Here is a 71,358-nt window from a genome sequence, read left to right on the forward strand (position 1 = left end):
AGCCGGAGGGGAGAGGTGAGGTCAGGCAGTCCCCCTGAGACTCAGCGGATGCACCAGCCGCCGTTGGAGAGAAAGGACATCGTGGCAGGTACAACGGGGACGTCCATCCAGTAAAAACTACAACCAAGGGCTTACGGTGCTCTGCCTCTTTTTTGTGGTCTCTTATGTCTATACAGCGCTTTCTGAAGGAAATAGGACACTTTTACTCTCCTGTAAAAATATATACATCTGCCCCGGCTGGTGTGGCTCAGTGGGTTGGGCATCGTCCTGCAAACCGAAAGGTCACCGGTTCGATTCCCAGTCAGGGCACAGGCCTGGGTTGGGGGCCAGGTCCGCAGTTGGGGGTGAGCAGGAGCAACTGATCAATGACCCGCTCCCTCCCTTCCCCTCTCTCTAAAAGTAAATAAATAAAAATCTTTAAATATATTTTTATATATAAATATATTTATAAAATAAGGTAGAATCCCCTGTGTTTTCCATGACTGAATCACTCTCATGCCACCTGACTGATTTCTCCATCACAAAAGGCTTCACATTAAATGCCTCTCACTAGGCAGGGAAGCCGGAGACAGGAGCTCCTGTGCCCCCCACAGCCCCCCCGTTAGAGAGAAGACAGTGAGAAGCATCAGCAAGTGCTGGTTCCTAACAGCTGAAACGGGGGTGATGCAGCTGGAAGGAGAGCAGGGTGTGACCTTTACCTTAAGCAGAAATTGTTTTCTCAGAAGAAAATTCACGTGGGACAGAGAGCAGAACTCTATGTTCATTTATTTAAATGCTCCACGGATAGCTGTTGGGGAAACCTGGGTAAAGTTCAAGGCAGTTGCCGAGACTTTCTGGAAAACCAGGAAGTGGTAAAGGATCGTCCAGGAAGAAAGGGGTCAGGTGGGCCCCAGGGAGATGCTCCCGGAGGACAGGCACGCGTCAAAATGAGAGCAAGGTCAGCACAAGGGGACGCGGAAGTCGGGCATCTAAACGTTAGGATGCGAGTGAGTGTCCTCCAGGGCAGAGGCAGGCGGCCACCTGAGCGAGCTCAGCAAAGGGACAGGAGGGCAAAGGACACCGTCAGCGGCAGGTCAGAGGTTACAAACACACCTGAGCGAATGGTGCGAAATCCCAGCCGTGAGGGCACCTGGCTCCACATGGCAGTCGTGGAGGGCACCTCCGGGAAAACTTCAGAGTCGATAAAAGAGCTCCCCTCTCTGGGGACAGCAGCGCTTTGCCAGAGAGAAAATGCACACGTACAAAAAGCAAGGCCATTTGGTTCCTTGGCACGAGGCCAGGGAAAGGGGGCAAGAAAAGGGTCTCTGTCTCTGGGACATGTTCCTCTTGCGGCCCCAGGGCCGAGGCCACAGGCTGTAACACACAGTCTGCATCGTTGGGCTCTCTAAACCGAAGGGGCCCCGGGCACAGGATGGGGAGTCTGAGGACAGCTGGATGGACCCTGAGGACAGCTGGATGGGCCCTGAGGACAGCTGGATGGACCCTGAGGACAGCCAGATGGGCCCTGTGAAGACGGTCTGCAGACCACACGGATCCTCGACCGCGGGGCGGAGGAGCCACGCTCCCTCTCGTCAGGCAGGGCTCGCCTTCCTCGTGAGCACCGATGACTTAGAGTATTAGTTCAAAGGTACGCTGGGAGGAGTGTCACCGAGCGCCAGGCATTTGCTGCCTGGGGCACTGCGTGCAGGAAGACGTGGCTGTCCTCGCCGGTTTAATGGACCTGCAGCGGGGAAAGGAGGCGGGGGTCCACACCCAAGGCTGTCTTGGGAAGAGAGGTTTTGCGTGTCTTAGGTGCGCTCTGACCAACCACACACTGATGGCTCCTCTGCAGCGGGCCCCCCTTACCTGCCGCGGTTCCAGCCGAGCTCATCGAGGGGCGGCCGTGGCTGCAAACTACGGCGGCACGTTTTAGCATTCAGCAAGAACCGCGTTTGGTAGGACCCGGCCAGACCCTGCGGCCCTCGCCCTACCTGACAGAGAGGTTGCAGCTCCGGCATGAGGCCTCTAAGCCCTGCGGAGGACCAGCGTCACGGTGCTTAAAGCTTCAGCACCCCGACCTGGGCGGGCCCTGGGGCCAGTGGCGAGGGCCACAAAGGCATGCAGCTCGCCTGGCTTTGCCTTAGGGATGGTTTGAGGTCCCCTGAGGCGATTATCCCCCAGAGGCGGACAGCCACACAGTGAAATAAATGAATATACGCAACCATCAGAGTTAAATAGGAAGACCTGGGAAGGGCTGTACAGGGAAACTGAGTCCCACACAGACTAAAGTGATATTGCAGGTGCAAAGGATAATGAAGCAAAAGGAGTCGTTGTTTCTCCAGATGGAAAGGGAGACACCCTCTCCTCCTCGTCTTCAGCGTGTAGGACTGACCATGGGCAATGCAGATGAGCAGGCCGGCGAGCGGGGGAGACCCCAGTAGACCACCGGCAGCGGCGTCTTTCAGTGCAAAGGGGACTCCAAAATGCCACGCAGGTAGGACAGGTGTCCGGGCTCCCGGTGTTTGGCAGGCCTGAGCCTCCTTTTACAATAACCGAGCCTGAGAGCGTTCGGGGCGCGCGTGCGTTGTCCACGTTTGGGACGCAGCCAGCACCCCCTGTTTTAGCAGCCCTCTCTCACTCGCTGCTGTTGCTTCCTTAACCTCGGGAGATACTCGAGTTTGCAAACCCCAGCTCTTGAGTAGTTCTGGGAAGACCTGGGAGCCAAACATTTTTAGAAGCAGAGCCTCTAAAGAGGATCCACCCAGCAGATTGGAGCCCAAGGAAAGAAATGTATAAAAGCAAGACCACACCTTATAAAGGCAAAAATTATTTCCAGTAGGGACTACGGTTGTACAATTTTTGTAAAACCTTAAAGCACCCCTAGACTTGTGCACACACGTAGTTTTCTCAAAACTTTATTAAACAGGTACCTAGTTTGCCATCGTATTTCACGGTTGAGTTCTGCTCAACTCCTTTGTTTCAAAGGCCGCCCCAAGAGCGTGCCGGGATGACAGACTTCCCTGGGCACGAACCCAGTCCTCCCGGCTGGAAAGCGTCGCGTTGCTTCGGCAGAGAAGACGCCTGGTTGCGCGTCACCCGAGGAGGCCGAAGCGCACGGTACAGACGGGCCTCCGTGGATGTATTTCTGCGTCTGTGGGATTCATCACCATCCGTCGCATGGTTCTCAGTCAGGGGCAAAGAGACGCACGACCCAATGGGGAGCTCCCTACACAGTTTTGACTGGAAAGGGGCCCGTGGTCTGTGGGATGGATACAGGGGAAACTTGTAAAGATCGGAGGCCCACAGATAGAAGCTCGGACCCTAAACGGCCCTCCCAGCCAGGGGCTCCTGCTGTCGGAGCTAGAAGTGGATTTCTACCGTGAATAAGTGCAAATCTCAGGCTGGTCCACTTTGAAATGCTGGCCTGGGAAAATAATCCTTTTTCCACAGAAGGAACATAATTGATTTATCCCGGTAGCCCCATTCTTAGTAATCATGCATAAAATATCAGCACGCATGTGAAAATCTGTAATGCAAGCATGTATAGACTACATACTTTATTGGCATAATAGGCATATAAGTTGTTACATTTAGAAGTACACCCCTCCCCCCCAATCTAAATAAATCCATTGCCAAGGGTTTAGCACACCCTGGTGGTCATTCCACGTTCTGCACTAAGGTGAGGAGAGACGCTCAGACATCTCTGCAGAAATCGTCGGCAGCCGTCCGTCTCGAGAGACGATGGTGTAGCTTCTTTAGAGTCTATCTGCACCGCCGAGAATGGCTGTGCAGTCCGACTCGGGAGTGACACGGTATCTGTCTCCTCCCGTATTGAATCGACATCTTGCGATGACGCTGGAGTGTCCTCTCCAGTGGAGCTGAAGCTACAGAGCCTGGGCAGGGTGATATGGAGGGTCTGCTGTTGCCCACGCAGCAGACCCCCCCTCTCTTCGCAGCTGAAGGGTCCAAGGGAAAGACGGAGTCAATACAGCTTGGCTTCAGGTGCGCCGCAGGAGTTGCCGGTGTTGACTACAACGTCAAACCGCCTTAGGGACTCCGGCTCCGGATTTTCTGTCGGGGTTTACTCCCTTAGCCTTTCCCCTGAAGAGGTATGCCGCAAGGCAGCGGAGGTTTTTTGGAGTCAGAGTTTTCCTTCTCTGATGTGCCCTGACTGGAAGATCGAACCAGCGACACTTAGCTCGCAGGCCGACGCTCAATCCACTGAGCTAAACCAGCCAGGGCCTCAGTATAATACAATCGTCCCAGAGAAAGGAGTCGTTGCCCTGAAGTGGACTGTTCTGTTACTGAATAATAAAATTTAAGCATAAGTCAGTAAAATAAAACCTACATTTTATCAAATTTTTTTTTTATCCAGCACTTATGCAGGAAGGGAATATATATTTGGGATGAAAAAGTGTCCTGGGCTGAAAATCTAGTCTTCACAGATTTTTTTTCTTTTGCCAAGAGAGCTATTTATTTCCATAGAATTAACTTTAAAAAATGTTTTAAAAGTTAATAATGTATCCTTATTCAAAGAAAAAAGTTGGAGTTTGAGAAATCCGAAATTTGTATATAAAGAGAAAGCCCAGATTTAAATACTGAATATTTATATTTTGTTTCACTGATAAATGAACATTCCATTTAGGGTAATAAAAAAGGGTAAATTAATTGGATAACTTATTTATCTGGCTTTTTCACCCTGGCATACAATCCCCACTGGATTCATTTATGTTGCATATAAAGCTTACATACTTACATAAATCTTACAAAATCTTATAAAACTTATTTAAAACTTAAAAAAAAAACTTACATATAAAAAAATGTTCCATTTCTCATAAAGCCAGGGACAGAATAGTCACTTGGCTTGCGAGATTTGTTTCCCAGGGAACATTCTGGAGGCTTACTTCCTCTGACATTTTAGATGATAAATGACTGAGGTCAGAACTCCAACTCAGAGAATTTTGACTCTTCTTCCAGGATGTTTTAAATAGTTGGTGAAAGGCATTTTCATCGAGCAAGTGTATGACCGCAGCCTGGAGTTCCCACATGGCTGTTAATCACCATGTGATTGATGGGACTAAACATGAAGAGCCTGAGAATGAATAAAGAAGAATTTTGTAAATTATATTTTTGAGGGAACCAGTCAATGTAAGATTAAAATATATAAATATAGCCTCTTGGAGAGAAGACCAAAATAACAGCGAGTTAAAAAATAGCAGAGTAACTATAAGAAAATTAGGGAATTTGGAGGTTCAACACGCAAAGAAAGGAAATTGCCACACACACACACACACACACATACAGCAGGGTGAGATGGGGGAGAGAGAGAGGAGAGGAAGAAGCACATCGCATTGCTTTGGAGAAGAACCTTGTTTATTTATCCAGAAGCCAATAGGAAAACATTTTGTTACCGACCGCTCCTGTCGGGTCCCCAAACCGAGATCCACCTGCGCAGGGCGGTTCCCGTCCACAGAAGGAGATGGAGTTCGGTCACGTGGAGCCGAAAGCTCACCTTGGACCACCAAGGAACGGGAAAGGCTAAGCTCATGATCCAAAGGCACCCCCGCCCCCCCCGACCCACCCACAGCTACTACTAGGAGGAGGCCACTGCATTCATTCACAGGCTGTGGCGGTGAAGGGTGACCAAGTTCCCTGAGGCGCCGAGTCAGTCATTCTTCTGCTGCTCACGGCCCCCCTTGCACAAGACGCCCCCTGCCATCTGGGTCATGACCATCGGCACCTTGGTCATTTCGGTTCCGGGAAGCCGGCAGCGCTCGTGATTTCAATACTGTCAGTACTGAGAAACGTTGGGGTCTCTTGACTGCAAAACCAGATACATAAGTTATCCCACCAGTGCAGGCTGGGTTGCCTCCAGTAATTTCCAATTTCAAGGAAGGACGCAAAAAGTAATTTGTGCGCAGGGCATTTGGTAACAGCAGAAATTTCTGGAGGGTAAATCCCGAGAGGTGAGGTTTCCAGGTGAAAGCGGACATGTAAATCCAGCAACCAGCGTCGCATGGCCCGCTGCCCGGTGGTTTTGTTCCGGTGAAGCCCCAGGAGCCGTTGCTTGCCCTGCAGCCTGGACAACGGGGTGTGAACACGCTCTTGTGTGTCCATCCCCCTCCCCCCCCAGAGCTGTCATAGCCACGGGGCCCCAAGTCGCGTCTCTCACGAACTTAGGGTCTTTCCTGGTCCTCAGCTCCTGAATGTCTACTCCTCTGACCATTTCCTATTGGACTTGGGATGGTTTATTACTTTTTAATCGGTGCTTTTCTGTATTGCTTGCTTTTATATAATAAGAATGGGTTTGTTTGGCAAAACGATAGTTAACTTAAAAATCTAAGGGTTACAGAGGAAGAGTTTGGCCTGATAAAGTGTAGGAAAACCTCTTCTGAGACGAGAGGAAATGTGAGCCTATAGAAGGAGAAAAATGTAGTGTCAAATGCATAAAAAACGTAGGCAGCGCATTGTGTGTGGGTGTGGGTGGCAATGGCTTTTGATACAAGGAGCAGCTATGGAGATGAATCAAGTTCGGAAGAGCGCCAAGGAAGGACAGTGAAGGAGCCCCATTTAGAAAGTGAAAACAACCTGGTCACCAGCCGGAGGTTCTGCCTCAAGTTCAGGACCGAGTGTGCGATTGCTGTAGGCCCCGGACCCAAATGCCTACAACCCACTGGGAGTTCCGGGCTCGGGACGGGAGGGAGCGGAGGAGCGAGCCCGCGCGCGTTCACGGGACAAGCGAGTCACTCAGCGAAGCGGGACGGAGCGCGCTGCTCCGCAGGCAGGCGGCCCCTCCCGCGCGGGGCTCGCTTCGTTCAAGGAGGCTCATTTAATTGGGGGGCGGGGCATTCACGAAGGGGAGGGGCACCCAGGACTTTTCCGGGAAAGGGGCGGAGACTTCTCGGAAGAGCCCCGTCGGCCATGTTGTTTCCTTATATGGGCGTCCGCTGCCTAGCGCGGGGGCGGGGCGTGAGGCCGGGGTTCCCCAAGGTGAGAACAGCCCCCGCCTGGGACGGAGCCGGTCTTCTGCGGGTTCTAAGCCCACAGCCCTTGGGGTTGGTCTTGCTCTAGAGTCCCTGTAGCCCTCGCAGGTCACAGCCCTCGTGCCCCCTCCCCTGTCGGAGAGCTGTGGTCGTGGATGGGGGTGGAGGTGGAAGAAAGCTGGTAACGGGGCTCAGCTGCGGGCAGCGGCCGGGCAGGCGGACAGGGGTTTGCAGTCAGGCCTGGAGGCAGGGAGGAAGCTCGTGGGCGGCACAGGCGCGTTCCCCGAGGCCACAGCCAGCTCCGCTTCTTTGGTTCCCATTTTCTTTTGTAGGAAACTTAATATCAACATGTCCTTTGCTTATAATAATATCCACTGCTCCCTAAATCGCAGAACGCAAATGTCTGAGAATATTCCCGGGAAGCTCTCTTCTCTGTAAATCTCCACAGAATTGCATTACACAACCAATAGCCTACCACGTGTGTTACCTTGCAATGCCAGATAAAATTAATCTCCTCCTTGAAATCGCATGTGTGTAATGTTGGTTTTATTACTGGATTTAATTTGTTCCCTGAATGACTAGAGAGACTGAATTAAAACGCACGATAAAAATCTGTAGCGAGGAACTAGTGAGCTTGATTGATTTGACGACCCTCGTTGATTTGACTGATTTTGACCTTTCTAAACTTCCTGCATTTAAATTGTGCACAAATATTTTGCTACCTCTTGAAAGAAGAGCTTATTTCCCACTGACTCTCATCAAAGAGAAATTTGACTTCCATGATTTAATGCTACTTTAAAGAGAGAGGAAACTGCCAAGGGCATGTTTTATTTACAAAAATAACTCGTTTCCTTTAAGAAGTCATTTTCTAAAACTCAAACTGACTGTGAGCCCAGAGGAGAAACGTGAGACTCGTGGGGGAAACCACGCACGTTCATTGACTCGCTGGAAGTTCAGACTGCGGCTGACTGCCTCTGTATCGCCGACACGTGTTGTCGCGTGGAATTTGCCTGACTCCAACTATGGAAAACAAATTCTTCTCGTATGTTGAACTGAGGGTGGTCCCTCATAGTGTACTTGTACAAGAGGGTTACATAGTTATTTAGGATTACTTAATATTGCAAGATGGGACAGGGAGTCAAGTCAAGAAGCTTCTAGAAGGACGATGGATGACTAAAGACGTGTGTCACTTAATTAGAGTGCACCTCGGTAAGTAAAGAATCGTGTAGGACAAAAAGGAAAAAAAAGCACATTTTAAAAGATGATGTAAAAATAACCATTGCTAAAACATTCCATAGAGTATTTACATCGGTAGCTACCTATTCTGAGCTACTGCCTATGAGGACTCCCCGCAGTGCAAGACACGCGACGGGAGATGTGATGGCCAAGTCCATTTTGCCTCAGTAAATGTTCATTATTATAATAACACTCAGATTTATTTATAAGTAGCAACACAGGATGCATAGCCTCTGTTTGCATTAGCACGGAACAAAGAAAATGTAAAAAGTAACACAAGAGGTTTACCAAAGGGCCCTGGTAAAAAGTGGACCCTCAGCAGAATCTTTTCGTCTGAAATAGGACACAAGAAATCCCAAGTTTGAAGGGCTTTTTGCAGAACTGTTGGGTCGTCCTCGTTATAAAACTTGTAGGAGAGAGAGAAAGCCACGCCCTCTGTGCCTGCCTCAGCGGGCCTCTTTGCCCTTGGAGTCGGGCGTCCGAAGCCTTCGCAGTAAGAGGCGGGGCGACGGGCTCTGATGCAGTGCTGAAACATTTCATAGCAAATCCCCGATGTAAGTTAAAGTGAGGATCGATCCCAGTGAGTTCTAAGCAATAATGAACTTCACAGTCAATGTTTTAGGAGGAAAAGAGCAGAAATGGGCATGAAAACTTCACTGCACGAGTTCTAAGAAGCTTACACTGTGAAAATGATCGTCGCAAGGACAGGCTTTACTCTGTAATTATGTGTGAACAAGGTACTAAGCACTAATGTAAGGATTAATTGCTAATTCTGTGTGTATAATAAAAAATTAGGAAGGCGAACACAAGAGGAACGTGTGCTCCATGGCCAGCGGCTGGTGTTTAGTGAGGACATCGAAAACCACTCAGGAACGTCGTACGGACGGCCCGTCAACTCTACGGAAACTCTTCGCAGGTAAAAATAATAAGGTCAGTTGGGAGAGTGCAGATACACGGAAACAAACCTGCCGCAGGGTAGTGTGACTGACGTCTAAGCCGTGCACAGTTCCATAAAAGGAGTTGTCTCTGTTTTTTGAAAAATATTATTTCCTTGATTTTTTCCTAGAACCTAAACAATTATTAATTTTTTTAAGTTGAGACCTGTAAAATTGTTCCACAAATGTTGATTGGGTAACCTAAACTTTATAATGTGTTTATATAATTCATTTATGAACATGTAACACACTATTTTATGGACAAGAAAAGATAATGGTTAAAGTTTATTATGATTATTAATATCAATTTCTGGAAGAAGCAGTCTGAGCGTCTGAAAAACTCACAATGAAAGCACTTCACAGAAATCTTAACACGGGAAATACACACACCCAGTATCGCACGCTTCGGATCAATGTCTTATTCCATAAAAATAGCTGTATTGTTTCCTATGTTTCAATATTTAGCACAAGTACATTTGCATGGTCCTCTTTTTGTTTTATGGACTTAATAGATATTGTATTTGTTTAAAGATGTTTACTTAAATTCAGTCCTAACAAACATGTAATTTTGGGTCAGAAGTATCAAACAGTGAATGTCACATATTATACAGAGAATAATCCTTGTTGCAAAACGCAAACACCAGAGGAAGGCATCAAGAGAGGCTTGCTTGAATTTTTTAAATTAGATTCACTCGGCTTGAAGAGACAGCACTAAATGCTAACACATGGACTAGAAGGTTTCCAAACGTTAATTTCGTTGCCTTTCTTGTAGGAACTGTACACACACGTACTACTTTCATGTCTATTTCCAAAAGTAAACTAGGAACCAACGGGAGCCCATAGGAACCGGGAACATGTATGTGGACAGAGCAAGGAGGACACCTGGCGGTGGTTCCAGAAACATGCATGATAGTCTCATGCGATTTCATAAAATAGATGCTTTAAGCAAATGCTTCCAGTAAAAATATGTTCTTCTTAAAGAAAAAAGGCACAGTTTTTCAAGAGCACTTAATTCACTTGAAATCCGCCCCCCCTTACACACACACACACACACACACACACATATGCAAAGATTACAGAGAGGTTATTTGTGTTGAATGGTAGGTAAAATTTTAAAGTAAGTGTGACACTGTACAAAATGGTCTTAAATATTTTCCACAGTAGTAAAAAATAGAACTCCCCAAGTCACCTCATTAACCCACGGTCTATCTATTTTGCGCCTCAGTTGTAGAAAAACAGAAATAACATTTAATAGAAGGTTCTGAGCTACTCCATCGCGTCTGTGACTATGCACTCTGGGTCATGGCTGGGCTGGCGGGGCCGTTGGCAGAAGGTTCTGGCTCCTCGGGGCCGCGGGCGGGTTTGGGATCTCCCTCCCCTTTGCCTCCCTCCTGGGCCTTCTCTGGGGCACCGAGCGGACCGACACAATTCGCCTCCTGTTGGGCTTTGTCCACTTCGTTGTCAAATTCAATTTTGTCTTCCGGACTGGTGTTCTTCTTTACCTGCCCGTTCTGGGCAGGATAGGTGCTGGCGATGACGTCATACAGGAACTGGTATTGCTCCTGGGGAAGGAAAGAAGCCAGGCTTGGGTAAGGGAAGTTTTCTAGCCAATGAGAATTAAGCAGAACTAGTGTGAGCTCGTAGAAGTCTTGGACGACAGGGAACTAGTCTTCTATGTCTTTGTACAAAGAGCATCTGAAATGGCTCACTGTCCTGACAGGTCTAAAGAGGGGGGCTGCAGAGGACTTCAGAACTGACCAGTGGCCTCACCCGATGGGTATTCAGTCCCCAACAGGAGTCTGTGTGGTCTCATTCCCACGCTTTCGCCCATGATGCCAATTGGCCCACAGTGACAATTTTTGTGCTTAATCTCTTGCCTAGAACCTACACATGATCTCGCATCAGCATCCCCTTCTCCAGGAAGCCTACCCTGATTCCCACAGGTTAAATTAAGTGTCCTCATTCACGTTCTTCTTATGTCTCTGTCATTTCACTCACCACGTTGTTGAATAAATATCTGCCTTTTCTTTACACTAAACAGCGAGTCTCTTCATGGCAGGAGTACCCAGCAGGCCCTCAATACACTTTGAAAGGACACACAAGCTCAGGGTCAAGTAACTAAAAGCTGCATGTATTTGTGTGAGCAGCTGAGTTGGTGCTGTGGCCAGCTACGAACCCCCAGACTACCTAACCTGGGGTCACAATCACTAACAGAGGGTGTGTGCAGGCTGAACCCCAAAACGCCACACGTATCGTCCTATCTCCCCATCTCCGTGCCACGTGACTGAGCAGATCCTCTTGACAAGAGGAAGAGTCTGGGTCCCCAGCCCTTGCACCTGAGCTGGCCTTGTGACTTGCTTAGGAAATTAAATGCAAAGGAAGACACTTGGGCCAGGTCTAAGCCTGGGCCCCGAGGGGATCTGGCTGCTTGCTGCTGTTCTTCTAGAAACACACACATGGACACAAGATGAAAGGGGGTGGAATGAGGGCGTTCCCAAGCATTTACATAAATGGTCTTCCTGCTCAGTCATGGCAAGCTGTTGGTGAGTTCTAATGAGGCCTCTGATATGGATAATAATTCAGTGTCAAGCACCATGTAAGTGTGGGAGATAAAACCGAGGAATACAGAAGTCAATAGGAGAGAAGAGAAGAGGAGGAGGGGAGAAGAAATTGTCCAAATAAAAACACAAAATACGTTGAAAGCAAAGGTGAGAGGCACTTACAAACGTAGGGATCATTCCTGGCCTGGCTTTGCGAAGGGCTTTCACCACTTGGAAGACGTCTATTACATCTTCTGTCTCTGCACTTTCCAGGAGATTCAGCAAAGCACAAAATATTCCTGTTTGCTGAGATCCATCTCTATGAAAGGGAGGAGAGATTTTTAAAAATAATTTCACATTTTATAGAAAAAATAATAGTACAATAACAGTCAAAAAAGAGACAGAATATGTATATTCTTTGCTGCATGATTATTGTATTATTTTATTCTGATCTCTTAAGAGCCAAATATGTAGGCTAAGTACACTTTTGGGAAAATATAATAATCCTATAGTTTAAAACATATTTGTCTTAGGCTTAAATATATACTTTTGTTCTGTTTAGTACTTTACGGATTATAATGCATTTTTATTTACATCTGAAGTTGCAGGAAAACTATGATAGTGCCAATCTGATGGGTGAGGACCCCAAGATTCAGGGAAATTAAAGTCATGTCTAGAAGCTGATGAGGCCCAAATTACTGGAACTGGTATTCTGTAAATTCCTAGGCCATGTGTCTTTTCTCCCTCTCTCTTCTGTCTTTCTACTGCTTTCTTACAAATGGTGACACTTTTGCATCCATAGAAAAATGCATCGGGTGGAATTATTCATTAAAAAGGGGGCAAGGGGACGATTTACGGCCCTGTGAGAGGTGTGTTCCCTTCTATTAAAGGTCTTGGTTAAAGAATCTATCACCAGCGAAGTTTATGTGTCGTGCCTAACTGGGGACGTGTCGTGGGCATCCAGCCACAGCGCGAGACACACGTGCTGCCTGAAAGTCTGAGCCCTCCACCTCGGCTTGCTTTCCACATCAGTATTGTCTCTGGAAACGCAAACAAATGCTGAAAAGTGTCTCCACGGGCTCGACTCTGGACTACGCAATTCTGAATAATAACAAGGCTTTCTGAGACGTTCTTATAGCGTTTCACTGGCTCTACGTTTCTCATTACTTGGCTATTTTATGTCCACAGTTTAGAGTGTGCCTCCTTCTTGCAATATTCTTAATAAGGTGGGTATGCAGGCTTCTGTCGCTGATGGAAGTTAAGGGTCTGCCGAGCTCGCTAATAAAAGGAAGTATTATTTATCATCAAAACCTTTGCCTCTTGGGTCAGTTTAGAAAATCAACTGGTAGGTTTCAAATCCAAGTTGCTGAGAACTAAGATTTCAGTTAGTACGTATCCTGTGTTTACTGCAGACAAAGCCTTCAGCAGTCTGGATTCTGTTACTACCTACCAAGTGGACTGGTGCAGATACGCTTCAGTCAAACATAATAGCCATCTGCCTGTCCTTACATCCTTCCATTCAGCCGTGGCTTTACTCAGGACATATGGCATTCCGGGTTCAGTGTTAGGCACTGGGGACTCAAAGGGGACATGACACAGGTGCTCAGAACTCACAGCCCCATGATATAATCGCTGCTACTGTAAGTGTGTCTGTAATAGTCACGCAGTCGCACATGACTGAGAGGGTCACCGACCCCTGGGAGGCTCCTCCCGGGACCTGCCTTCCCCCCACCAGGCTAAGTGGCCGCGCACATCGGGCCTGGCCCCGCCCACCTGCAGTGAACGAGGACAGGCACGTTCTTGTGGGGCTTGTGCCCGTCCGTGGGGTTCCGCGCGAGCAGCTTCTGCCTCAGAGCCTGGATCATCGCCACCAGCTCCGTGGGTTCCGCAGGCAGCTCCTCCGCCTTCCAGTTCCCGAACTGGTACTGGTGCACGGTCTGCGGCTCCTTCCTCTGAAACCAGAAGTGGGGGGACACGGACTCGGGTGAGGGTCAGCCCAGTGAGGAACCAGAGAGCCACGTGTTCTTCACAGTGACTTCGGTTTAAATCACTTAAACGTTTTGTCCTGCAGGCGTCATAGCGATAGCTGCTTCGCTTTCAGGGAGTCACTGAGGGCCGCTTTTACACCAGGGTGTCCCCATCCGAGACGCACGCCCCGGGACGGGCCACGTACCTTGGAGTGTCTCAGCTCGAACACGCGGAGGGTGTACGCGGAAGACTTGGCGGTGTCTTTCAGGTCCACTTCCACGTCCCCGTACGTCTGCTTCCCCTCTGCCCAGTACTGAGCGCAGGCCTCCTGCGGGAGAGAGAGCGGGGCTCAGCAAGGTCCCCACGCGTGTGCCCTGTCCCTGTGTGCCCTGGTCCGGTCCCTCTGTTCTCTTAAACTAAAATGACTAACTGTGCTCCAACACTGTAAGCCGCCTGTAGAGCTCTAAAACCTGTCTTAAGTTTGTGGACAGGAACAGCTCTGACAGCTCTGCGGTGCGTCTCTGAGGGTCCGTCCTCCCTTCCACACCCTGTCGTCACCTCTCCACTAGTTCCAGGCTGAGCTGCGGTGGCCATGACCCTGCAGGAGCTTCGGCCTCTGTCCCCCACCACCCCACCCCCACCCCCACCCCGCGGTCCCTGGAGGGAAGTTCTGCGTCTTTGCAGCCCCGTCTCTGTGGCCCGGTGACCAGCCCACGGGCAGCGCCACAGCAGCTCCCTGAGAATCTGCCTAAAGGGTCCGACGGAAGAGCAAGGGAACCACAAAGGCGCGCCCCATCTGCGGCTGGTCCTCCTCCGACCGCCGTCCCAGCTGCTGAGCCGGACAGGCGTTCCTGCCCGTCCCCCGCCCCCGCCCCGTTCCCCAGCTTTTACAGTTGGGACGAAGGACAAGATCGCTGCAAACATAAACATGTCTGTGGCTCTTTTTCAAAGAAAAAAAAAGCATAAATAAAAAAGAACTTTGTATGTCCAAGGCAGAGGACTGGAAAAGAAAGGGGGAGAAAGAGAAGGCATGGAATATAACCACACGCTCACGAGGCTACTTATTAAATGAGCTTCAGCGCAGGTCAGGTCACGCGCTTGGTGCTAAACAGCCGAGGACATTTGCATGACTCAGGGGACGAGGGAAAGAATCAAATACACATCACACACATTAAGCAGAAGGTCAAGTCAGATCCTAGGTCGACCTCCAGCTGTAAAGTGTATACCAATAAATATTATGTGGACACGAGAAGGCAGGATTCGGGTAAATGCTTGCCTTGCTAGCAGAGGAAGGTCACAGTGGGGACAGGGGCACCTTTAGAGACCAGGGGTGTCGGTCAGTGAGGGCTCGGGATGACATGCAAGCGGAGTGTTACGATTCCGTCAGTAAACCTACTTGTCCGAGTGGGAAACATGGAAAACGAACACCAGGGGAAATGGAAGGACAGCTACGGGCCTGGTCATCGAGGGTCTTAACTCTTAGATGGAGGAGTTTGGCATTTGCATTAAAGAAAATAAGGAAAACGGGGCTGTTGTTTGTCATTTTAGCAAGGTGACCGGGGTTTGCCCGCCTTAGCTGCTCAGGGGGCGTGGAGATTCAAGCCCCAACACACGGTGTGGGGGCCACCTCGTGGAGGGAGGACAGTCCCACTGACCACATGTGACCGTACGACGGGGGTCAGCGAGGCTTGGGTGCAGCGAGCAAGTGCGTCCCCCGCGGACGGTGAACGGTCTTTTATGACAGAAAGATGGAAGTGAAGGGCGCTTGAAGGTACAAACCTGGTCTCCACTCTCCAGCTCTGACAGCATGACAATGACTTTGACTTTTCTTTGGAAAACCATCTGCCAGAAGTCCCCGACGGTCTCCTTCAGGGGTCCTTGAGCGGCGATCATCACCTCAGGTTTCCAGTAACCCTAAAAAAAGTGGGGCTTGGTGAGGAGCGCTAACAGATGAGAGCCGCGGATTCTGAAAGTGCCATCTGGAATCCGGCCACTTAATAGTTACAGCAATGCTGTCGCATAAACATATTAAGATTCGTAGGCCCAAGAAACAATGTGTTCTCTGTGTGTAAAACACTAATCTAGTTAATGACAGTGCTCAGTGAATAAAGTGAAGTCTAATTTAAAACATGTCTTACAACACTAACAAGCTGTCCCTTCCAAAAATGCCTTTGTTTTCCTAATAAGGTTAATATGATTGTAAAAGGAAATTGCATAAGCATTTCAGATGACCTTCATCATGCTTCTGCTTGACTGTGTCTAAAAATACTAAATTAGTATTTTATGAATGTGTGTTATAGGAAAGTTTGGAAAAGAACTAAGGCCAACTTAGCATGTACTTAGTACATATGTAAAAAGTATTTACTGAATTACTAAAGGTTTCTTGTTTGAATTTTCAGTTTCTTGAAAAAAAAGTGTATGTGGCAGAGACTCACCTGATATTTCAGATAAACTGAATGAAGGGTTTTTAACTGTACAAATATGCAACTTTGGATTTGCTTACAAATTGGGTATGTAAGTATAAACATTTTCAAATACTTGTATTAGCTCAAATTTAATTTTCTAAATACGATTATAGTTGTATTTGTTGCAAATAGCAACTAATAGTATCGTCTTATTTCACATGAACTTGTTAGGTTTTATTTAAATATCTTTAAGTCTTTCAGTAAGTTAAAATATAGCATTAAAAACTGAATCCTCTATAATTTTGTTAACCAATATCGCCCCAATAAATTCAATCAAAAGAACACATTTTTAAAAAGAAAAAAGCGCATTGTTCAATTGAACACATCGTCACGGCCCAACTCTTCCTTCTTTTGTAAAATCACTTAAGAAGCGCCCCCTGGCGTGGGCACGTGCTCGCAGGGCTGGGCCCTGGGCCCTGGGGACGCGGACACCCACCATCACGAAAGAGGCGTTGATGTATCTGCTGGTCTCGTCGCTGTCGCTGTCGTCGTCTGAAGACGCGTCGGACTCATGCTCGCTCTCCTTGCTGAAGTCCAGCTCGTGCCTGAGCTGCACCCTGTTGAAGTCATCTGCACGGAACACAGCAGGGGTCAGCCACCCCCAAACAGCGGGTCTCTGCCCGGGCGCCATGGGGAGATCAGGACGTAAGGTAGGAGCGGCAGACGGCGTTCTGCCCACGTACTGATCAACGGGGCAGGAGGGCCTCCATAAAATCCAGTTCTTACGGGTGAACTGATGTTGAAAGAGAATTCTAAGGAAAAGAAGGGCCCAAAAGGCTTCCCAGAAACATTCATGGGACACAACTCAGAATTAAACCACAAATACATATCCTGGCTTCCCATGTGGCTATCCGGTCTTTGACACGTACACTTTAGTGTTCCATGGAAGATTAGCATTCTGCTTGACATAAATTAAAACATACATGCTTAGGTAAAAACCTATTTTTCTATTGTGTTCTATTAATATTTAATTAACATCTTAATGAAATCAGTATCTCCAATAAATTGTTCTTTAATAAAAGAAATTTAGTCCATAATTCCTCATTTCCTCAATTTAAAGAAATTTAATAACCGGATCAAATGATCTGATTAGCTACATCACTGTCAATTTCATATTCATGAAGAATTCTTCAGAAATTACTAGGTCAGCCATGCACTGATCGATTTATTTGGCTGTCTAGCTTATTAGCCGGGGTTGTATTTTCTCCAGGCTAATTTTAGTGTAGAAATCTGAGTAAAATGATAGCCGTCCCAGACTGGTTCTATCAATACGCTTACAGAATATTACAGAATTCAAATCTTAAACACCGTGCGTATTTTGATCTGTGAAACTGAATGACTGGCCGGTCACAGAGTACTTTTCACCTACTTTCAACCTCCCCGCAATCAGGAGGGAGGAGGAGAAGACCGAATGGGAACAAAAGCATGTCGTCTTTGCTGTTTGTCAACTGCCCTGAAGTGACGTGAAGGAGAGACAGAGCTGGCAGAGAGGAAGCGGCTTTGTTCCCTCCTGGATTCAGAGGGGGCTTCCTTCCCACAGCCCATGCGGAAATGGCTGGTAGAAAGGAAACACTGAGTACAGTCTCCCCTCCAAAGTCCATTGTGAACGTTTGGGGTTCAGAGAATTTGCTTTAACTGAGCTTTAAGTAGCCTACGAACTGTTCTTTGCTAACAGCCTCACATGGAAGAGTTGATTCAAGATCATTTCTGTGTGTGCGTCTTCCCTTAAACAAATCCAGAAGACCTGGAGTTTATCTGACACACACACGCACACAAAATAAAATACAATAAAATACACTACATACATGGAATGACGGAAGAGGTCCTGTTTTTACTCCTGTTTTCGTCCTGCTTCCCCGTGTGCTGCGCTCTCCAGCCTCTGTACGTAGGCAGTCTCTGCGGAAAACCAGAGAGGATGGAAAACTCCTTCGCAAGTGGAGGTATTGGCTGGGGGCCCCGAAGACACGTTTTTCACCGAGTTTTGTGGCGTGTGTGTTTATTTCCCAGCACTCACGCCTTTTGCATTTGCCTCTGAATTTCCCCTTTTAACTGCTCCGGCGTTTAGTACTTTGGACATGATGCGTTTGAACGAAATACACACAATTACAAAACAGAGCCATTTGGCGATCACCATGCCAGCACCCCAGAACCACAGTGACTGCACTCTGCAGCGGCTTCCAGCGCAATCGCCCCAGAAGTGGGTGGGGACACACGCCTTTCTCCCTCAGCGTCTGCCCTCGGCTCCCGCCAGTCCAGCTTCCTGAAGAGCCGTAAGCCCCCCTAACGCTTTCCTTCACAACCCAGGACCAGATGAGGTTTCAGGGAGGGATGCTACGCTGCCCTTGCAGACCAGAGCTGTGGCTCTTTCCTGCTGCTCATAACCTTCCTTTCACGCCGGCGTAATGAGGACAGGGTAAAAGCACTGGCTGCAGAATCAGATTTCCACATTTGAGCAAGGCTACAGAAGAGCCGTGTGATTCCCCCAGCCCTGGAACACAGCGCTCGGGGAGCGTTCCCTGGAAGTATCGTCCTCATTATCACGGTGAGTACCTGGAACTCAGCCTCCAGCGGGGACGGCTCGCTGGGCGGGTCCCTCTTCTTCATGTTAGACAGATAGGGGTGTAACTCAGACAAGCTCACTTCCGTCTCTCCAAACTGGTTGTACTCCACCAGGGCCTGATGGATCAAGATGTACTGCGCCTGAGATGTCGAGGGAAAACGCAGGTCATTGGCTGAGCGCTCACAGTGTCAAAGATCGCATCTAAATACATCACGTGGCCCCACGATTTTGCTCCTATTAGGAGACTGTATGGAAATGAAAAGTTATCGCTAATGTTTAAATATTCCGGAAGCTGGTTCTCATAGTTCTTAGGAAGGTGAGCAAGGTTCACAGATTTCTTTTCCAGAAAAAAAAAGAAAGGTTGGGTAAATAGATGAGCATCTACCGCGTAGTGCTCAGCTCTTACTCATTCCTTACAATAAAAAAAAATACATCTGTTACTTCCTTTAGTGACTGTTGTGGACTCAGTAAGTCAAATTACTAGCATATAACATTGTAACAGACTTCACGTGTCAGAGAGAGAGGAAAGGAAGTTTATATTCCACAGAACGCAGTTTTAGAAGCGTTTTCTAGAACTTTTTAAAATAAATTTACTTTTAAAAATGCAACATGCCAGCCCCAGAACGCTCCTTCCGCTGTGCGCTCGGCCGCTCACGCGAAACGCCTCTGAGCCTGGTGCGCAGCAGCTTAAACGCAAACCACCTTCACGCGCCCTGGGGACCGAGAGGAGCCTGGAAGGGCCGCCACGCCCACGCCCACGCCCACGCGCGCACGCACCTCCACCTGCACCATCAGGCAGCGCTGCCGCCGCAGCTTGACCACGTAGCCGTACACGTCCGCCCTGCTCTCGGCCTCCAGCCCCTCCAGCATGGCGTCGATGCCGATGTAGGTGCCCGTGCGCCCCACGCCGGCGCTGCGGACGGAAACGCGGCAGGACGTCACGGTCGCGCGTGGCGGGGCCGCGCCCGGGAAAGCCACGGCGGGCGAAGCGGAGAAGAGGACGAGGCTCTCCCCACCAGAGAGGGTCCCCAGTACAGCCATTGCCAAAGGGGGGTGTCCCGAACCGAGAGCCGCGCGGGTGGGCGGGGGCCCCCTGACCTGCAGTGCACCAGGATGGGGCCGCTGAAGAAGTTGCTGAAGGCGTTCACCCTGCGCCGCAGCTTGAGGAGCAGGTGGGCGTCCTCGGGCACCCCGTGGTCGGGCCAGCTGGTGAACTGGATGTGAGTCACCTCCCTCCGGGCTGTCTTCTCTTTTTTCTAAGCGAGAGATCATGCGTTCTTTGAGTTTTTGTTTTTTTATCAAAGCCAACCACCTGACCTAAGTGAGTGGAAGGGGCGACAGGGACCAATAACCCCGCACACACGCGTTTTCAGCCGCGGTTACGTTTTCTTCTCTAACGAGTAGCGGTCACTGCCACGCACAGTGGGCATGTGGTCACCCGTCGGCAGCTGCTTCCCAGGAAGGCAAGGCGGGGGACGTAAGTGTTGCTGAAACTGCTCGCAGCTCCCACGCCGCCAAGCCAAAGACAAACAGGCCGGCACGAGCGGACGCTCAGGCCTGGGGCTGGGGGCGCGCGTGAGAAGAGAAGCCGTGTCCACGGCTGCCTGCGACACTTCCGCTCGGGGGGCCAGCCACCGGGACGCCTGCCCCACGAAGACACTCTGACTCGTGACTTGATTAAACTCTGTTTCCTAGGCCCACTCGTCTGAGAAACGTCAGCTGTGCATGGAACTGAGGACCGTCAGCCCAGACGACAGCTCAGGTTTGGCCCAGTTTCAAAGCACCCCTAGAAGACGTGGAATCCTCGGTTCTGTGAGCAGGTGTGAAGGGGAACCCCCTACGCTGCGCTAACGGGAGAAGCAACAGAACTTGGTTGGTTGCACTTGTCTGATAGGAAGTAAGTTAATTACGATCAGGGATGTTAGACAGGTCAAGGTGACCAGACTGGCCTTAACCCCTACATGTCCCTCGTACTAGGGATTGGCCACAAAACCCTGAGATGACCTTGACATAAAGACACAATTCATTTTTTTTTTAATTGCAGAAGGTATATCTGGATCCCATGGGAATACAATGTAAATTACTGAAAACCCTTCTTCAAAAAGTGAAATTCAGAGAAAATTTCAACCTGGTCTGGAAAGACCTCTATTTTTAACAGATTTATTAAGATAGTCTTTGCATACCACAAAATTCATTCATTTAAAGTGTAAATTGTTTTATTATATTGACAGAGTTGTAAAATCATCACCCCTGTCTAATTATAGGACATTTCCGACCCACTCCCCGCAAAAAAACTCACTTCTTAGCTGTCATCTGAACGTCTGCTCTGCCCTGTCGGTCCCAGCCCATCGCTCACCACCCTTCTGCCTGTGAATTTGCCTGCTCTGAACTTTCCAGAAGTGGAATCGTATACATGTGAGAAGACCTCCCTCTGAACTACTTGCTAAGGCCACACCGATCATTTTCTGAGTTAAACACTGTATTTCTCCTGCACGGAACGTTGTAATTTTTGCAGGGGTCTCTAGCTGTGCCTTGTGCATAGACAGCCTTCCCGTAGTGGTAGGAAACCCACTGAGATGGGGGGCCCCTTCATCATCCATTCAGTAAGTTGGCCATCGCTGCAACACGCCTCACAAACTCTTTCTCTGTGCCTCGGAGTCAGCGGTATAACCAGCTCTGATGGGACCTGGACAAGCCCTATTTTGCCAATCACTTCCCCTGACCCTGCTGGCAAGTATTATTCCCCCAACCCAGCTTTTCCTCCCGTAGGTCATAAAACATCCTTTCTCCCAAGTACATGTTAAGTCCTCACACACTGAATATTCCATACTCATATTTTGGGACAAATAGTACAGAACTAAAATGATGTCCTAGGACAAACTCACGTTTGTGATGTTGAACTTCTGGATGATGTAATCGGGGCAGGTTTTGTGCTCACTGATCTTCACCTGGACGTCTCCGTACTCCCGGGTGCCTTCTTCCATCGAGGGCCAGTATTCCGCACACTTGTTCTGTAGTTTGAAAAATCACCAATCATTCCAGCTTTCCCCTTGAACGAATTTGGTTATTAAGCATTCTTTAAACAAAAATATTAAAATAGAAACTTAGTCATGGGAAATTCCCAACATATTTGTATATTCTTTCTTAAGAGCATGTACACCACGAGATGGGAGCTTGAGCCAGCTTCCGTTTTCCCTGCCCGTGTCCTGGGGACGTGCTTCCTGCTGCCTCGCGGCGGGTCCTCTCCCAGGTTCCTGCCCAGCGAGGGCGGGCATGCTCAGCGGGCAGCAAAGCAGCGTGGTTGCTGCCGGTGGTTCATTTTGGGCTGGGGTGGGGGGGAGGCTTTCATGCTTCCTAGAGTCACATTATGTGAATGACCGCCCATCTGCCCAAGGTCAGTTCCGTTACAAGAATTCACAAACACTTGTGACATTGGCTCATGGAAATGTACTGAACACGCCCTGACCGGTGTGGCTCAGTGAGTTGGGCGTCACCCCATGAAGCAAAAGGTTGCCGGTTCGATTCCTGGTCATGGCATATGCCTGGGTGGTGGGTGTGATCCCCAGTTGGGGTGTACACAAGAGACAACCAATCGATGTTTCTGATCGATGTTTCTCTCTCTCTTCCCCCTCTTCTCCCCTCTCTCTATAAATATGTAAATAAAACCTTAAAAAAAGAAATGCACTAAACTTACAATAGTAGTGCAAAGACCTAAGAGTCAAATGTAAGTCCAGCAGGTAGGCAGGAACATTTAAATTTCATTCCCATGTACACATAGGTGTATATGTGCAGATTTTATTTTGGTACATGTATGGAACATTTCCGTCGCGTGTTACACTGATGGAAAAGGAGAAGCACCTCTTTCTGTTCTCAAGCACTGGCCCGCCGCTTTGGAAACACAGTTCAGCCCTCCCTCCTAACCTCTGCTCTACCCTAGAAACCTTCTGGGTCCTCACCCTGTTTCCTTCTTCACATCGAGTGACCATGACGATAACCGTGGCTTTCTGCTCCCAGATCATCCTCCAGAAATCACCGACCGTCTCATCCCTGGGACCTGGGAGGCGAACAGATGCGGACTCAGACCCCTGTTTTCTAAAGGGCCATAAAGCAACATTGCAGAAGAGGGCTGGGCAGCGCAGTAGTTACCTTGTGCAGCGATGTATTTCCTGGGCTCTTTGAAACCCTGTTCAAAACACACACAGAGGTACATGTCATTTACCGGACACCCAGTCACTCCTTCGTGTGCAGTCAGGAGTGGAAGGAATTGCAGGAGAGACACCCTTTCCTGGCCGTGGATCGCCGCGGGCATTGGCAATCAGAAGGGGGATTTGGGTATCGCATCATCAGGCATTGGCCTGCGCTGAACATGTCAGGTGGCATTTAAAAACCATCGTCACAACCTCATGTGTCTTTGCTCGACCCCCAAAACAATACAGAAACTGACTTCCTTCTCCTCTGTGATGGCATAGCCTTCTACAGGCATGACCCCTCAGCTCCTGCCACGGCTCACCCCTCCTTACGGGATAGGCAGTGACTTTGGGGACTTTGACTCAATTTCTTTTAATAACTCATCCTGAGGTTGCCCTCCACACGTCTACCTAGACTCCACTCCAGAGAAGAGATAAAACCTCATTCATTCTATGCTCCCCAAAGGTCTGCTTTCCCCACTCCTGCTGCCCAGGCAAGAAGGGCTACAAAGGCAGATATGCTACTGGGCTGATTTCGTCCAAATGATCTCAACTGCCTTCAATTCGCCTCCCTCATCAGGGACGCCCTTCAGAGAGAGACGCTCTGCCACAAGATGAAATCCAGTCACACTGGCCAGAAAAACATCATGACTGATTCTAGTAACTTCCTGGTTCCTACACTGATTTATTCCACGGGTAGTTATTGAGCAGCTGCAATAAGTCAGCGAGGAACAGCTTTCAGGGGCTCCCAGCTCTGCGGGAGAAACGTTAAGTATAATCAGCAGCATAATTACCATATGCAGTTGAATAGAAAATAGAGGGCTTTTTCCCCAGAGACTACCGAAATTCTTATAAAATTAAAACTTCAAAGGGAGTATGCTTCTGCTGACACCAGGACCTTGGACTTCAAGCCTCCAGAGCCATGAAGGAAGAAATTTCTGTTGTCTTAAGCCGCCCAGTCTGTGGTCCTGGTTAGGTTAGCCCCGGGAAGTAACACACTGTTGAGCTTAGCAAACACAGTCTTACCACTGGGCCTGTTCACTTAGCCCACCGAAGGTTCACGTATTCACGTCGATCAGAACAAACAGGGAAAATACCCTTAATTTCAATTGCTTTTCCTTAAAGAAAACTGGCTCTTTATAAGGATATTATATATACTGACCATAAAATGTTTCAGGTAAACTAAGCGTGGTCAGAACGGTGTGGCTATTACATCACCATTTTTGGATGAAGTGGGGAATGATGAATTCGGGAGTTTTTGTGTTTGTGCAGAGACGGGTAAGGACGAGGCCGTGGCTGACAGGTGACGGCACCGGGCGAATGGTGGGTGGGGTGAGAGGAATATTTTTTCCAGTTTCTCTATAAATATATACTGCTTAAAATTTTAGAATGTGTGCAATGTATAACTTATTTAACAATTCTGTAGTCAATTACACTCTTGACTATTTTGGATAAATTCCCAGGCGCAGTTTATTTGTTTTTAAATGACTAGAGTAACCGGATGCTGAGTATGGGAAGCCCAGCAGTGTGGGGTCAGGCAGGCCTGGGCCCGAATCCCAGCTCAGACTGTTACCACTTGAAGCTGGACTAGGTAACTAAATACCCAGAGCCTCTGAGTCCCTACCTGTACAAGGAGAGCACCCGGGGGGTGGAGGGGAACAAATGTGGGCTCTTGTGAGAAATACCTGCATAGACCATGTAGTCTAATAGCCTGGGCAACAGAGTATTTTGATTCTTAGTATCATTGTGTTTGTGGAGAAAAATCTTACGCCACACTTAGTACTGACAGCAAATAAAAAGTAACTATTGCCTGGCTGGTGTGGCTCAGTGGATTGAGCATCGGCCTGTGAGCCAAGTGTCGCTGGTTCGATTCCCAGTCAGAGCACATGACTAGGTTGCACGTCAGGTCCCCAGTTGGGGGCGCAAGTGAGAGGCAACCGCACAGGGATGTTTCTCTCCCTCTCTTTCTCCTTTCCCCTCTCTAAAAATAACTAAATAAACAAACAAATTAATTAATTATTATTTTTTTTAATAAGTAACTATTCTTGCCAATATCAGTGATTTTGTCGTTTGGAGCAGAGATGTTATGGGCAACTTAAGTCCATGCATCTCTAGTAATGTTTCCAAACTTGTGCCAAGACAAGAAGGACCTGGATGCAAATGATCAAGAACAAAATGATGAAGCTACAAAATAACCCGGCGGTTAGCGTTTCACTCACATCAATGTAGCTGGCGTTTATGTAGTTCGACCCTGCATCTCCATTTACTTCGGACAGCTCGACACGGTTATAGTCATCTGTCCAAAGAAGAGGAACACTGGTCAGTGCAGTAATGGATAACCACGCAGCGCCCGCACATGGTAACCGCGCTCCCGGTGGACACTCACAGGGCAGGATGTCCACGTAACGGTTCTTGTTCTGGTTGCAGGGTTTCCGAGCCTCCTTGATAGGGAACTTGCTGAACACCCGGGGGATGCTCTGAAAGGCACAGAGACCCCTGAGCCGCAGAAGATGCGAGGGAGAACTGCCTTCCCCTCGCTAGTTACGGAGCAGAAGTGAGACAGGCTATAACATACTTCCCTTATGCTGACAGACAAATTGTGTGTGGTCGTGGAAATGAACATGGAGGGGTTATGCAAAGAACACTTTTTAAAAAATGAATAAATTCCACCCTTTGAGAATAGATTCTCAGTGACAGGAAATTTAGAATTAATTGTTCTACCACGTTAAAATTCATTTAGGACTTCTGGCCAGGATGGAGGCCCAGACAGACATGCTATGTCTCCCTCCACAACTGAGAAGGAACACAACCACCTCAGAACTAGAAACAACCAGAAGTTCCAGAAAACAGAGCTGCATGGAAGTCCAACAAACAGATATAAAGAAGAAATACTCATCCAGACAGGTAGGAGGGGCGGAGCCGGGGCAGAGAGGACGCAGTGTGGTGGTGGCAGCAGCAGCAGCAGGCCCGCAGAAAGCACGGTCACATGTTTTAAAAGTCAGCAGGGACACCTGGGGAGCGCTCCCAGCTCTTCACCGGACCGCGCAGCTCACGGTCCCAGCGCCAGGGAAAATCAAGCCTCATTGCTTCTGACTGTGCAGACCAGGGGGGGTTGGGGCAGAGGAAGAAACTGCCAGTCTCTCAGCAGAGTCCGCTTTTTTAAAAGGCCCCCACGGTCCTAGAACGTCTGCAGACCCACCCGCTCTGGGAACGACGGCCAGGGCAGCAGCTAAAGAAACAACAGGCCCATACAGAAGTGGAAGAAGTACCTGGAAAAGGGATGAGTGCTGAGCAAGCAGCATTGTTCCCTCTCAGACCCTCCCACACAAACAGCACCACAACATGGTGAAACGGGTCGCCCTGTGCTGACGAATCCCTAAGGCTCCGCCCCATACAACGTAACAGGTGTGACAGCTCTGCCTAAGACACAGAGGCAAACACACACAGGAGCCTTCTGGCCAAGATGGAGGCCTAGACTGACATGCTCTGTCTCCCTCCACAACTAAGAAGGAACACAACTACCGCAAAGCCAGAAATAACCAGAAGTTCCAGAAAATAAATGGAAATCCAACATATGAAGTTATAAAGAAGTGATGCTCGTCCAGACGGGTAGGAGGGGTAAAGCCGGGACGGAGAGGTCAAGCCATGCTGTCTGCGGCAGCAGCAGTGATGGCAGTGGGATGGCGGTGAGCACAGACACCCGTATTTAAGGGGAGGCGAGAAGTGCCTGGGGAGCGCCCCCGGCTGCAGACCAGACCTGCCAGCTCATGATTCCAATGCCGGGGAAGGCAGACTCCGCCCCCCATTGCCTCGGACTGTGAGGCCCGGAGTCAATGGGGATGGAGGAAGAGGCTCACGGTCTCTCAGCGGAGAGTGGATGACAGGAATCCATCTTGGACCCCCACCCCCGCAGAACATGCCACGGTGCGGTGAGAAGGGTCGCCCGGTTGTAACGAGTGCACAGGGCTCCGCCCCCTATAGTGTAGGAGGTGTGACAGCCCCGCCCAGGAAGCAAAGGTAAACACAAAACGGTCAGGATGGAACAGATCATGACAGAGATCCCAGTGACCCAGCTGACCAGCTAGCAAATATCTCATCTAACGAAGCAGCCGACAGGAAATCTTTCTGAGGCTCAGTTCAGAGTTTTGGTTATAAAAATGCTTACAGACCTAACAGCAGATCTTAAACAAGACAGGGAAGCAATGAAGGTTAGTCCTGCTGAAACGAATAAAAACACATACAAAACTAGTGGTGAGGGAAAGAAAACCAGGGATCAAATCAACAGATCGGAACATAGGGAAGGAACAAACCGTCAACCAGTGCAGAAAGAGGAAATGAAAAGTGAGGAAAATGAGGAGAGGTTCAGAAACCTCTGGGACAGCTATAACGGGGCCAACATCTGAATCCCAGGGCTGCCAGAAGGTGAAGAAGATATAGAAATTGAAAAATTATGTGAAAAAAATAATGAAGCAGAACTTCCCTAACTTGGGGAAGGAAATACTTACAGGTCCAGGAAGCGCAGAGAGTTCCAGATAGGCTGGACCCAGAGAGAACCACACCAAGACACATTATAATCAAAATGTCAAAAGTTAAGGATAAAGAGAGAATCTTAAAAGCAGTAAGCGAGAAGAAGAGAATTATGTACAAAGGGTCCCTATAAGACTATCAGCTGATTTCTCAAAAGAAACTCTGCAGGCAAGAAGGGACTGGCAAGAAATAGTCAAAGTAATGAAAATCAGAAACCTACAACCACGATTACTCTATCCAGCGAAGCTGTCATTCAGAATAGAAGGGCAGAGAAAGTGCTTCCAGGACAAAGTAAAACTGAAGGAGTTCATCAGATCCAAACCACTCTTATATGAGATGTTAAAGGGACTTGTTTAGGAGAAGGAGGATCAAAACTATGAACATTAAAATGAAAACTGTATCACAACAACCAACAACAGAAGCTAGGGAATTGTAACAAAGGCAAACTAAGTAGGCACCGAGAGTGGGAAAAGAATCATAGGTATGGGGAACATTATGGGGGAGGTCAGGGGGAAGGGGAGAAAGGGAGGGAGATGGTACAGGAATTAAGAAGCACAGTAGGAGGGAGTGGAGTAGACAGGAAGATGCTGAGAAGAACTATATGCACAACCAATGGGCATGGACTAAGGGGGGAACAGCTGGAGGGAGGGGGGTCACTGGGTGGAGGGGAACAAAGGGAAAAGAAATTGGGACAACTGTAATAGCATAATCAATAAAGCATATTAAAAAATTTATTTAAAAGCACCATAATATTGCAATAACTCTATACGGTGTCAGATGGGTACTAGCTTTATTGGGAGGATCACTTTATATGTTCTATAACTGTCTAATCATGGGGTTGTACACCTGGAACTAATATAATGTTGTACATCAACTGTAATTTAAATATCAAAAAGGAAAACAAACAAACAAAAACTCATAGACACAGACCACAGTGTGGCGGTGACCAGAGGGAAGGGGGAGGGGAATAGTTAAGGGTCAAGGGGGTCAAATACATAGTGACAGGAGATGTGACCTTGGGTGGTGAACACAATGCAATATGCAGATAATGTAACAGAGAACTGTACACTTGAAACCTGTGTAATCTCATCAACCAATGTCACCCCCATAAGTTTAATAAAAAATAAATAAAACTCAGAGACTAAAACAAAACATAGAGTGGGCTGATGACAGAGAATCCAAGGACAGAATCAGCCACGTAGGTCTGGGGACACACTGTCATAACGTGCATGAATACAAAGAAGCATTATTTTGGAATGTCGACTAGTTTCCTATGAGTCTCTCTCCTGGTCTGTCAATTTCTGCCAAGAATAACTGCTTTGATGATGTTGAAATATTGTGTGTAAATACATTATAACAGGCAAATTTCGATTAGATAGCTTGAGTCAAATGTCTCCTTGTGTGCCAGGAAGAGCACCCACCTGGAACTCAGCCAGGAAAAGTCTCCCTTCATCAGCGATCTTCCTCTTGTACGTTTCCAGCAAAACGTCCGCGTGGATGGGCTCCACGTTCATCAGCTGTTTGTCATCATCTTTAAGCAGATTCAAGATTCAAGACCAGGGTTAAGTCTATCTTTCAAAGCTTCACGCACATGTCACCAAATTTACATCTTGGATTTAATCCTTGCTGATTAAATAAATAAACTTAAGCTTTGTCATGGTATCGACAGAGGCGGTCCAAGTCAGATAAAAAGTGTGGAATTCTTATTTCAGATGAATGGATTCAAATGTGATGGGGGGGGCACATAATTCATCAGTCACAAAAATAGGCACACTTACCCCTTTCGACCAGTTCCTGTTGTTCATCTAAATTGCTGTGAAAATAAGAAATGTAAGCTTCTATTCTTAAACGTAGAATTCAGTTGGCATTTCATTCATATTCAATAAATATATTGAAAGAAGGAAGGAATGGAGGCAGGGAGGATAATGAGGGAAAGAGGAGAGAAGGGGAGGGCAGGGGCCGTGGTGGGGGAGGGGGCGGGGAGGGGCGGGGAGGGGCGGGGAGGGAGGGAAGAAGGAATGGAGGTGATGGTGAAGGTTGAGAGGAGGGGAGCAGGGGGTAAAGGGAAAGAGAGGGAGGGAGAAAGCCCAGGGTTGCCTGCTAAACCCAGATAAGCGACTAAATTATTTTATTTTAAAACCTGATGTCCATAAACTACAGCTGTTCTTGACCAAAGGACTAACACACATCCCTGGGTAGTTTCCTCCTCCCTCTCATCTCCGTCATTCCCAGGTCCCTCTGACCCACTTCCTTGTCACTGGTCACTGGGAAAAGAACTCCAAGCCGTGATGGGTGAATGTAGAAAATACTAATATTTAATATAAACCAAGAAGACGGTGCTGCAAGTCTTTGATCCCAGGCTCACGGATGAGCTAGGCTTCATCTCTCCTGTGGTCCTGGTCTCACACCTGCCTCCCAGGTGGGGGCCTTCCTCATTATTACTACTGTTGTCACTATGTTTATTTTGAAATCATGTCTTACCTGGACCTTTTCTTGTGCAAGTCGTAGATTTTATAGAGAACGACCAGCAGGGCTATCGTAGTCACAACAATCAGAAACACCAGGAATGCAATCAGTGCCTTAGAATTATCTAGAAAAATAACACGTGCAGAGAGATCATATCATAGAGTTTGCTGGATTCTTTGACTAATTACCTTTAAAGTACTTTAATACTTTCCCTTATTTTCAGGTTGTCAAAAAATAACGTATTTAGAATGAGACCCAATACAATAAATTCCTGATGCTGTGAATTTTGCCTGTATTATTCGGAACCAATAAAAACATTTTATGTCTTAAGAGAGTCATTAAAATAGACAAGGGCGATCCTCTCTCCTTCTCTTAAACAATGGCCTCTTATCAGACGCTGTCATGCACATTGAATTCTTTCTGCCACCCACTCCATGTGGAAGGGATCAAACAAGCCATCGCGTTGTGACTCTCAGAGAGAAACTCATGTGCAGTATTATTAGGAAGCAATGCTGATCTTAGCCTTAGTGAGGCCGCTCAAGACAGACGTGTGCCTCAGCCCCTGCTTCTGCCAGGGCACTGGGGAGGGACAGAGGAGGGTAAACAGGTCAGCATCTCTATGCTACAGAAAACAGACGCACTTCGCTACAAACAGGGACCAGGGCCAGAAACATCATCATCATTTGTTAGTCTATGCAGATCAATGCTTTTAGGAATAATTTTATGAAACTGACAATCTTTCAGGAATCGAACCTCTTAATTTGCATTTAACATACTGTATTTTAATATGATGTTCATCTATACATTTTTCAGGTAACTTTAAATATGCTTATAAAATATATATAATTTAAACATTTAATAATTATACATGATATAAATATAAAATAGTCAAGCTTTGTAAGTGTTAACATTTTTAAATGTAAATGTAATAAATAGCCAAGTAATGACTTACAAGATGTTGATTCAGAAATACTACTGGGTGGTCCAGGATATGCCCCATTGTAAAAGCTGATCTGAATTTCAGTGATAAAAGAGAAAATAGTTTTCTAATGTGAATTTACGTATTATAATATAACATACATTATTTCTCATACAATGATTTTTATTTTCATTAAAAATATACTGGATATCTTTAACTTAAAGTTGAAACTTTAAGGTTATGCCAATATTTTATCAAATATTTTTTAAAAGAAAATATTTAATAGTGAAAAAGATATAAAGAAATCTTAGCCCATTTAGCAATAATATTATATCACCAAGAATAAAGAAACTGAAGAAATAAAATCTAGCATATCAAAATATTCATAATTTAAAATAAAAATTCCCTATTAATAGGCTAATATCTTCACATGCTATTTAAAAAGTAAATATCTGGCATACAGTGTTAACGAGTGATGCGCTAAGGCACATGAAAATTCCCGGTGGTGAGCGAAACAATATAATGCGACCATCGCCGTGGTCCTGTGCGTGTGGCAGTTACTTCGCCCGTGTCTGCCTCTCTAAGTGACGCGGGTAAAATCTACAGTAAAGACGCCACAGCTAGTGCCCGGGTCCCGTGATATTGAATCCAAACGTGGCAAAACCCACGTGGGGGTCCAGGGAAACTGACGAGAGCAGGACAGCAGGAAGAGTGTTTGGCAAAAACAAACAAAAAACCAAATTTAAGTGAAAATAAATGTAGTGAAAAAATTAAGTGAATAATATCTTTTAAAGAGATTAATGACAAACAAAAACATTTCGATATTTATTAATCTGGAAAATGTATATCTGAGCATTTACCCTACGGAGGATATGTAATTTCTCCAGCAGTCACAGAATATTCACATACATGTAGTATATACTGAACTGTATAAAGTACTTTAGAAATACCAAAAGGAAGAAGTTGTAAAAACAGGGTATCTTTTATAATCTAATAATAGCAAAAAATAATAATAATAAAATAAAATTCAAGCACCAGAGATGTAGAAACACTGCCTTAAAGAAAAACAAAAAACGAAAACAAAACAGGTAAATTAAAAACTTTTTCAAGTTGCAATAATAAACTCTTTAGAAATGACCAAGAATAAAAGCACTTCAATCTAAGAATCCACTCATTAGACGATCTTGTCATTGAGAAATTAGTGATAATGATGTAGACATGGGATTCAGCCAACATTTTATCAAAGCTTCCATTTGCTTTAGCTCGTAAACAAAGAAAAGAGAAAGAAATGGCTGAAAAACTGCCGGGAGAACATCAACAGAAACCTACAGAAAAGAAAAGTAATGAAGTAACAATAATAAAAACAACATTATTAGTCTGGGAGCCAGCAAGCACAGGAAGGATAAGGCGCAAAGGACGGCCCCTCAGGAAGGTGGGTTTGTGGGAGCGCAGGGGCCGTGAACATCAGCCCGCGGGGACGCGGCCCGTGCGGAGACAGGAGACCCGAGAGCGGGGCAGAGGCTGCATAACTCAATAGTTTTCTCCTCGTTTGAGTTTCAGGACTGCGTTTTAATGTGACGTCGACCTATAATTTTCCAGAATAACTCAACCTTATTTGACAAATGGGGAAAGAAAATTCTGGACAGAGAGGAGAGCATCCTATGTTGACGATATCATATATTGATGATATACGGTAGATTGATAATACAACGGTAATATATTGATATGATATTGGAAGTCAAAAATATTCTGACTATATTTGCTTTAAACTACTGGTTTTAGTACCGGGTGAAAAGTTTGCGATCAAACTTTTAGACTTTTAAAGTGTGATTGCTTTAGACATCGGTGTTTCTTAAGTCACGTGAGCCATGGTCTAAGTTACATAAGGACTACTTTTAATAAGCATCATAACGGATGTCAGTACTATAGTGATTAACCCTGGCTGGTTTGGCTCAGTGGATTGAGCGTCAGCCTGCGAGCTAAGTGTCGCTGGTTCGATCTTCCAGTCAGGGCACATCAGAGAAGGAAAACTCTGACTCCAAAAAACCTCCGCTGCCTTGCGGCATACCTCTTCAGGGGAAAGGCTAAGGGAGTAAACCCCGACAGAAAATCCGGAGCCGGAGTCCCTAAGGCGGTTTGACGTTGTAGTCAACACCGGCAACTCCTGCGGCGCACCTGAAGCCAAGCTGTATTGACTCCGTCTTTCCCTTGGACCCTTCAGCTGCGAAGAGAGGGGGGGTCTGCTGCATGGGCAACAGCAGACCCTCCATATCACCCTGCCTAGGCTCTGTAGCTTCAGCTTCACTGGAGAGGACACTCCAGCGTCATCGCAAGATGTCGATTCAACACGGGAGGAGACAGATACCGTGTCACTCCCGAGTCGGACTGCACAGCCATTCTCGGCGGTGCAGATAGACTCTTAAGAAGCTACACCATCGTCTCTCGAGACGGACGGCTGCCGACGACTATAGTGATTACAGAAATTATAATCTTACCTCAAATGTATATTCTGTTGAATAGTGAAGATTATTTACATGGAAATCGCACTGTTTTCCTGATAGATATTGAACTTGGGTATTCCCGGTTTTGATTTTCAATCTGTAGCATATTTGGGGGCCATAGATGTGGTCAGGTTGCTTACAGGTCACATTCATACTGTTATCTGATATCCGTTGAACCTGTAAGTTCTTGACCTCGGATGGTTCTGTCAAAAGGAAGAAAGGTTGGTCAACCATTCGGTAAGTGCCCACGTGACACGGGGGCTTACAGTATAAACGGTTTTAGGTGGTCATCAGGGGGCACGGACGGGAAAGCTACAGCAGCACGTACGTGAGAAACCTCTAATGAAAGATCCAGAAATAAATCACCTGTCCCTTCAGTGGCCATTAGCATTCAGGTCCCCGGCTGGGACATTAGTATATAAGTTGTATTCGAAGCCCTTTCGCAAGGAAGACGTGTAAGATTACAGAACAGAGGGGGAGAGAGGAGGGGAGAGGGGGAGGGGCGGGCGGTGCCGGGAGGGGACTCTGAGGCCCACCTGCCACCCGGCCCTTCTTTCCTGACGAGCTTCCCATGTCCTGTGTGCGGCCCTCCTCCCGGATCCACCAGGACCAGCTGCACACTGTCTGTCTCCTGTGACAGCGCAGAAACCCAGAATGCCCGAGGGCCGGGACTTTTTCAGCGCCAGCCCCGGGGACAAGCATCTCCCGTCCAGCCTTGAGTGGGACAAGGTCGCTCGTGGGGCCAGGGCGGGTCTCCGGCGCTACCCCTGTGGCCTGGCCCGTGGGGCCACCTGGCCTCTGACCGACGGGGCCACCCCCGCCTTGGAGCAGGGCTAACTCCAGGCCGGGGAGCGGGAGAGACGGGAGCGGGGTGGGAGGGAGCCCCCGCCGGCCACGCGGACGGGAGGACAGAAACACGCTCCGAGAGGCGTTTGGCCGGGGCCGCGGAGGCGGGCAAGGGCGAGCTTGGGGAGCAAGGCAGGGCTGGTGGCTGAGCGCCCCGGGCGCTCTGGGTGACGAGGAAAGCGAGACCGTGCGTTTCCAGCCCACGCTGGTGGGGCACTCCGGCACCTTAAATCTTACACACTGTGCCTGTCACAGGCTGTCGTGCTTTGCTTTTATAATTCTTGCAGTTGTATCTGGAGAATACAGGGCACCCAGGAGAAGTTTTCAATCATTGTGCTTTAAGTATTATAAACCCTAGGGAGCAACGGACAGGCCGGATCTGTGCAGTTCCCAAATGAAGCAGAAAGGCAGGTGCGCCACGTGTTAGTGCTCCTGCTTCGCTCCTCGCCGTGCACAGAAGATCAAAGCACTGAAGCAGACAACTTACTTGATTCTTTTGTTCTGAATGTCTGTGTTGTAGCAGGTCCCTTACGCAGCGATCTTCCCATCACGTGGGCACACACTGTTACTTCATAATCTGTATAAGGTTCCAAACCACTTAAAGTATGTTCAGTGGTACTTTCGTTTAGGTTAATGCACCCTTTACCTTCTGGAAAAAAAGAAAACATTTATTAAGTTATTACAAGTCAAGGGGATTACATATTTAGTTTGGTGTCCCCATGACATCATTTCCAGCCAGATGCAAACCAAGTGATTGGGAAAATATGTACAAATACATCCTTGGTGCTCAGAAGTACATACAATGATCAGCGATTGTATTGAGCGAAGTCCACTGGTATAAATAAACTTAAATATTCCAACATTATGGTTTCATAGAATTAATTTGGTACCAAAACTACCAAATAAGGGGAGACGCATTTGTGAAGATGGCCTTCTTCCTTTTTGAGAAAACAGCTCACAGCGGATATTTGCGAAGTCTTGAGTTGTGATGTTTCAGAAAGATGATTTTTTAAGCAAATCTTGTTCTAATACTTAACTCCAAACTCAGACCATTGATCTTCGCTCCTGTTGGGGATTTTAGATGCCCTTCCCACTCCGTCACAAATAACCAGGTCTCCTCAACAGTCATTTGTGGCGTCTGAGAAATGAGGGAAAAGTTCACGCTCACAGTAAAGTGTGAGAGACGCTCTTGCAAGAGGAGCGAGGCTGAGCAGGTGGAAGGGTGGACAAATAATCGTTATGAAAGAAGGGACCGGTTCGAGTTTAGGCACAAGCCCCAGTCAGAGGGCGGATTCTGGCCGGGGAGTCACGTGAGCGGGAGGACCTTGTTTCAATGGGTTTTAGCATTCAGGTGAAAGAGTTAGCACTTGGGAAGGCGAGAAATCAGTAGCCACGGACTATTTCTGAGTGATCAAGTGACATCAAGACAGAGGGGTTCCAGGAGGATTTGAGTGGCACCCAGCTACTAGATAGCAGCTGCCGTGACAATAGTATTAATACAAGAAGCCCTGACTGCTGTGGCTCAGTGTCCCGAGTGTTATTCCACAAACCAAAAGGTTACCGGTTCGATTCCCAGTCAGGGCACATACCTGGGTTGCAGGCCAGGTCCCCAGCTGGTATATTGGAGTTTCTCTCTTTTCCTCTCTCGCTCCCTTCTGCTTTCCATAAAAATAAACAAATAGCATCTCTTTAAAAATATTAACATAATCATGATAAAAATAATGCATAGGTCTCTCTATGTGCCGAGCACTGGTTTTAAGTGGTGGAAGTGAATGAATGAGCCACCCTCCCAGCTGACTTTAAAGATGAGCAAATGGGGCCACAGAGACATGGAGCGAGCTGTCTGTGACCTGACAGGAGCCAGGATGGGACGAGGCATGGCGGTTCCGGGTTCCCCTGGGCATGCTGTCGGGGCAGGGCGAGGGGGTCTGCAGCGGGGCTGAGCTTTTTCTTAGCTGGGCCCTTCACCTCTCTGGTCCAGCCGGCTGTGCCCATGGACTTGCAGAAACTCTAAGACCAGTCCTAACATGTGCCAAGTTCCTTGTCTCAGTGATTGAGCCACTGTCTCCCTGTCGCCACGGGAGGGTAAATGCTGAGAGAACATGTCTGTTCTAGTCTGGTTAAGGGTCTATGTCCCAGAAATTCCCAAAGCTGGAGTTAATAGACGGACACCCACCATTCTGTACCCAAACCAGTCTTATTATGTAGTTCCGTGAAGTTTTATCTTAGCCAGTCTGACAGCCAGTATTTCGCGTGGATCAAAGTTTGGAAGGTGTTTGTTTGTGGCCTGAATAATGAGCTCAAACCAGTGCAACTCACTTCCTTAATATTTGGGGGAGAGTAACGAGGATTGTGTTCCAGAGATACTCTTTCTCCAGCCTTTGGAGTGGAAAGATGGGAACTAAGACAGACCAAGGAGGGCAAGCAGATGTTGGGGTGCTCTGGGCTTCTGTCATTTCACGGGCTGGAGACCCCAGTGGTCGGACTTGGCCCTAGAACCTGGCACACAGGGCTCACTGCCGCAGTCCCCATTTCTAGGGCTTCCCAATTCTTCATCTCTCTTTCCCGACGTGGAATCACACGCTACATCAATTACCTGGTCTATAACAAAGAGTGAAGTTAGGAAAAGTATCTCCAGGGCGCGTCCAGGAGATCTTTGCACTTTGATTAGATGGAACAGAGTCAAGCTGTGGAATCACACCTGGAGCTGTGAAAAGAATAAGAATAAAATATAAAAATCAAGCCATGGGGAAAACATTCTTCACATTCTAAGCATGCATTATTAATAGCCATATTTTAATTAAGGCTGAATTAATAATGACATTTTTAAAAAGGCACCCGGTCATATTAAATTTGCTTCAGAGGCCATTTACAGGGTCACCGTGACCTGGAGACGCTCCGCTTACTCACAGATGACCTGGGGACCCATTTCCTCTCATGCATCCCACTGTCCAGCTACCCAAGGTTTCTAGACTCTCCTGTGCCAACAGCGAGTCACTGGCAGGACTGACGCATCCCACAGCCATTGTCTGCAGCAGCCCTTGCCCTTGCTTCCAGGAACGTGTCACCAGGACGGGAGACGGGGGACGTATGAAATCCTCACGTCAAATTCAAGGGGTGCCGTGTCCAGGAAAGCGCCCCTGCCTGAGGTCCAGTTTCACGCGGGGCCCCTCCAGCATCGCATCGCACCCGACAGGGAGAGCATTTGTGTCTTCTCAGCGAAGCCAGCTCCCCCCGGGCGGCACTGAGCCGGCAGTGAGTGGCGTTCCCCTGCCGGGAGGGACTGTGTTTGACCTAGTCACCCGCTGTTGATGGACATTTGCCCTGTTTCCAGGCTTTTGGCTGTTCTGCAGGATGCTGCTATGAGTATTTTGCAGAAGTCCCCACGCGGGCGTGTTCTTTCCTCTTCAGTGAATATCTGCAGTGACGCGGCAGGGTCGTGAGGTCACGTTCTCACCACCGGCGTGGTCTGCCTTTTTAACTTTAGCCATTTTAGGAGCGAGTGATGTCATCGTCTCACTGCTGTTTGAGTGGCATCGCCCAGGTGGCTGGGGACAGGGCGTATCTTTGGATGTGCGTGTTGGCCATTCCTACGTCTTCTTCTGTGGCGGGTATGTTCAAACGTTTGCTCGTTTTTTGTTGAGTTACACGGTGTCTCATTCTGTAGTTCAAAGAAGTCTCTGTAACTTGGAAAAGCATTCTTAGTTTTAAAAAATTAATTGTGGGTACTTTCTCCTGATGTATGGCTTGATCTTTTATTTCCTTAATGGTGTATTCAAAGAGCAAGAATGTTCAATTTTGATGAAGTCTTATGAACATGATTTTTAAAGATTATTCTTGCTTTCTGTACCCTAAGAAATTTTGACTACACTAAAGTAGCAAAAAAATCTAATGTCTTTATCTAAATATTCTATCGTTTCAGCTTTAGTTCAGGTTTGCAGTCCCTTTTAAGTTAATTTTTGTGTTTGTTGAGAGGTAAGAGTTGATATTTGTTTTCTATGGGGATACCTGAGTCATTGGTGGAAAACTATGCTTTCCCTCACTGAATTCCCTTTGCACCCCTCTAAAAAAGGGAAATTTCTTTCTGGGATTCCAATTGTGTTACATTGATTTACAAAAACTAATAATTTTAGTACTCGGTATCCAAAAATGTTTTTTTTTTTTCTAGTTGTGAAGAGGACATAATTTTTATAGAATTTTATTTTCCTTCTTGTGGTTTTGAATCATTTTTGAGGGTTACATCAATTTAGGCCACTCCTGTAGGCCAGCTACCCTTTCATATCAAATTTAGGGTCACTTTAGGGTGTTCTGTCAAAAAAAACGAATAAACAAGCTCAGCCATGGGGCAGACAAAAGATATACAAATGGCCCTTAGGCCTCCAAGCCATGTTCAAAGTCTTTAGTCATGAATCCAAATCACAATGAAAGGCCAGTTCACACCCACTGGGGTGCCTGTCGCAAGAAAGAGCTCAGACTGAGTTTTGGTGAAGATGCTGAGAGATTGGAGCCTCCTGCTCGGCTGGTGGGAATGTGAAGGGTGCCCACTTTGCAGAGCAGGTGGGCAGTTCCTCCAGATGCAAAACACCCCCTGCCCCCAATTCCAACCCTGGGTGCAAGCACCAGAGGAACAAAGCACGTCTACCCCAAAACTCACTACTGTCACAGCAGCACCACTGCTAACAGCCCCAAAGCGGAAACAACCCAACTGTCACTCAGCTGATGAGGGGACAGACAAAGCGTACAAGGTGTATGCATTCAATGGCATATTATGAGACAGGAAGAAGAAACCTGGAGTGTTGATCCATGTTATCACTCGGACGGCCCTGGAAAGTGTTATGCCAAGTGGCGAGTGCCAGCCACCAAAGACCCCGTATTAAATGGCTTTACTTCTACTAAGTGTCCAGAATAGGCCAACCTATCAAAGCAGAGACATATGTTTCCATTGCTATGTATAGCAACATGTTAAAATGTCTCCAAAATATCACTCGATCTTCTGTAAGGCTACAGAATTCCCCCAAAAATATGTCCTTCTTTTACTCAAATCTGAGTATCCGTGTTTCAAAAGGTGAGTTTGCCCGTTGATACTTCCCGCGACTTGACCTACCGAGCCATGTTTCTGCTATTTTACCCATTATTTTCTACCTAATATTCTGTCTCCTCCCCTCTGTACTTCCTCCTTCTCCTGTCCCTTCCTCTCCCTCCTCCTCCTCCTCCTCTTCTCCTCTAACATGTACAATTGTTTTCATTCCACGACTTTCTTCTCCTGCTTATAGGCAATCCCATCCATTGCTGCCTTTTAACATTTTTTGTGGTCACTCAAACATTGTCCTACACATGCAAACGTAAATTTCCTAGCAGGTTCTAAGTGAAATTGGACTCTCTCTGGTCCCTCTAACGGAGAGTGGAACTTGAGTTCTTGGTACTTCCTTCCCCTTGTCATCTCCCAAATAATGTCATTGGATTGGCCAGATTTTATTCTCCAACAGCTATTAGTAATTACACTCTGGCTAGGATTGATACTGCTGGCCATTTAGTAATAATAATGACTATTTTGGCCTCAGTTCTTGGGTAGACCAGTGTCTTATCAGCCTACTGCGCATCTGACATCTGCCTGAGGCAGGGTCTGAGGGGGCAGAGGGTGGGGGCACCCCACGCAGGGGCGACGCTCAGGAGCGGGGGAGCGAAACGGGCCGGGAGTGAGCATGTGTCTCACTAGCCTCACACTCTGTTCCCACCACAAGCTCACAGCAGCCTACGACTTACGACCAAACATGCACACACAACAAAAACTTGGCAAAGGTTTGGACTCTTCGTCATTTATTTCTAAATTCTACTCGAAAAAGGGGATACAAGGAGCAGGTACATTTTCTGAAGCCCTGTCTCCAAATCTGTAACACCGATTTCTCTGATACTCAAAGAATCATAACAATATGAAAAGAAAAGAAATCTTATGTGTATATGTAAGCACTATACTCACGTCCAAAATCTGTTTTGATAGTCTTATTTTTTTCGGCAACGGTATAGTCATCATAGGTCACTCTTGAAGTACAAGTGTAGCTTGTATCGGGTTGAAGGTCCTTCACTTCAATTTTCTGGTTAGGTGAAGAAACACCAACTGGAAGAAATACGTATTGCGTATGAATGCATTAATATGATATATGGCCTAACTTTCTGTTTAGATTTCATATTTATCATTAATACCTATTAGATTGCAAGCCTATGCAAATAGCAAAAATAGTACGTCCATGATCCTGAAGACTACTATTACAATGCATAATTCTCCCACAGTCAATTTTAAAGAAAATATGAAGAATTATAATGGATTTTGAGAATGTCTCTGATTTAACGGCTAGAATTAGCCTGTGGTTCTGTGTTCAGAACTGATGCGGCACCTGAGTGAGCCGTCACCTGACAGGTATGTTAGGCCATGGCGAGACATGTCTCCTGTGAACAGGATGAACTCAACCACTGGCCTACACATCCTCTGTGCACGTATGTCCATCCCCTCCCTGATACGGCCCAGCAGATGGCTTCTGGCCAAGGGAGGGACATTCCAACCCAATCAATCCAAATCAAAAGGAATTTAAAAAGCAGTCCATCAGTAATTGTCAAAAAGAAACGCTATCTCAGTCTTTGCCCCCACTAATAGACACCCAAACTCATATCTCTTGACTGCTCTTCCCCGCTTTGCTTTCATCCTGAAGTTGTTTGTGAATTCTGCTGGCGGAGGGCCGACCAGGGGGGCTCTGGAGTCCCGTGGCCTTGTGTGTGTTCTCCCCGTCCTGCCCGCGCTGTGCACGAGTGCTTCTCTGTAACAACCTCTCTGGTCATCTCTCCGACAGCGCCACGTGTCTGCCAGCTGCCGACAGGAGGCTGCTCAAGTCACTGACGTCTACTATTTCAGAAGTCTTTTTCCATGGGGAGTGTTTGTCTGTTTTGTAAATTTGAGTGATTCCAGACAGAGAGAGAAGAATAAGAGTAAGAATGAGGAGGAGGAGGAGGAGGAGGAGAAAAAGGAGGAGGAAGGAAGGAAGGAAATAACTCCCTACCACAAGACACTCTCTGATCAAGGCTATATTCTTACCACATTGATGTTCATACTTAATTTTACTTGCATCACAAGTAAAATTTCCAGGTTCCCAAGTTAAGCAAAAAGAAGTGTCTGCGTCCTTCGCCGCTGTACAATCATCTAACCTAAAACGGTGACCACCTGTCAAGAATAAGAGACAGAAAAGGGTGGTTAATATTTCCTAGTACGTCCATGCTCATTATAGTCCCTGAAGCTCTATGCGCGACACGCAGTCTGGCGTTAGATGACTCTGGGAAAGCTCTAAACTCGGGGTTCTGTGTTTCTTGATTATTGTTTGTTCTTTTTTTAACCTCACACATTTTGGTGGCATTTTATTAAGAATTTATGCTACTTTTAAAAAACAGAGCCCAACAAACACCTAGATGATACTGCATTTTTTGCACATTTTAAAACACTTGGTCCATTTAGTTTTCCTATTTCTATCTTCATTTTTTTTTTTTCCTTTTACCCTTTGATTTTTCGTTCAATGATTATCACACAGAGTACGGGGCCTTCCTCTTGGGAAATGCCCTTTAAAAAAAAGTTACTTTCTGTTTTTAATCGATATCGTATTTCAGTAATAGTTAGAGAAAGTGAATAAGTTAAATAACGTTTTTCAGAAAAACAGTAGACTTAACCTACTGAAATGTTTGTAAGTTGGTCGAGAATCTTGAATTACCGAAGGATGTGAGAGATTCGGGCAGCGGACATAGGCCCTGCACCCCTTTTCCGGCCGCGGGGCAGGCAGCGTGAGACCTCGGCCCCTTCTGCAAACAGTGGCTTAGCCTGCAAACCCCGCGCGGCGGCCCCCACGCGGCTGTCAGCTCTCCTGTCTGGTGCGGAAGGAGTTTTGTTCTTTCCACAAACACCGTGTCCTTGACTTTGTGAGTCCCCCAGAGTATCCCCACCACACGTGTGTTTAAAGGCATAAACATGGACACGCATATATTTAATGCCTGGAAGCACGTAGAGGAGGAAAAAGAGCTCCCGTGGGTGACCGCTCCGTGGGGGGAGTGATGGCGCCTCTGCAGGGACCTCCCGGCCAAGGACGCGCAGGGAGGGGCAAGGACCCACGCAGGGGCTCCCACAGGCTTCTCACTCCCACGGGTTAGGGGAGCGGAAGGCTCGCCTCGGTCGTCGGGCTCGCCCTGTCCTGTCACCGGGGGTCCCCCGGGAGCCCGGGAAGGCCCTGCACGTGACAAGGGACAGCCTTTGTAAATAAGCAGGGAGCCGTCAATGTGCATTTACCTGGTGGTACATGTAATGTTAAGGTTTTTGATGCATTGCAGGAGCCGTCAGATATGCTGACATTGACAGTCTCACATTCGTGCAGGTCAACGATCTTATTGTTGACACATCGTTTCAGGGGACATGTCACAATACCCTTAGCGGACAGTTCTGCACTAAATGTAGTTCCATTTTCATTTTTATTTTCATGATAAGTCACTGAGATGTTCGCATATTTCTCATCTGGAAGAAAATAAAACAGTGAGGGTTATTTTATTTTTCAGGGCCAATAAGCCTACATCTAATGCAAACTCCTGAGCATGCATTTTCAAGAACAGCAAATCCTTAAGGAAACATCCCCAGGGACACGGAAGCAGAAGGCTCAGCCCCGGCGCCCGCGCAGCAGCCTTTCCTCGCTCCCTCTCCTGCCTCCCCGGACCCCCGCCTGCCCGCTCCCATCGGACGGTTGCCGGGCGCGTGTCCGCCTTCCCTCCCAGAGCGGACGCACCGTGAGAGCAAAGGCCAGGGCACCGGGACCACGGCTGCGAGCCACGTCCTCTCCTGACACCCGCCACCAGTGGGGACGCAGCTGCCCCTTGTTGAGTGGGTGACTGAGTGGGAGGTGCAGCTGGCAAATTTCTTTCCCTCCACAGTTTCCTTTGATCGAAAACACCATTCTTGACCTTTGGTGTCCCCAACTACGTGCACATCCGTGACTTAGAGACCCCAGGCCTCATCGTCCCTTGACGCGTATGAAATTATTGAGAATAAGCCCGCCCTTAGCGACTTTCTCAGGGTCAGCTCACAGTCTTGTCTTTATGGAAACAAATTCTGTCAACTAGTAACAACGTCCTCCTAACAAATATTAATTTATTCACTCACTTATTAATGCAAAATATTATTAAGTCCCTGTTATGTTTAAGACACTGACCCACCCCTAGGAGTACGCGTGATCAGCCTTTAACAAGCAAGCGTCTAACGTGGAGACAGGCAGCGACAGGATTTACAGAAACTCCTAAAATGAGATTATGCACGAAGCTACGTGGGGGTAAGGACGGAGAGAAATCTATGCAGGTTGGGGGCCGAGGGGCGGCTTCCCAGAGAAGATGACCACAGTTTGCATTTTATGTATTTATGTGTTTTTGTATTTATATTAAAATTATCAGGGCGACATTGGGTAATAAAATGATATCGTTTCATGCGTACAATTCTATGATGCCCTCGTTCACTGCTGGTGGGTAGGAAACTGGTAGCCCCTATAGAAACCTGGGTGGAGGCTCCTCAAAAAATAAATAGAGTTACCATATGACCCAGCAACCCCTCTGCTGGGTAGTCTACCTAAAAAAGTTTGAAAACATTTATTCGCAAAGATACATGCACCCTGATGTTCCCTGCAGTATGAGGGAAACAACTGAGTGCCCTGAGGGGCGGCCGGGTAAGGGTGTGCTCCCCGACATGCCACGGAAGCCCCTCCGCCGTAAGAAAAGCGGAGCCGCTGCCCTTTGCAGCAGCAGGGATGGGCCTGGAGAATGTCACGCTAAGTGAAATGAGTCAGAGAAAGTCAGGAACCATATGATTTCACCCGCGTGTGGGACGTGGAACTGAAACCCACGCCTGATTGTTTGCATTTTTAAATACGATCAGAACGTAGAATCGTCCATGGCATGCCACCGTGGAGGAAGAAAATCAGGAAGCAGGAAGAAACGTTGCATGGGGAAGTGTCCCCAAATTCCTTAAGTGAGGAGTAGGGGGGATGCGGTCCCGGGGGACCCCGAGCATGAAAGAGCAGCTGCTCTGCACACTGAACACGCAGGGCCGCTGCGGACGGAGGCCGTAGACGGGAGGTCTGGGAACTGGAGGGCCCGGCCCGGGCCATGGAGAAGGACTTGGCTGCCACTGGGAAGCGAAGACACAGATGGGAAAAGGGTGGAGACGAGGTGTCCTTGGGCATCTGCTCCGAGCCAACCGGGCAGGACAGAGGCAGACACACAGATGCAGACAGACGTGTTCTCATTGGTATCACCCATCACATGCAGCCCCACCCCAAACAAACGTGCTATCGTTCCATTAAAAAATACCCAAAGGGAAGGGGAGAGGCTCCGCCAGAGCGGTTTAGGCTCCGGATTATTAATCCTGGTCTGAAAAGGATGCCTCCTGCCCTGAAGGAGCAGGTCACGGGCTCTTAAGATTTGACATAATCAGAGCTGAGGAATTGCAGCCAGTGAGCTGAGCTGGCGGGGGGTCTTCGAAGCTCGCCCGAAGAGGGAAATAATTCAGGTCCTCCCTGAGGGTGACACACACGGTCTCCGGCAGACAAACTTACCACAGGACTGCAGAGTTGTAGTAGGAGCTGTAACAGAGAAAACAACTCATGTTAGAATGTCTCTGCTGTAGTCGTTTGGGGGCGGGGGGGCCACGGAGGGTCTCCTGAGTTGGGTTTAACAGACCCCACAGCGCTTACAACGTCGAGACAATGGGATAAACAAACGGGCTTGTCCTATGAAATGTTTCTGTGCATTCACCCAATCCACACCATGGGGATGATGATAACAAGACCTTTTGGGGCACATATCTGATCATCCTGGTGACATGCACTCAAAACCGTTGTTGGGGTCCTCATCCCTTGACTGGCCTCAGAATAGACGTATGTAATTACAACCTTGGGAGGCTCAGTTGGCACGTTGGTTTAAGAACATCAGGAAGGGGCGGGGTCGCTTCCTTCTCTCCTTTGGCCTTCAAACACTCTTTGTAATAAATTGCCCTCTTGGCGAATTGAGACCTATCTTGTGTGGGCGTAGGATTTGCCAGAACCGTCCAGAAACCAACGAAGCTCTGCTACTCCGGACTTGGAGTTGAAGAGTGTGCGGGAGGACGGTGGCCTCGCAGACCCAGCCCTGGTGACCGCTGACGGGCCCCCCGATGGCTGGCCCGCTGGTACCCCGGAGGCCCTGCCTCTGCCCTGGTCCGGGCTGGGTGGCTGGGGCCGCGCCTTCAGGGCCCAACACCTGGACTGCACAGTCCAGCAATGGAGCTGCTCCCTTTCACGCCGAGACCCAGCCCTGCTGTGAGAGAGAGGCCCTCATCTCTGCGGTCATCTCTGCACACATTTTCATAGAGGACACAGCCCCTGGGGGACGCTACTGCAGGGACGCACTCGGTTATCACATCATAGACATTCTAGGCACGCCAGGCGGCGTTCCCTGCCCTCATCCGCGGCCCCGGGGCTGTGGCTCCCGCCCTCGGGACTAGACCCCCCGTGGACCGTCTGCAGGAAAGGACCCTCTGTGAGCGCGGGGCGGGCCGTGCGGGTGTGGTGGCTGTGTGACTGGGGGTGAGGTGGTCACCTCTGGTTGTGGCAGTGGGTGTGAGGCTGCTTGTTGCGATGCCTGCGTGGGACGTGGTCACATCTGCAGGGAAAGGAACAGAAGAACGGTCAGTAACGAGGCTGCCGCGGGGCAGGGCACCGGGAAGCCGCTGGGGCCTTGGCGGGTGGACTGACACCCAGGTAAGATCAGGCATCAGAGAGTTACCTCCACGTGGGCTGTGAAACTAACTGACAGTCCACGGACTTTGAACTGGACATTGTATAAGCTGAGGGCAAAGCAGGTCCTCGTGCCCTGGGCCCATTCTGACCCGGTGCGGGCGCTTCCCCGGCCTTCCCCGCCCTCAGCGTGACTCTCTGTGTCCCAGCTGCTAATGAGAACGCCAGCCCCCTCTAGTGCTTCTCATTTCATACCGGAATTTCACATCCTCAGCCCCCACCGCAGTACCCACTTCACCGCAGGGAAAACCGATGCCCAGCAAGTATCAGTCACGCGTGCCCAAGTCACCTACGAAGGTGAAGAGGCTGGAGGCGGTCCCAGAGCTCCGCCAAGCCTTATGATATGAAGGAGAGACTAAACCATCCCCAGGACAACTTCCCGGCACGTTTCTGGGGCCTAAAGCCACGGCAGCGCGCAAACGTGCGCCACGCGGGAAGCCGCCCGCGGCGCCTGCTGCGACAGGAGCGGCTGCGCTCAGGCTTCAGGGTTCCAGCCCACTCTCCGTAACCCAGACCCCCCGACGCCGGGCCGACCTGAGGAGTTGGTGGTGCCGTTGGAGGTGCGTGCGGGTGAGGCAGCCGAGCTGCTGTGTGCGGGGCCGGGGGAGGCGGCCCGTGGCCCGGCCGTGGTGGCAGGGAAGGTGCTGGATGGAGCCGGCTCTGCTGGAGTCCCTGCAATCGGAAAGGCCGTCAGCACCACGCCACCGCCTGCCACACCGGGCCGGGGCCGGCCGGACGGCTGGCGTGCACAGGATTCCCGAGGCCAAGCCCGGCGGCGAACGCGCAGATGCGCCCCTGCCCGACCACGGCAGACAGCAGGGCGGGGGGAGCAGTGAAGGGCTCACAGCGGGAAGTCTATGAGGCTCTGTCACTGGAGCCCCGAGTTTAAAGGTCTGGGGCCTCGAGAGGCAGCGTGGGCAGCCGAGTGACAGAGCCGGGGGGCTGGCTTCCTGGTGCTGAGAGCCCCGGGCTGGGGGCAGCGCTCTGAGTGTTGACACCGGAGAAAGCGTGACACCCCTGTGCTGAGAGCCTCGCGTGGGTGCCCTGTCTTGCAAGGGCCCCTGGCACGGGTGCTTAGTTCTAGTTTTCTTAAAATAGAGCTGAGCACGCTCCTGCCCGGGCAGCTGCTGAGCTCGGGGCGTTTTCCTGCCGGGCTGACGGTCCCAATTCTGCTTTCCCTCCGTGCGCCCCCGACCTCGGTGGGGAACATCGACCAAAGGGCGTCCCTGCGGTCCTGACATCACGGCCCCTCCGCCCGTCGCGCGTGAGCTCCTGGGCGTAGCAGGAAGCGCCGCAGCGCCGCTCTGCCCCGTGGCGTGCGGTTGGGGCTTGGCGTCGTGGAGCGTCAAAGCACCCACGGCCCGTCCCGGTGGCCCAGGTGCCACACCCCCAAGGCCAGCACAGGCGGCCAGTGTGTGCCCACTGGGTGGCCACCGTGGCCAAAGCCAACGGACTGCAAGCCAGGCCCTGAGGGAGCTGGTCTGCCGCTTCACCGTCACGGCCGCCCTCACGTGACACGCCAGTCCTGCTCTCGGCAGCCCGGCTCTCCCAAGCGTGGGCAGAGGGACCCCGCGCGCCCCTGCCGATAACAGCGCTGACGCACGCGCCCTGGTCTCCCGCGGCCGCTTCCTCACGTTCGCGCGGACGTCCCGTTAGCACAGAGAAGCCACCTTGCCAAGTTTTGCGTTTGGGGTCTCAGCGCTGCCTTCAAAAGCCACTACTGCCCCAGATGGAACAAAATCGGGAAAGAAGGAGTCACGTATTTAGAAGAGGACTCCACAGGGACGAGAGCGGGGAGGCTTTGCTTCCGTTCAGAGGAGAATTTAGACAGAACTGGCCCTCTGCGCAGTTTGCAAACCAGCTGGGTTCGTTTCTAGCCTCTCCGGCTTTTATTTTTCCGAGAGACCCTGGTCCCGTGCCTCTCTGAGGCCCCCACCCTGCCTCTGCCCGAACCCCCTAACTTCCTGCGTCATTTGACAGGGACGCTCCCTTGGGTAGGGGATCTCCAGGAAGGCTCAGGAGCAGCGTGTACAATTTAATCGGGTTAATGCAATCTAGGAGATTTTTAATGAGTGGAATTAGCCACTGTGAGATTCCCCGATCGGGCAGAGTGGCTGGACGTGTGGGCGTGAGCATTGGCCTGGCCAGCCGGTCCCCTCTGGCCCTTTCCAGCTCCTTCCCAGACACAAGTTTTGAATCTGCCAGTTTGCACAAAGCTCCCCAACTTTTGGCCACGGTTCCCATGGCAGCAGGAATGCTGCAGGGAGCTGAGAGCAGCCTCTCCCAGTGGTTGGAAGTTCGTGGGTTTCCTGGGTGAGGCTGGACGCTGAGGGGACAGGCTGACCACTCCGACACAGCCATTATTCTGTTGGATAGGGTTCACGTCCCCCACATTTGATCGTGACGTAGCGCAGGCTGCTTTAGCGCCAGCCCCGTGGGCTCCTCACTCTCACCTTTGACCTTCGGCCTTGGGCTCACGGATTTATCTCTGTGGCTGTGCTGGTGTATAACCTGACAGACACGCCCACGTGTCAGGATAAAGGGAGGCGCCGAGAAGGGGCTTAGTCATGGGGTTCATAAAGACAGGTTTTTTATAAATACAAAGATGCTGAGCTCAAAGCATCTTGATGTTGGAACGGGGGCTACGAGCATCTACTTCTTTTAACCTCATTCTTCAAAAAAGCAATTTAATTTCTCAGTGGTCACAAAATCCACCTGCTCTTCACTGCGTGGTTTATCGGAGGGAGGTCTTTAAGTCAAGGTTCACGCACGTGAGTCTTTGTTCCTAGAAGACTCTCCGCTGTCCAGACCCGTGGCCCACGTGAAAAGACGTGAGAGGGCGCCTTGAATAACTGTGTCCTTTTCCACAGGGGCTCCTGCGCCTCACAATTCTCTTCCTTGTCCGTTCAGCTCTGTGACAAGGACTCTGTAACATGGTCCCACAGACTAACTATGAAAGCGTGACATGCATCCGTCCCCGGAACCGGGGGCGGGGTCCCCTCAGCCCGTCCCGACCGCAGGGGGTTGCCCCGCCTCTGCGCAATCACACAAGTATAAACCCACAAACCTGCTGTCTGCCGGTCCCCCGGAGCCGGGGTGCGTGCGGGGTGAGTGCGGGGAGCGTGCGGGCTGGGTGCCTGCGGGTTAGGTCCGGTGGCGGGTGCCTGCGGGTCTGTGGACAGTGTGACGGGAGGCATCAGTGCTGAGGTGGCATCTGGGGTGAGAGAGCGACAGCATTTCACCAACATGTCCCCACTGCCCATGGAGAAGTTAGATCCTAGGAGGCTACGAGGGGTGGGTTGCTGTGACCACGTACCAAACTCTGCAATGACCACACTATTAAAACGGGGGTCGGCCCATATTTAATTAATTTACTTAATTTTTAAGAATAATGCACATATTCCTGGAGGGAAAACTCCAAGTCACAAAGCTAGGTTAGGAATCCTAAGTATATTTTTAAAAATCATAAATTGCCTCCAATACATTTCTGATACTGAGGACGTGAAATAAACCTAAGACGGAGCCTCCTGCGGGCAGGTGGCCCCGGGGGGCCGGGCTGACAGATGCCTGGTGCAGGGTGTTCTGGCCCGTCCGGGGCTACAGAGCAGCAGAGGGGGCAGGGGCCGGGGACAGGGCGGCCCGGGGAGACCCGAGGGCACTGAGAGCCCCCCACCGCCGCCCCGGATCGGACTCAGGGGGGTTCCCCCCCGTCTCCCCCACCCCCTGACAGTGTGCACTGGTGACTGGTCAGCCACTAGTTCGTAACACCTGGGTTCCCTACGTGTTAGACACTTGAACACAATCGCCTGCACAGAAACTGGCACGGGGTTTCCTTAAAGAAACTCTGTTCTGGGAAGTTTAGAATTTAAATGAACAAGTTCCCATCATCCCGTCCCCGGTGGCGTGGTGCCGCTCTGCCGCACCGGGCCTACTAGCGTTATCCCGAGCGTCCAGGGGTGTCTCTGGTGTGGGGACCCCGGCACTGAGAGGCGGCGTGGTCTCTGGGAAGCCACTCTCTGGCTCCGAGGTGTTTGCGGGTGAGGATGGCGTGGTGCGGGCGGGTGAGCGGGCGGGCAGAGGCTGAGAACCGGGGGCTTCGGGCACGTTCGGTCCTGTGATATTCACGGGAGACGGAGGGGGAGAGAGTAAATATGCAAATCGTATCCTGAAATGCGTCCCAGTCATCATGCTAGGTGTATAACACATGTACGTGCGTATTCATGTACACACGCCATCCAGGTGTGATGCATGGCACACACGTGCGAGTGGTGCGCATGTATTCGTGAACACACACACAGCCGTGCAGATGCACATGTGCAGACGGACACGCACAGAAGCGTGGCTGTGGTCTGCAGACTCAGATACAAAACCAGCTGCTAAGGATAGAAACGGGCCGGGGGGGCTCTTCCCCGCCCCCCGCTGGCCCGGCGCTGGGCCCGGCTGTCCAGAGCAGGTTTGCCAGGAGGGGGGCGCAGGAGCCCCAGGGGAAGGACCTGGCAAAGGCGGACCCAGGAAGAAAGGAACAGAAAAAGACAGAGCCAAATGCATCAGGAGGGCGAGCTCTCCCAGAGGAAAAAAGGAAAGACCAAAGCCTATTTACACACTGATTTTTTAAAAATAAATCAAATTCAGAGAAAGCAAAGACTTGGGTGAAACGCTAGAAGACAAAATTCACAGATTTATACACAAGTGACCCAAGTCTACAAAAATGGTTTCAACTTTGGTAGCAAAGGGAGCCCCACAGAGACCCAGGAGGCACATCGTCCAGTCCGGTTCTTGAGAGAGAACACAGATGTGGTGCGGGACGTGGGACAGGCGAGGGACGGGCGTGGAACAGGCATGGGACAGGCGTGGGGACAGGTGTGGGACGGGCGTGGGGACAGGGTGTGCACAGCAGAGGCGTGTACATGCTCCCGCAGGGCGGGTGAGCTCCCACCACGGGTCGCACACCTTGTTTGGGTGCAGATGCTCCCGTAGCAAGTGTATTTCTGTGTAAGAGACATGGGGAAATTCACCAAAATTGTTCTTGTTTTTTAAACAAAAAGAATCACATTGTGATCTGTGGATCTTGGGATTAGAGAAGTGTATGGTTTGTTTTCTGTGTATAACATGTATTTACTCCTAAGAATAGCAAATTGACGGCTTTCAGTGTTTAACCCAAAGTGAGCTCTATCACTCAAGTATTTTAGGCAATTCAGTTCAACAAGTTTGGGTGAAAGAAAATGGCACAAATATGGGCAGACAGAGTGGGAGAAGCCAGAAAAAAAGCTTAGAGGTGCTAAGATAGGAAAGAATCAAGAACCGAAATGGAGAGATTGCCAAGCAGGGAATCAGGAATATGGAAACAGAAATGACACAGGAAATCTTCATCCATTAACATCGAAGATAAAGTGAAATCAGCTCTCACTAGATTCAGATAAAAGCCTCCGGAACGGACTGGCCTGCCACAGTGCGCATGAAACACGGCAGACTCTTCGGTAATTACAGAAACCCAGAGCAATAGTACAGCTGCCACGCGTCCAAGGCGACTTCTAGCCACGCGGACACAGTCCCAGGTGGCCGGAGAGAAGCCACCCAGAGGCCCCGTGGCGGTTCACGTATCCTGAGCTCCGGGTCAGCTCCCTAGTTCCTCCAACAGGAGTCCCATCGAGGATGAGAGAGTACACCTCTGTTGCCAATTCTGCATTGCCCCCGCTCCCCCTCTTTGGGCGTACTTCTGGTTTCCAGGGAGAGACAGTTCTCATCTGCATTTTGGGTCATGACTTTAACTTACCTGGTCCCGTCCTTGGGAGCCCCGTGGTAGTAAATTCAGTGCGGAGGTCACGGCAGCTCCCGCAATGAAGTGACGAGCCATCCAGCGTTTTACACGTTCAGCGCCCCACCCACCACCCACGGCAGCCCGCCTGCAGGAACAGCCCGTTTCCATGGGTCACGGGAGCCTGCCCTGGTGTAAAAGGAGCAGGGCCCACGTGGCACGTGAGGGGCATAAAGCAGCTACACTGAGCCGGGCGTCCGCGGCTCGTGCGGACGGGTCGCACTTCGCCGCTACATTACAGAAGAACAGGAGCCTAATGTCGGCTTGTGTTGAAAAACACGAGACTAGGCTTCTTAGGCAGGTGCTTTGTTACTGTTTGCATAGTTCTCTGTTTCCATAGTTTGGAACGAATTTTCATTTAATTGGAACAGTGTTTCTTTTCATACCCCAGTTCTCAGAACATTTCAAACGTGCCTCATTAGACTGTGTTGTAATTATTAAGTCAGACGGGTCTTATGGGTTTTCTCACTTTCCTAATTCCTACTGCCAGCCACAGAATTAATCAGGGAATCAGTAATACATTTTCAATAATATTTAAGTGATATAGTTTATTTTCAACCAAGCGCAACCTAGTATTTTTCTTAGTTTGTGTGTAATATGTATAAATTTATTTCCAGCATCTACGTTGTTTAAATTTCATTTATCACAAGATTAGGATACTTGTTAAGACCAAAATCAGGCATGGCAGTCAAATTTAGAAATAATTATTACAAAACATCTTAATTATCTCAAACGTTTCCCATGAAGTAATATATGGTTTACAAATAATTATGTTTAAAATTCTCTCTAATTTCTCAGATAATTCATAACCTAGTTTTAAAATATGGTTTTGTGATCTGACTTAAATTGATTCATTTGCAATGTTAAATGTTAAAGAGGTTGGAATATGTCATGTGATTTATTGTCAAGTTTAAGAAAAACTACTTTATATACAATAATATATATACAAATAATAATATGTTCAAGTAGTTATTAAACTTTATATCTTATAAGCAGAAATGTTAAAAACAAGAAAATATTCTAGTCATGGAAGTTTATCCTTACAAGTTGATTTCGTTAGATAATAATAAAAAATTCTACCAACAATAAACATATAAACTTTGCAACAAAAAAATAACATAAAATATAAAATTTAATTCTTACCAGGAGTGGGAGAAGTGTTATCTCCTGAAAAAAGAAAAAGAGACATCTCTTAGAAAGTTTTAAATTTCATCCATATGTATGTAAATATAAGTCATATATGTATGTATGTAAAACTTCTGTTAGCATTCACAAAGTGGCAATTTTCAGCACCTTGTATCCCAATGAAACGACATTCTTTCTCTTAATCTTAGGTTTACAAAGCCAAATGTGTCCGAACTATGCTGTAAGTTTGTGAATTCCCAGGTAAAATAGGAAAAATAATAGGATCAAGGGATTAATTTCAAGCCTGTGAAAGACTGGAAAGTTTTTTCTAAACGCATCATTGATTTGTTTCGGTCATGGCCATTTATTGAGCTACTACTGTGCGCTGAGCATCATGTCACATTCTAGGGGTGTAATAGGATCAGGATAGAGCGATTCCCTGCCCCCAATAAACTCAGGTCAGTGTGCTAGGTCGGCCAAAAAATTTTAAAATGTCACAGAGTAATTTAGAGAGCACAGCCATGACAAGGAGGCTGTTTCTCCTGCGTGACGGGTGTCAGTGGCTGAGGGACCGCAGAGGAGAAATCTGATGGTAGACTCGATGGCAGAGGAAAGAGGACTGTCACGTGACTCTGTCACTAATGCCACAGACCACGGTGTTCTGCGATTCTGACTTATTGCCACCAAAATGCGTGCAGAGCATCCTGTAAAAAGGAATTAAAGTCCGCCAGCCACGTATCCGTTATTGGAACGAGAGAAAGGAACTTGGCACCGTCGGGAAGCTCTCTCTTTTTTAACGTCTAGCGTCCACGGGCCTGACACGTCTCCAGCCGGGAGTCTCTTCATCAGCCCGCCCGTGTCCCGTGCCAAGGAGATGCTCATTAATTCCCGCTGGTTCTAAAGCAATGCATTTTTAAAGGCTACACCTGAGATAGCATTAGTTCAATCTGAGTTTTGAAAAGGAGAGGAGAGCCAGGTAAATTACCAGCATGTACAAGGCCATTTCTAGAGATTTCTCTTTCTTTTTTTAAAACACTTTAGGGATGGTATATTATTACACCCTTTGCTAGTATTGCTCTCTGAAGCATCACAGTGACCCTAAGAAGCCAGGGGTCCGGCCAAGGTCACGAGGCAAGCGTGTGGTCACCCAGGCTGGACCTTGCCCCCGTCCTGCTCTGCGGGCCATGTGCTCAGTCCCAGGCACCCTGCTTCCCTCCGCTCCAGAGTCTGTGCCCCGCATCAGACCCTTCTGCAGCGAACCCCCCTAGCCCAGTTTCAGGGCCCGTGGAGGCTGGTGCTCATTAAAAGCTCACAGGCTGAGTCCAAAGGGCCTCAGTCAGCCCTGGACCGCAGAGTAAATGATGTAACGGCTGCAAGCGCTCAGATAACACCACCCTGGCTGTAGGCACTCAAGTTAAATGCTCTCTCTGCGGTGCAGACAAATATCAGGAAGCTCAGAGGGGTGTCGATGTAATTCAGCACAGAATATGATTTCGACAGGGGCGTCGGATCACAGGCATCGACCTCGCGGGGCCCGGGGGAGCGGGGGGGAGGCTTTGGAGCTCGAGGACCAGAATTAGTTACCGACGTCTCTCTGCCTTCGCCACCCAGGTCCTCACTTACACATTATGGGGTACCCACATCTGCGCGCCCATCTTTGTCTGTGTAACTGCTCTTTTCCTGGTTCTATACTCGACATTTCCTCAAACCAACGAAAACTAGCACCCCGGGAAAACTCCTTCATGTGTGAGGAGAAATCCAATTTCTCTTTCTTCCATATTCAAGCTCCTGTCCCATAAAGGCTTCTCAGACGATCACACGTTTGTTTATATCTGTTTATCTCGGACTCCGACTCTAAATTTCTCCACTGAGCGACTGTTAGGCTCTATTAGAGCACGGTAGCTTATTTTAGGTTTTATTTCGTTTTCTTTATAGAGTAAATCACACACACACACACACACACACACACACACACACACACAGCCTTTTATCTTTCTGAAAAGAAAACCCCACGCCCTCAGCATCGTAGCTGAGACTCAGCATAAAAAGTGCTTATTCTCACAGCCGCAAAATCTTCATCAGCCAACTTCTGAGTCACTGAAATGCTTCTTGTTAACATCATAAATCACATGAGAACTCTTTAGGCACTTGAAAATTATGGGAGCACCCTAAAATAAAAATTTTTAATGCAAGCCACTCCCAAAGCGAAGCCAGGATCTTTAAGAAAATATTCAGGTACTACAGCAATAGACCTTCAAACAATAATTTAATTTTAATAAGCCGTATTCACTAGATGGCATAATTTTTTATTTTGTTTTTTTTAAATATAAAAATTTAACTGCAAATCTCAAATTAGAAACATGAATGGGTGTATTATAATAAAGACGATGGATTTGGGTTTCTAAAAGGGTAAACTGTTTTGAACCCTCTCTTACATCCTATAATCATGTCTGTGCACGCATGTGTGCATGTGCGTGTGCGCGTGTGTTACATTTTCCCCCAATGTAACCGCCTGGGTTTTCATTTAGACAAAGAAGGATCTAGAAATATTCCAGTAGGTGGGGCCATCGCACCAAAAACCTGCCGGCCACTAACCATCGTGTGGAGCCTCAGCCAGCGGAACTGACCAGGGACATTAAACGGATTAACAGGTAGACGGCAGAGCCCTTGATCTTCAAAGCTGCGTTGTTCTAAGAGATGTTTCATTATTGAATTTGCCTTCCCCAGTATGTTTCTTTACAACTCAAAATGTTTATGTGATTGCAATTCGAAGTTACCTTGAATTCACACCCCTGAGTCCCCACCTGGAGATTTCAGCAAACACTAGGGATCAATGGGGTGAGAGTGACATTTCAGAAGGTGTTCTTGGGCTTTAGGTAGCACCTTCCACCCTCTGCCCCCTGCCCCTAGAGGGAAACGGAATTTCCAAAATGTCCAAAGGGACTTAAACTTGTCTGGTCCAACAAGGTCAGAAGGTGAAACAAAGGAGACGAAATAAACACTTATTCTCAGCATCTTTTATAAAAAATGGAAAAAGCAAATGAAGACAGACACTAAGGGCCGGCAGAGACAGAGGCATGGCCCCCCTTGCCTCGCGGGGCCGTCCCGCCTTCCCTCCCTCTGCACTCCTACTCGGTGGCCCACAGATGGTCAGCCCAGAAGTCGTATCAGCCGAGAGAGTGTTCATGGAGTGAGCCCTCCATGCAAGTGACAAGTTCTCCTCTGGACTTCACAGAGCCAGAGAGCTCCTCTTCCCTCCCCTCCCCCCTTCTGCTTATCAGGAACTAGAATAAGGGCGGCACCAGGGAGCGAGACGCTGTCTGTATCAGGCAGCACGCACATCTGCTGTTCACCTACGATTCTGCATTTAGTCACGGAGTCGGCGATTGTTTTCTCTGTTTTATAGGCAATAACACTGAGGTTAAAGAGGGTGGTAGACTGCACGGTCAACACGCCTGGGAGGTGTCAAGTGTAAAGGAGAGGGTGTCTGATAATAATTTTCTGACTCTTTTTGTGTGAAAACGTTAGTTGTGTTGTTACTATGCCTGGAGTCCCGTGGAGAGAGCAGTTGCCGCTCACCTCCAGACCATTTCAGACGCTTCAACTCGCATGGAACAGAGGATGCTGATCTCTATGGATGTGCAGGTCCTCTGATAGACCCGATGAGCTTAAATGTGATTAATGAAGGCCGTGACCTACCAGCCCACCACTCCCCGGGAACCTCGGCATGCCTTTCCGGGGTCTTCACTCTTAAGTACTAACGGACATCCGAGAAGCACTAGATCAAAGCCTCAGGCAGGGCAGAGACCAAGAGAAACAGAAGAGAAACCCAGGAGAGACAGGGCCAACACGGGAGCAGAAGAAGCCCTGAACCAGCTGCAGCTCTCGTTCCCGGGATGGGACCGGGGCCCCCACGAACCAGAAATGCAGATGCTGGGGACATTGCCATGGAACGTGGCTGCCACGGGACCGCATGTGCCTAGGGACACGGCTTCCGGCCCTGGTTCCTGTCGGCTTCCTGATGTTTACATACACAGAGGAGAGAGACAGCGTCAGGAAGAGGAAGAGAGACGAAGAGCGCCGGCCTCTGTTGGGCTCAGAGTTGGGTTTCTCTTCACCTCGGCTGTGCATCCGATGAAAAGTCAGACTTCGCCAGAGCACAGCCAAGGCTGGGAGGCCCTGGGCCCAGCTCCGTGCATTCAGGCTCAGGGTTGGGAGGAGGGAGGGCACCGGGCGCAGGGATTTTCTCAAAGCCCACGGCTGAGCGGGGCGGGAACAGGGCTCAGGACAGGCTGCCGAGAGCCTCGCTTACACAAAACTCCGTAAAAACATTTCCCAGGAGAGGCGATTCTCCTCTTAAACCTTTTTGTTTCTTATGAAAATGTCTCTTTTCATTTATCTAATTCTGGGATAAGACCGAACTTATCAAATACACTTCAGGCAGCAAAAAACATTTTAAGGATATTAATCCCTTCACAAATGCGTGTTCCCGTAGCTCTCCGCTTCCTCCAGGATAGAGGGGAGACTTGCAGCCGAGGAAACAGTCGCCAGTGGGGACCTGTGTCATGCGTGTCCTTGGTGCTATGCACCACATTGACTGTCTAACAACCTGCTGCTGTGGGGATGGCACAGTGCGCAGCGATTTTCCGTATGACTTTATCTAATCATTGCAGAAACCCTACAAAGTAGATAGCATTATCCTCTTGTTACAGATGAAGGCTCGAAGAATAAATAAATCTATGCAAGGCTAAAGAGCTCGTAGAAAAAAAGAGCTTGGTTTCAAAGAGACCGATCTGTCTGTCTCTACAAAGCCCCAGGTGTAATACTGAAGAGCTATCAGAGAGCCAGCCATGAGTAGCATGTCATGTATGAGCCATCACAGTGGCATTCCGAGGAAGTCCCACATTAACGTTTATTTTTAAGAAGTGTAAACTGCTGAAGGATGTCTGTGAAACAGGTAGATTCCTGCTGTCTCAGGGGGAAGGGGGACCCCGGGAACAGGGCCATGACAGCCGTGGCAGGAGCCTGGCCTTCAGATCTCTTCCCCAAACCGCCAGGGAGGGAAAAACGGAACGTGCTTGAGAACGGTTCACTCTGGTGGAAATAGGAGAAAGCTTGTGTTTCGTCAAAGGAGTGTCGTGAGGAAGTGATGGGTGGATGGAGCCCCGGCGGGGGGGGGGGGGGGGAGCAGGGTCTGGAGGGAGAGGGAGGGGGCCTTCAGGCGGGTCCTGCAGTCCGTCACTTACAGCACCGTCCCCTGATGCACTGGGAGGGACATCTAGATGTCCTGTGTGTGTGTGTGTGTGTGTGTGTGTGTGTGCATGTGTGAGAACTGAACACAAGACAATAAGAACTAAACAGACAATAAACGCTGGGTTATGGGGGGGGGGGTCGCCTAATTGACCGGATCAAATGTCCAGGATAACCAACAGGGTCCAACGTCCCTGAAGCTGGTAATAAGGCTGACCAAGCCCCCGCTGACGTCTTCTCATTGGACCTGGGAGCTCAGCCCTGGCGTTCCCACGGCCCCGGGTGCAGACCTGGGAGGCCTGCAGGGCCTCGCCGCTGCGGTCTCCCCGCACCGCTGTGCTGCTGCTTCTGCTTCTGGGCTTCTGCAGGGAAGAGAGGGGCACGGCCCCTGCGGTTGGGCTCAGAAGCGCTTCCAAGCCGGTTGCCACGGCACCGGCAGAGCCCACCCTGCACGGGGGGAGCCCCGGTGTCTCTGGGTGAAGTAAGTCCCCGCAGTCTGATAAGGCAGGGAACGGCCGCCCCCTAAACTGGACGTCGGGGTTCTCTGCTTTGTTTCCATGCAAAATGCATGGCCCAGGGAATGCTGATCAGGATGAGGAGGATTTGCTTTACTTCAGAAACAGGTCATTTTGAAAAGCCTTGGCCAATGCGATTTTCAGGGGGGAAAAAGGGAAAACCAGTCTTATCTCCAGTAGCGTGACAAGGAGCCCTGTGTTTGGCCAGAAAAGACAGGGGATGAATTAATTGCACAATGAATCCCGGAGAAGATAGATTATAAAGGAACAAGCAGAATAAACATGCTTATTTTTAGATAGAATTCCCACTTCTTGGACCTCAAGATTGCAAGACGGCCGGACGGAGCCAAGGTGAAGGCGTGTCACAGTCGAGAAGAGCCCGTCATCCTCCCCTCCGCGTCTCACTCCACCCCTGAGACCCACCACATCCGACCCCGTGCGAGCAAATGTCCCGCGCTCAGGAAGCTGAGTGACTTCCTCACTGTCACCCTGGAGGGACCACAGAGACACTGTCTGAACCCAGAAATGGAGGCCCACTTGGCCACAGTACAGGACACGCTTCAGCCCCGGGCAGTAACAGTTTTCCACGCTGCGTGTGTCTACCCATTGTCCTACGTTGTCACCAAAAATAACTGCTTTGTGGCATGTAAAATATTGGACACCTGTAAATTAGAAACCCTGGAAAAGGTTAGGACATGACTTTTTATTTAACGGCTTTGGTAAAATTCATATTGGGGCAGCTTTTCATGTCTTTTTCTGTCAGAGTAGCCTTCCTCTCTCTTGGGTAAAACACACACACACACACACACACACATTTCTTTTTGAATCCTCATAGTATCCCTACGTAAGAAGCAGTGTTATTCTTCTTCTTTTATAAACGAGCAAATGAACACAAAGACAGTTTAAGTCAGCCGCTCTGATATAGGATGAGTAAGTACTGGGCTGCCCAAAAAGTCCATTCAGTTTCTTTCTATAAAATAAGACACATTTTTCATTTTCATAAACAATATGTCAAAAATGTTGCTTATTTTCTTCCATCTTCAAAATTAAAATGGCGACAGAAAAAGTCACCAATTTTGAGTTTTTTAAAACCACGCTGATATGACAGCCGCCACAATACAATCTAACAAAACTGTTCTGAATGACGTTAAAGACAGCCAAGCGCCGCTAGAGCCCTCTCATGGAACAATAAGTAAATGAACTTTTTGGGCAACCCCATCAAAGGGCAACCACCCACCCCAGGTCCACCAGGGGCCTGAGGCTGTGCATTCCCTGCTGATCCCGTCACGCCACCTCCTGGGGGCAGAGGGCTCATTGCGCGTCATTCCCGTGTGCTTAGGTACATAGTCCTTGAATACCTGGGCGTGTGGTGTGTCTTTTTCATTAAGGTCTTAGCAGGAGATTTCAACCTCGCTGCGCGGGTTACTGACAGCCGTCCACAATCCACTTCCAGCCTGCCTTTCCAGTAGCATTAACAGCGCACGTAACGGAAATTGGTTATTTCAAATTGAGTTCAAATGCCTCTATGGTGATGAGGGAAGTTTTCTGAGGGGGTCCCCTCTCTCCCAGTCACTTTGACATTATCCTATGTCTCTCCTTCTAATGACCCTGAATGACAGCCATCCTCCGGGCTTTGTTCCACTTCATGGCCACCTTCCTGCCCTCCCCGGGCTATCAGGACCTTCACACGTTTAGAATAATAACCATGGTCACCGCACATAGGGCTGCATAGAATAACTTGGCTTATCTATTCGACAGTCAGTTACCTTTTTACATGGAGGGTTCCGGTTAAGATCACTGACTTTGGAAACAGCACACAGAGGTCTGAATTGCTAACCGGCCGCTCTAGCTGTGTGACGTTGGAAAAGTGACATACCCTCTCTGAATATCAATGCCTTTTCATTTCATGCAGACTATCTACTCAGAGGCTGGTGCGGGTATTAAGCAGGACCGTGCTTGTGAAGCGCTTAGCACCGAGCACTTCCTGTTTAGGAACCCACGGATACCAGTGAACCTCGCTGTCATCACCCCCGCCAAGGGGACATTCACCTCGTGAACCCTGTTTCTGAGAGGCACTGGCGATACGGCGTCCCTTGTGTCTCACACAATGGCTGGCTTCTGGAAGATAAATAATCAGTATCCTGGGCCTGCATCCTCCGGTTTGCGCCTCTGGTCCCACGGCCATAAGACTGAGCAACGCGGTTTTGAAACTCGCTGTAGACACGTCCTGTGTAAATTCTCATTTCATCAGATGGTGGTGCGTTTCCTGCTGGCAAGTCCAAGTGCTTTCACATTTCATACGTCTCTGTATTAGTGTCATTGCGCAGCGAACGAGCTGGGCCCCACCCAGCAGGACCTCCTGTGACATCTGTGAGCTTTCTGACGTAGAGACAGACTCATCCTAGTGGCCTTTGTAGGGGGCGGGAGACAAGAGGACTCAATGCAGCGCTGCCCGCAGGGGGCTCCCCCAGATGCGGAGCAGGACGTCTCTGCGGGTCACTCCTCTGCCCTGTCTGCCGGTGGCCATTGAGGGCAGCCGTTGCCCCGTGAGGCACAGGGATCTGTGAGAGTTCAAACTGTCCCGAGATGTCCCCGGAGCTGAGGCGACTCTTCATCTGGCCAGCACACAAATCTCAGTTAAGGCTTCGTGATGAGTGAGGTAAGTCTGGAGGTGCTCGCCGTCTTGGATTCGGGACTTCTGCATAAATCTTCTGCCCTTACGCAACGGGTGCTGGGAGAGGAGGGGCGGACCCCGAGCTCCCTTCCCAGACCCCGCTCTCCCGGGGGCCCCTCAGCCGCTGACGCTGAGTTTCACCCCATTCCTCCCATACTTCCCCTCACCCCTGGGAGGGCTCTGATGAAAGCTTGTCAAAAGCAAGGCTTAGGAGTGACGGCTGGGACAGCAGCCCGCAGAAGCTGTGATTTCTCGGCGACCGCTCATCTGTGACCCCATCTCGGGGTTAACAGCAGCCGCCCCTGGGTTCCCAGTCCCAGGCCTCCACCCACAAAGGCACTCAAACGAGGCCAAGGCCATGTGGTCCCCGGGGCCAGCTTCCTGCCCACCACCCAGGAAACCACTTGGGAGCCCCTGCCGAAGGCTGGAGATGCGCCCTCTGCTGCAAAAACAGGCTCTCCCAGCAGGATGGAGGGAGGCACGGCCCCTCTCCAGCTTTGTATTCAGATTTCTGCCCCTCCCTGTTCCTGGACTGAGGGATTCCCGGACGTCAAGAGAGCACCCTAGGCTTACGCTAAGATTCTGCTGAAACGGTCCCCCTTTCAAAGCTCAGCACGCTGCCCGTGGGACCCGGGTCCCCGTAGGTAACGCCAGTGTGGCCCCGGGCCCCGATCCGGCGCAGCAGCCCACGCGTGGGCCACAGGCGCTCTGACTGATGGGCTTATTTAAGAACAGCAACGGCAGTTAAGTCCTCGAGAAACGTCTGCAGGGCAGACACGGAGTGGCCTAAATACTGATGAAATCGCCCATTCCTGTCTGTTCCGTCAACATCCCGCTCACTTAGGTTTAACCTTACGGCGCCGTTCCGTGCTGATACGGCCCCCGCAGCTGCAGCTTGAGGCCTGGGCCTTGGCTCTGAGACGGGGATGCTCCTCTCAGGTCAGCATGGCTCTGGAATGAGGCTGCGAATACCCCCTCGTTACCCTTTTAAACGAAGTCGGCAGTGACCTCAGAAACCACACACCCCTTTCCGACCCAGGAATGCAGCCACTGGTGAGATCAATGAAGCAGGAAGCGAAGGGAAGGGAGGCCTGGCCTGCCCTGGGCGGCGGGAGAAACTTCCGGGCGGACGTGGGCTGTGTTTTCTGGTCATCAGACTCAGGAACAGGCTTTCGCCGTATACACCCCGTTCACCGAGGTAGGAGGCTATTTCTTGTCTCTGTCAGGGACGGCTGTTTTCGTGGCCAGGGACGCAGATCTGAAGTAGGACATGACCCGCTGCAGGGAGATGTTCGTGGGCCGGGAGTTTCTGTAAGGTCTCCTCTGTCCAGGAATGTCTGCGGAAGGGATTCTGCACGTGGAGTGCACAGAGGGAGGTCAGTGCCGCAGAGGAGAGGAGGGGGCCCCGAGCTCGCAGGACGGCCGAGTGGGAAATATGTCATCAGGAGGCTCGGGTCTCTGAGCTTCAGCGTTGCTGTGAAAATCACGTGATGCCCTGTTAGGGACTGTACTGTAAATTTCTCAGTCCCGCAAATAAAGGTGGTTTGAAGAACAAATTTCTCTTGAGAATTACTTATGATGGGCATCTACGGTCAAGAAAGAGCACCCGAATTGGACTTGTACATCAGACACACCCATATGCAAAGGCACGCTACAAAACAGCTGGAAGTTTCCTGGTTGTGAAGCACAGGGGAACCCCAAAAATCTGTCCCAGATCAGAGGAGACCCGGGAGACAGGATGCATAAACCCAACGTGGGAGCTCAGATTAGACCCCGAGCAGGAAAATGACAGCGGGGGGAAGCGGGCGGCGCCGGAAGGTCACTTCCTAGTCCTGCCGAGCACACTGTGGTCACCGAAGTGTCGGCAGGAGCAGGAGCTGGGGAGTGGGAGCGGAAGCGTCTTGGTGACGTTTCTGTCCATCTGAGATCATTCCCAGATTAATGGCTATTTTTTAAACATTGTATTTATAGTTTGGAGAAAGATGAAGTAACTCTTTTTCCAGATTCATGCCCCTGAAAGATGGTTTTCCTGAACAGCAGGGGAGGAGGGATGAACGTGAACTCCTTCATTTTTCTGAAGAGGGAACCGTGGGCAAGAGAGCGGGGCTCCCAGGCTCGGTGCCGGAAACAACCCAAGCGAGTCTTTTCACGTAGTTAAAGCCAAGACAGGACTCCTCATCCTCCCGCTGACTAGCCTTTAACCCTGGGACGCAGGAGACACGCTGCTCAAGACCACCGGGACACAGTCCTTGCCCCGCAGGTGTGGCCATCAGAAGGACCGACCTGAATGCTGTCCACAGGTCAGCCCCACGTCCAGGAGCCACCTCGGTCGTCGGGGTCGGGACGGTGCGTGGTCACCGTCCCGATTTGGCAGCGGGCAGCTCCCAAGGCGTTCCTTTTAAGTGCTAGACGTGCCCAAAGCTACCTTGGGTTCCTTTTTCTGTGTTTTTCTTGAACGGTGTTTCTTTTCATTACCAATATTTCACCCCTAAAGGATCAGGTTTCATATTAAGAGAGTTAAGTGTAATTTCTATGTGTAATAGGGCCATATAACTATTGTCTAATAAATTATTATGAAGATGTTGCCATGGACATTTTGGCTCCCGGCATCTTTCCTGAATAAGGCTAAGAAAAAAATCAACAATAGGAACACTCGCAGTTGGCATTGAAGGCTCGGTCGGTCACGTGGGCCCTACGCACGTGAGGCCAGGCCGTTCGTCACTTGTGACCTAATTTGTACGTGCTGAATGAAGCCCGGACGTGTCATATCTATGTCACTATTAAAGCTCTTGAGATCAGTATAAAAAGGAATTCAAACCAGAAGCAAATAATACTTTTAGGTTTCATTTAGCATAAGAAATAGCATTGTTTCACAGTTCTGAGCTAAGGCACAATGGAGAAAGTGCAAGAGGAACGGATAGTAGGGTTTTTTTTTTCTTACTAAGGTCCTCTGGGAGGGGCCAATGAAATCTCTGATTTAAATTCATTCCCTTTGCAGAAGCAACTTTTAGGATGAAAAGTGGAGACGAGGAGGGTATAGTTTGGAACTGTTGATTCTATTCTCTACTGGAATTCACGGCTCAAAGACGAGGTTATTAGTAGTTGTGTTAAAACAGAACCTGATTTGTAAAAATTTCCCAACTACACCTCTTTGTACAAGAAACAGGCTTTTCATTTGCTTGGGGGAGATAAGGGGTCAGAAAGTGGACTAGACCCTGTCCCTGCTTCTAACAAAACAACGAATCAAGGGCTGACCAGGCCCCTCGTTTCTAGACCTGCAGCGTTCAGCAGTGGGATGTTTAGTGACGGTTAAAACATGGTATGAAAATCGTGCAAAAACTTCAAAAGGATGGAAAAGATCTTGAAAGGAATGTTTCACTTTTAAATCTAATTATATAATTTCTTTGAAAAGAAATCAGTCAATTTATCTCATACTTTATCATTTAAGAAAAAAAGCCTTGATCAAACAATTCAATGATCTTTTCGGCCGCTGCATTAACAAAGCCTTTCGGTAGATGTTCTAAGTCATCAGACTATTCCTTAGCCAACCGTAAACGGCAGTGACTTTCCTCAGCACACACTTGCTTCTAGTTAGCGCAGAGGGAAACGGGCGCCTTCTGTCCAGAAACACGCACGTACCCACAAACAAACAATCATCTGCGAAACAGAGCGACTCACGGACAGTGGGCTCAGTGTTGCATTCAAGAGTGAAGGTTGTCAAAGTTTTTTTAAACATCTTTCACGAGTTCACAGCCGAGTAGGTGTGGGCGGGGCCAGAGTCAGTAAGAAGGAAGTGCCGGGGAGCAGGTGGCCGGAAGGGTGACCGACAGAAAGCGACCAGCGCGAGTGGGACCAGAGACCCAGAACCGCGCGCAGGGATCTGGTGCCCGAGAGACCGACACGGAGAATCAGTAATTTCCAAACACAGTCTACCATCCACCACGAGTCGAGTTCTGAAAACCAGTTTGATCACCTCAGTGGTGACGCTGCAACGGCGAAGCTATTTCTTAGTCACTTGTGCCCAATGGGTTAGTAGTGGGTACAGAAGCCATTCCTATGAAACAGGCATGATTAGGCCGGATCATATAAAACGGTGCCTTCCACAGTGAGCAAACAGCATCGATGGCACGTGTTCTGGCCTTTATGTCACTTGTCACCTACTGTGACACGGGAAATACCTTCTAGCTCAATATAGCATCGCCGTCGGAGGTCTGCCTGCAACACGGACGGGCGGCAGGCTTTTGTTAAAACCTCTTATGTCCCTGAGATACGGTGTTCCCTCACTTATCGCGGGTATTACGTTCTAGACACCCCCACCCCCCCGCGAAGTAGGAACCTTACATTTATTCTACACTCTTAAACCTACGTCACTTTAACAAATACATATACAGTAGCTCAAAATCCCGTGATATAGCGAAAAATCCACGATAAATAATTAAATATAATATTTTTAACATCCCGTGGTGCAGTGAGGCCGCAGTCAGTGAGCCGCGACAGAGAGAGGGACGGCTGCCCTGACCCAAAGCCGGGGCCTTTCTGTCAGACCCCGGAGCCCTCGCGTCCTTTCTCCAAGCCTCGTCCATCCCCAGCAGAGGCGTGGAAGGTGCCTGACAAAAGCAAAGCCCTCTGTTGATGGGCAGGTTCATTCCTCTGGTGTCCCAATGCCTCCTGTATCTTCTGTGTGTTATTCCTGCCCCTCCCTTCCGCACCCAGCCGATCGTTAGATGGTCCTCAAAGCCCTAGGTGAGAACACACTGTTTTCTCCTACCTCTGCGCATGTTTATGTGAAAGGTACCGCACTGTGTTTTCACCTTCGCTTTGAGCACCGGGGATGCTCTTCCCACAGGTGCCCAGGTGGCTAACTCACCACCGCTGATCGCTGTCCGATGTCTCTTTCTGGAATGCCGTCCCAGACCCTCTAACGGTCTATGTCCCACGGTTACGCCAGTGCACTTGAACTCTGCCTTCTGCATTCAGGGTTAGCTCCCTGCTAAGTCCCTGTGTAACTTCCTGTCATCCCCGCACTTACTCTGCAAACAAACAGGACACTCGTCCCCTCCTGCTCCCCTGCTTATTTTTATTACAGTATTTTCTCTTTCTGCATACTGCCCAAAATGTCTGCAGTACAGAGGCCATGTATCCGAATCTTAGGGCTTAAATCCTCTAACTACCTGAATATTTCCCTGAGCAGTCCAGCTTTCATCAATATGTTTTTTTCCCCTATATTTCTGTGGCATGTTGTGAATTGCTGGTTTCTTACAAGGGTACCCGACTTGCCCCACAAATAGAGAAAACATGTTTCCAGGGCAGAGACCCTGACTCTGTTTGCGGTGCTCTGCTTCGTGTGGGCCTTGCTGCTTTGCAGTCGGGAAGGACTCAATAGCAGCAGGAACGTGTGAATGAACGAATGAACAAACGAATGAATGAATGAATGTGGACGCTGAATGTCCCTCCCCCTTGCTGTCCATCAACAACACCGCGAGGCCACCGTTTTGGCTTTCCAGACTCATCTGGCCAGAGAGGCGGGCGTCCTACGTCACCGCTTCCTACGAGAGACAATTATTCCCATCTGAGGCAAGCTTCCTGTTCTCCTTTGATCTTTGGACGTCGGGAAGCCTGTCAGATAAAACGACCTCATACAGATTCAATCACACGAAGCGAGGGCCGGCTATGGCGACGAGCAGACACAATAAATTCTCAAAAGCTTTTTGTCGTCCCATTAGTCCTTGTCTGATGTGACAGGAGTGGCTGGGCAGCTAGAATATGTTCTTTCTCAGCATCTCCCTCCCGCTCCATAAGGCAATGAGTGGGCCCTGGGACATATTTCTGGCCGATCAGTGTAGACAAAGTCTGTGTGCAAGGTTTCCGTCCCGAATGAAATGGCCAAAGGTCACAAGGAAAAAAGATCTCTTGCCACTGATCCCCTCCGTTTCTTCTTGCTGGAATACGATGGAAGGAGCGGGTGCAGAGAAGCCATTACGAGACCTGAGACAGGACATGTGACAACAGCCAGAAGGCTAGGACAGGGCGGTAGAGGCGGGGCTGCTGAGGGCGTCCTTACGCGTCTCAGTTCCTCCCGACGTCTAGTGTGCAGCTACTCGTTATCTGGGAATCACACTAGTAATCACATTCCACTTCGTTTGCTAGCTGACCGTGAAGCTGACTGATACAGGGACCTGTGGGGTCATTCCTGGGGTGTGCCACCCGCGGCACTCAGGCAAGATTACATGCAGCTGACAAAGACACAGGAAAACCAATCTGCTCTTTAAAACAGGATGTCCGTGGTCGAAACGCTCATGGTCTACCTCAGACACAGTGCTGAGGACTTTGCTCGTGGAATACTTCTGCCCTTGGCGTCTGGGTCTGGCCTGAGGCTAGATGTAACCTGTTCACCTCCGTTCTGACCCTCTGCACCTGCAAAGCTGCTCTGACATCTCCTCAACTCAGTTTATAGCTGAGCAGGCCCTTCGGTTTCTCACACGCTCTAGTTATTTCCATTTCTGTATAAGATAGACAAGTCTTACAAGCAGTGTCTTTAAAACACGGATCATACGAGATCTGTTATGGCCAGAGAATCTGTTCTGAGGCCGCTGCGATCCAGGAAGACCTGGATTTCTCGTGAAAGGCCACAGACCAGCCACCTTGAGGGGGTCGAGGGGACATTCCTCCTTCTCATCTCTTGTCATAGCCCGTGGTGGGGACAGCGTGCATCACAAAGGCCAAAGAAAAGTGCTGGCCAAGCCTCGGCTCAGTGCCGGAACCGTGCAGCATGCGCGGGGACGCTCGGGCAGGTGGGAGCGCGACCCGGACCTCAGGGTGGCCATGCTTAGGGTCATGTGACCTCCGAGGGGAGCACTATATTCTCCCCAAGATAGTCTGTCCCAGGGCTTGGGCACACGAAGCCTGCAGCAAACACCGGACGGAAAATGACAGCAGCAACGTCTCTACGTTGCAAGCTCCGGAACTTTCCAGGAGCGTTTCCTAAGTCTCATCGGAGGCTGCCCCACGCAGCTTGGCCATCAGGGAACTTGACTCCTGGACACTGTTAGCTGCCGGAGGAGAACGGGAGAGTTGTTTTCCACACTGGGCCCCGGGGAGGTGGCCGTAAGGAAGGACCAGGGGAGCGTCCTGTCCTATGGACTCTGCCCCCGGGTCGATGGGTAGGGACGCGGCTCTCCTACTGCAGCATCTTTGCGTCCCTTCCCGCCCCCATGCAACTCCGCTGGCCGCCATGCACTTCCCGGTTACATGGGATTTGCACTGACCAGCCATTTTGAACGGATATTTTCCCGTCCTCGTCCACTTCCCCTTCAGAAGTAGGAAGGCTGTCTGTTCCCTTTTTCTCACAGCTGGCCACAGACACCGTCTGAAGGAAACCAAATAAAAACCCACACTCTCGTCCTGACTGTCCACAGACCGACGTTCTCAGGACACTGTGAGTTTATAACGATACATAAAAATCACAGCAGACGCTGCCGACTCTAATGACACTCCCCTTCCCACTTATGCCGCAATGTTCCCTGGAGGACCCGAAGGTGCGTGGGGGCAGAGGGTGAGCCTCGAAGTACCCCAAATTTGTATTGCTATTATGACTAAGAAAAATTCTTCCCTTTGTTTTTTCCTGCTCCGTTGGGAACTAGGTAACGTGAAGCTATGCCTGAATAAATACCGACAGAGTACTAGCACAGCCATGATGATGGCTGCTAGCATGTGTTCCTACTTCCTACGCGCCAGCCACTTACCCTTTAGTACCTGTGAGGCAGGCCCTCACCCAAGCACCGGTTACAGGTGAGCAGTGCAGGCACAGAGAGGCCAGGTAACTTCTCCAAAGACACACAGGAAGGGGTGGGGCTGGGGCTCAAACCCAGGAAGTCTCCCCGTGCAAGCCTGCCACCTCAATCAGCCACAGAACTACCTTGACATCGATACTATCCGTCAAGGTCACGGGCCCGTTCTGGATTCAGAGGGAAGTTACCGGCGTCTACTACCCAGGGAAGAGGTGAACTGCTAGACAGAGCTTCCAACCAGGGTCTCCTTCCACCGTTTCCAGAAGCTCGCTGTTCCCTCCCATTATTCAGACTCGGGGTGCCACTCACCCCCCTGTGCTTTCTATGCCTCACAGGAAGCTGAAGCTTATGTCATGAGAGAAAGGAAACTTGTCACTAAAAGTGCTCCTCAGAACTCTATTTTTTAAAGAAAGAGAAAGAGTGGAAGACCATTATTATTCAAATTCAGCAAGGCCCAGAGGAAGCAGGTAGGCTAGGCAGGGCTCTGGTCGGGAATTCAGAATCGCACAGAGGAGGGCGTGGAGTCCAACCCGCCTGCAGCGCCATTGCGCTGGGAGAGTGTCATTATTCCACAGGACAGCGACCACAGACTCGGGAGTCCGTGGCGTTTTCCAAGTGCAGAGACCTGGGAAGGAGGACCCAGATGTTCCGACGGCAAGCGGCTCGAGCTCCAGCCAGTGACCCTGGACATTCAGCCTCCGCCCCATGACTGTACAAGGGACACAAGGCGGCCTGGTCACAGCGCTCACAAGAGGACCGCGGGGCCCCGAATGTGGGTCTGACCGGAAGTCCTCAGAGTCAAAGAGGAGATCCTGATTTCCATGGGTCCCACGGGGACACCTAGAGACAGCGACGGAGGCCGGCGTGCTACGGGGACAGAGACACGGACACGTCAGGAAGGCTGCCCTGGAACGGGCCAAGAGGAGCGGGTCGGTGTGAGCAGAGCCATCGGTGCGGTGACGGGTGACACAGGCGGGCGCGGCCGGAACGAGGAGCCGCCTGTTGAGGACTTCAGTTTCCATACCTTTTCCTTTCTTCTCTTCCTCTTGCTCCTCGTCCAACCTCCCATTGCAACCAGATGAACGACTCCTGCTTGTGACACTTCAGTTTAAAGTGTATATCAATATTTATGTTTATGCTGATGCACAAGCTCATGTGTATTTTTATATGTTTAGCTAATCACACAGCTCCCAGAAAATTCCTAGTCAAAAATGACTCCGGAATCAAACGGTTTGGGGTGCAGCCTTGGCCCTGCCTCCGATCAGCTGTGTGACGTTAAACAACAGCCCTGACTCCTCGGGGCCTCGCCGTCTCCGTGCAGTGCAGGCAGGAAATGCATGTACACGCAGGACGATGGCACGAATCGGAGCGGTGGGAACGCACCCTGAACACAGCCCTGCGCTCATTCCGGGTGCGGCACAGTGTCAGGGAGCGCGTGGTCGTTCCTGGCCATACTATCAGGATACGGCCCGACAGAGCGCCGAGGACGGGCGTCGCCTACACCTGGCCCCGCTGGTGCTGAGGCTGCTGGTGTCTAACACAATGCGGAAAGCTGGCCGACGCGTGGGACGCGGTTGCTCCTCAAAGGCCGTCTTTCGGGAGATCGATGTTTGCTGAGCAAAGGACCCAGGTCCCCGGATTGTGGTGACCGGTCAGGGATGTCACACACTCAGAAGGGAGGGGTCAGAAGGCTAACCAGAGGGAGGGACTAGGGGAAGTGAAACACAGCACGCCAAGTACAGAAAACGTAAGACAATGGTGTAAGAATCCAAGACATGCACTCAAATACTTGAAGTATTGTAACGAGGAAACACTGTTAGCGCCGAGGCTTCCTGGGTCAGGGAAGGAGTCTCATCCAGTTGGCCTCAGTCACTGGTTCTCAGAGTGTATTCTGTAGACTCAGAGGGGTTCCCCAAGGACCCTTCAAGGTGTCTTCAAGGTCAAAAGTATTTTAACAATAATATTAAGATGTTACATGCATTTTTCTCTCCCTCTAGTAGATAAGGATGTTTCCAGAGGCTACATGACATGATACTGCAATAGATAGAACGCCAAAGCAGATATGGGAATTTATCTATCTCCTCCTAAGACAGATATAAAGAGATGTGTGTAAATGTCAAACAGTGCCACTGTTCTTTTTAAAATTTTTTTTAGTATGGGGTTATTTTTCATAAAAATATATATTACACTAACATAGATTGGGTTTATTATTATATTAAGAGTAAGTAACTATTTCTAAACCC

At 49.3% G+C, this 71,358-nt stretch overlaps 1 protein-coding gene across 1 annotated transcript; it reads right to left on the reverse strand.

Moving 5' to 3' along the window:
* Nucleotides 1–10,260: 10,260 nt before the first annotated feature.
* PTPRC (protein tyrosine phosphatase receptor type C) lies at nt 10,261–50,152 on the reverse strand. The gene is made up of 30 exons (XM_090263484.1): nt 49,873–50,152; nt 49,017–49,163; nt 46,484–46,621; nt 45,753–45,815; nt 44,732–44,758; nt 42,430–42,651; nt 41,197–41,322; nt 40,090–40,227; nt 36,709–36,819; nt 34,600–34,761; nt 33,261–33,469; nt 30,799–30,859; nt 29,862–29,970; nt 29,159–29,193; nt 28,802–28,911; nt 25,240–25,330; nt 25,073–25,149; nt 22,813–22,849; nt 22,623–22,720; nt 21,552–21,677; nt 19,765–19,922; nt 19,444–19,579; nt 18,657–18,806; nt 17,912–18,002; nt 16,543–16,676; nt 15,421–15,555; nt 13,847–13,969; nt 13,447–13,625; nt 11,857–11,992; nt 10,261–10,695 (listed from the first exon to the last, which is right to left on the reverse strand). Exons 1-30 carry the CDS (start codon nt 50,135–50,137, stop codon nt 10,420–10,422), a joined length of 3,870 nt encoding a protein of 1,289 aa, XP_090119610.1. The 5' UTR covers nt 50,138–50,152; the 3' UTR covers nt 10,261–10,419.
* Between the last annotated feature and the right edge of the window lie 21,206 nt (nt 50,153–71,358).

This window comes from Furipterus horrens, unplaced genomic scaffold (genome assembly GCF_987537825.1).
Source record: "Furipterus horrens unplaced genomic scaffold, mFurHor1.1.pri manual_scaffold_15, whole genome shotgun sequence".
NCBI classification, from domain to species: Eukaryota; Metazoa; Chordata; class Mammalia; order Chiroptera; family Furipteridae; genus Furipterus; species Furipterus horrens.

Bases quoted from the DNA above. Each gene is read 5' to 3' on its own strand.
- PTPRC (XM_090263484.1), bottom strand. From the start codon at position 50,137: ATGATGACTGGGACGCATTTCAGGATACGATTTGCATATTTACTCTCT. The intron at 46,622-49,016 runs GTTTGTGGGTTT...TTCCGATTGCAG, and splicing joins GGGGGACCGGCAGACAGCAG to GGACTCCAGCAGAGCCGGCT. The intron at 13,970-15,420 runs GTTTGTACCTTC...TCTCTCCCGCAG, and splicing joins AGCTGGAGAGTGGAGACCAG to GAGGCCTGCGCTCAGTACTG.